Source organism: Microtus pennsylvanicus, chromosome 7, assembly GCF_037038515.1.
Source record: "Microtus pennsylvanicus isolate mMicPen1 chromosome 7, mMicPen1.hap1, whole genome shotgun sequence".
In the NCBI taxonomy this organism is placed as follows: domain Eukaryota; kingdom Metazoa; phylum Chordata; class Mammalia; order Rodentia; family Cricetidae; genus Microtus; species Microtus pennsylvanicus.
In genome coordinates, this window is record NC_134585.1 from 55867118 (window position 1) to 55937007 (window position 69890).

The 69890-nt window shown below is 48.5% G+C and overlaps 3 protein-coding genes and 1 pseudogene across 6 annotated transcripts; 3 read left to right on the forward strand and 1 right to left on the reverse strand.

The window, feature by feature from the left end:
* Positions 1–5927: 5927 nt before the first annotated feature.
* Trem1 (triggering receptor expressed on myeloid cells 1) lies at positions 5928–19193 on the forward strand. The gene is made up of 4 exons (XM_075978941.1): positions 5928–5976; positions 11304–11660; positions 15125–15296; positions 18902–19193. The coding sequence occupies exons 1-4, from the start codon at positions 5928–5930 to the stop codon at positions 19002–19004; spliced, it is 681 nt and encodes a 226-aa protein (XP_075835056.1). The 3' UTR covers positions 19005–19193.
* On the reverse strand, positions 12377–15043 carry LOC142853536 (RNA-binding protein EWS pseudogene; annotated as a pseudogene).
* Positions 19194–32305: 13112 nt separating the features above from the next.
* Positions 32306–38103, forward strand: Treml4 (triggering receptor expressed on myeloid cells like 4). Its single transcript, XM_075979150.1, has 5 exons — positions 32306–32366; positions 32566–32913; positions 34880–34964; positions 36827–36959; positions 37963–38103. The coding sequence occupies exons 1-5, from the start codon at positions 32306–32308 to the stop codon at positions 38101–38103; spliced, it is 768 nt and encodes a 255-aa protein (XP_075835265.1).
* An 18587-nt stretch (positions 38104–56690) lies between these two features.
* Treml2 (triggering receptor expressed on myeloid cells like 2) lies at positions 56691–67443 on the forward strand. Of its 4 annotated transcripts, none has more exons than XM_075980912.1 (5): positions 56693–57324; positions 59305–59654; positions 63573–63942; positions 65175–65281; positions 65563–67443. In XM_075980912.1, the coding sequence occupies exons 1-5, from the start codon at positions 57266–57268 to the stop codon at positions 65658–65660; spliced, it is 984 nt and encodes a 327-aa protein (XP_075837027.1). In that variant the 5' UTR covers positions 56693–57265; the 3' UTR covers positions 65661–67443. The 4 variants fall into 4 exon arrangements, with proteins under 4 accessions (XP_075837025.1, XP_075837026.1, XP_075837027.1 ...); XM_075980913.1 differs by having other exon boundaries at positions 59334–59654; XM_075980910.1 differs by lacking the exons at positions 65175–65281; positions 65563–67443 and having other exon boundaries at positions 56691–57324; positions 63573–64495.
* Positions 67444–69890: the final 2447 nt, after the last annotated feature.

The window sequence follows — 69890 nt, forward strand, 5'->3', positions numbered from 1 at the left end:
CCCTTTTGAGCTGTGGACTGGCTTCCTGGTGTCTGTTTGCCAGAGGCGAGGAGGGCAACTTCTGACTTCTCAAATCACAACATGGCAGTCTGACTTGGTTCACCTTGCTGCTCCCCTCTCATCTCTTCTGCTGCTTATAGTGTGGGGAGGAGCAGAAAGAAGCTTACCGGAAATGGAGGCGGCTATGCTCCACACCTCTCCCTTGGAGGGTAGGACATTTTCCTGGACACATCTTGTGGATCTCGGAGGATACTATCAACTCTGCAAGGATCAGTGAAAGTAAGAGTGAGGTCCTGTTGTAGAATATCACTTAATGGTGTAAAGATGAGCTGCATTTGTTCCTGCTGCATTTGTTTAGTGATGTAAAGATGTGCTGCATTTGTTCCTGCTGCATTTGTTTAGTGATGTAAAGATGTGCTGCATTTTGTTCATGATGCATTTGTTTAATGATATAAAGATGCGGTTTTTTTTGCCTGCCCAAGGCACCTGATTGGTCTAATAAAAAGCTGAACAGCTAATAACTATGCAGTAGAAGTATAGGCAGGGCTGGTGGGCAGAGAGAATAAGTACGAGGAGGAATATAGGAGGGAGGGAGGAAGAGAGAGAGAGAGAGAGAGAGAGAGAGAGAGAGAGAGAGAGAAGGGGAGAGAGAGAGAAGAAAACAGGGGGAAAAGGGAAGGTGTCTGGAACCAGCCAGACATGAAGTAGGACATACAGAATGAGAGAAAGGTAAAAATCCCTGAGGCAAAATGTAGATGAAGAGAAATAAGTTAAGTTAAAAGAGCTGTTGGAGAAGGGAGCTTGTTAGTTCCTGGCTACCTGGCTAGCTCACTGCTCGGCCCATTAGCTCTAACTTCTTATTGGCTAACTCTTATAAACTAATTTAACCCATTTCTATTAATCTGTGTATCACCACATGGCTATGACTTACCAGCTAAAGTTCCCAGCATCTGTCTCTGGTGGCTCATGGCTTCTCTCTGACTCCACCCTTCTTTCTCCCAGCATACAGCCTATTTTTCCCACCTTGTTTTGTTCTGCCCTTGCCATAGGCTCAAAGTAGTTCTTTATTCATTAACCAATAAAAGCAACACATAGCCAGAAGGACCTCCCACACCATTTCCCCTTTTCTGTTTAAACAAAAAGGAAGGTTTTAACTTTAACATAGTAAAATTACATATAACAAAACAGTTATCAAGCAAGAATTACAGTTACTATATTTATATCTACTTTATCTTTTATCATAAGGAAAGCTACAACTATAAATTCTATAACTCCATCAGAGACTCCAGAAGGATATAGTATTACCTAAGTAAACAGGAAGTACATTGTAAGCAACTTCCAAAACTCTAGAACTGACAGAGACATCTCACTGCCTGTACAGTCACCCAAAGTTCTTCTGTACCGTTGGGGCATCCATCTTCAGCCCACAGGCCCATGGTATCTGTCAGATTTTTCCACGAAGCAGGAAATTTCAAAGACAGTTTTGCCTACATTGTCAGTTTGTCAGTCACTTTTTTCTGTGTCCTGCAGAATGTCTCACAGACTCTTTCATGTAGCAGGAACCCCGAAGAACTATCTCACCTTTAGGCAACTTCAGCAGTGATTTCTCAACAGGTACCGCATATCCAGTTTATCAAGCAGCAAATGTCTAACCAACTCCATAAGAAGCCTCTTTGATGTCCATCTTCATCCTGAAGTAGCTTGTGCTGCCCGGAGCAGATGTGTCTCATGGTCATGAAAATCCCTAAGTTAGTAAAACACTGGTGGGGCAGGCTAAGTTAATAAATCTCGGTGTCATGATTTGGGAACTGGTGGTGGCCTCTCCCAAGATACAGGGTCTCTTGTTAGTATTTTCAGAGCAAAGGCAAAAGGTTCAGAGCCATTGTGATTGAGGTGTTCACTGTCCATACTTATAATTAGGCTTTTCCGGACCCTCAGAGGAGGGAGAAGCTCTTGCATTTTGAGGAATCAATGTGTAACCAAAAATGGGGGCAGTGAGGAAAGGGGTCCACTAAATTGATGCACTCCAGCACCCTAAGTTTCATGGTTAGAGCCTCGAAGTTGGGGGTCTATTAGCTTGAGGCCTGGATACAGAGCCAAGCCTGAGGTTGGACCTGGTAGTCAAGGGTCTGTTAGCTTGAGGCCTGGATGCAGAGCCAGGCCTGGGGTTGGACCTGTCAGTTTGGGGTCTGTTAGCCTGGGGCCTGGATGCAGAGCCAGGCCTGAGGTTAGAAGAAACCAGTTGCAGATGGGTGTGGCCTGGGTGATTCTGCTGTGGATTCTAGCAGCCATGTCCCACATGAGAACCCTTGAAGGTCCTTCTTTAGGGGCACACTTCCCCTTGGAAGTTTCACAATCTCCCATCTACCACTTAGGGGTAGTTTCCAGTGTGGGGAGTTGAACTCTATTCCCCCAGGAGGACAGGCACCATCTCACATATTTTACAGGTGTGAAAATCAGCGCAGAAAGAGATGAGTTCCAGGCCCACGCACTCTAAGACAACTGTTATTGTTTCAACCTCGCATCCTCTTTCACTGCCTCAAATCCACGGCAGCTGAGTGCAGGCCTAAGTACCGGTGGATTCCATGCAGATGTTGACAAACACGCGAACAGTATCGGGAGTGGGGAGAGCAGAGGGCAGTTAAGGGACCAGCTGCCCCTCTCCCAGTGTGTCCGTCCCACCAAACAAATTCTGTTACTGATAAATAGAAGTTTGGAGAAGTTGAGGATGAGCACAGCCCCTGAGGCGCTGCTGGATGTCACAGTTCAGAGCTGAGCTCCCAAGGGATGGAGCCTCCTGGGAGGTGGCCCCACTCCTTGGGGATCTCAACCATGCAAAGGTGCTTATATTTCTGCATCACTTGGGCCTGGCTTACCCTTGGAGGTTGGGCAGCAGCAGCTGCTGCTCAGGACTTATATGGAAGCCACACATGGTGCCTTTGTGTGCCCGAGTCACCTGGAATTGAATTTTGCAGTCGTTCAGATCCTGGTGGGCACCAGGGTTGTTTTTCTGTATGTGTTCGATGATGTTGTAAACTAGCAAAAAAGAAATCTCTTCCTTCACAAGGACAAAGGACGGAAGGCTCAGTGAGGCCCGCATATGGGGCATGACAACCAGCCTCTGCTTGGACTCGGGCAGCTCTCTGAGCAGCAGCATACCACTTTTGGCCTGGGACCCACTCCTACCCCAGTGGAGGCTGTGGTGCTGAGAGATGACCAGAAGGACAGAGGAGCCGGCAGCTTCCTGGTTTTGGAACAGGCCTGGAAATCTCTGTATAGACAAGAACTACTGATTCTGCTTTACTCTCCCCCCCTCCTTCAGAGAGCTGAGGTGACAACACTGGCTACCACTGTGCTAAGGGTCTCACATGTAGCCTTAGCTTTCCTGGAGTTTGCTATGTTTGAAGTTGGTCTCGCACTTACAGCCTCCCACTTGTCTCTGTCTCTCAAGTGCCGGGATTAAAGATGTGTGTCACCAGGCCCAGCTAGAATTACCAACTGAGTCAAAAGTATAAAAAATATATGGGGCCAGGGAAATGGCTCACCAGGTAAAGGGACTTGCCCCCAAGTCTGATGACCTGAGTTCAATCCCTGGGATTCACATGGTGGAAGGAAAGAACTCCCTTCCACGTGGTGTCCTTTGACCCCCATAAGCCTGGAACAGCTTGTGAGGGCCAGAGATATTGGATCCTATAGAGCTGGAGTTACAGGTGATTGTGAACCACTAGACATGGGCTCTGGGAACTGAACTCAAGTCCTCTGAAAGAGCAGCTAATGCTTTTAACCACTAACTATCTTTGCAACTCCACAGCTTCCCCCTCCGTGAGTGAAGACGGCTTGCATTTCTCACAGACTAAAGTTTTAACCTCCCCTGATTCCCTGGATAGTACCCTGGCCATCTATCCCTCCCTGAATAGTCCCCTGGCCATCTATTCATCCCTGGATAGTACCCTGGCCATCTATCCCTCCCTGGATAGTCCCCTGGTCATCTATTCATCCCTGGATAGTCCCCTGGCCATCTATTCATCCCTGGATAGTCCCCTGGCCATCTATCCCTCCCTGGATAGTCCCCTGGCCATCTATTCATCCCTGGATAGTCCCCTGGCCATCTATCCCTCCCTGGATAGTCCCCTGGTCATCTATTCATCCCTGGATAGTCCCCTGGCCATCTATCCCTCCCTGGATAGTCCCCTGGCTTGCCAGCCAAATGGTGTCCAAGGGTCTCCCATTATCTTTTGATCTTAAATGATTGTACTTGAAAAGTCTGGGTCTGGCTTTTATGTTTGCTCCCCCCTTCCCTTTGCAGGGTGTCCTCATCTCCTTTTGAAGGTTCAGGGTCTGTATCCGCTGGTGTAATTAATTTGTTTATTTCAGGGCCAGGGATGGAATCCAGGGCTTTGAACAAGCCAGTTGCTACTGTTATCACCAACACCACAGTTATCATGAGATCATCATCACGACCACCGCCGCCACAGCCACCATCGTTGCTATCACCACCACCGCCGCCACCACCGCCGCCACCACCATCATCATCATCGTCGTCATTATCATCACTGTCATTATCACCACCAACATCACCGCCACCATCATCGCCATCATCGTTGTCGTCATCACATCAAGGTGCCCAAGCCCCAGACCTCAGCTCAGAGATTCACAGGCTGACACAGTCACAGTCACCACGCTAATTCAGCAGTTTCCATGGACACCTTGTATTCATCTACGAGCCATTTGTACATCCTCTGGGGTGTCTGCTGGGGCTGGGGACAAGTGTCTCCTTGCATTAGTTACTTTTCTCACTACCATGACAATACCGGACAACAGAAACTCGAGGGAGGAAGTGTTCAGCATGGTTTTCAGTTCCAGGGGACACAGGCCAGCATGGTAAAAGCATGCAGGCATTACAGATGCTGATGTGTGGCCACCGTGCAGGGATCACCCATGAGTTGATGGTTATGATAGGCGCTTACAGAGGTGCAGGCTGCCAGGCTGAGGGGCAGAGCCCCAACCATACTTTTCTGTGGGTGTCCACCCCATCCCAGGTGGAGAATCACACTTGCTCTAGCATACAATTCAACCCAAAGGTTGTCACTGAGGGTGTGTGGTCAGCGAGCGCGTTGTGTCTAGTTGCCTCACAAAGGTGGTCACAAGAGGAAGTTGGATTCAGCATATTCAGGAACTAGCGTGCCACAAAGTGTCGGAAACTGTGTCAGAGGTTCTGAATTCCTGTTTGCGGAATGAGAAAGTCGACCTCGTGTCTGAGCTGGACATTGAAGCTGCACAAAAACTGACTACAGTTATTCTCGCTCAACTTTCCTGAGGTTGAGAACGAGCATATGGGCATGGGCCTGTCACCTCAGCACGGAGAATGACAAGTTAGAGGGCTGCCTGGGCTGCACTGTAAAACCTTCTCTGGACAAAAACAAACAAAAATATTTATTACTATGGGGCATGGGGGTGCCTTTAATCCCAGCACTAGGGGGCAGAGGCAGGCAGATCTCTGTGAGTTTTAGGCCAGCCTGGTCTTCAGGGAGTCCCCGGACAGCCAGAGTCACATAGTGATACCCTGTCTCACAAAATAATGCAAAAACCCAAAACAATGAAATCAGTCAGTCAACCAACCAACCCACCCAAAACAAACAAACAAACAAACAAGCAAAACCCCCAAACAGCAACAACACAGGATAGAGAAGAAGAGAATCATTTTCGAAGAAGAGGGAACAGGTTCGGGGGTGGGGGGAGAATGAGGCTTGTCCCCGGGAAGCCCTACTGATGTCAGCAAGCAGGGTAGCCAGTAACAGGACTGTACCTCCCAGGAATGGCCTCATGTCCTGTTGTGAAACTCCCCAGAGAGTTTGGGTACAGGGGTGTCTTATAGCTGTCCCAGCAGCCCACGGAGGCAGTTGGACAGTTGGAGCTGAACTTGGAGCATGAGGAAGGCCGGGCTCTGGGGGCTGCTGTGGACATTCCTTGTCTCAGGTAAGGCAGGTGGGAGATGGGAGTGGGTGAGAAACTGGCCTAGGACATTAGCAGCCGTATGAGTGGTGTGTGTGTGTGTGTACATACATGTTGGTGCTGGGTGTCTTCCTCAATTGCTTTCCGCTTCTTTCTTTCTTTCTTTCTTTCTTTCTTTCTTTCTTTCTTTCTTTCTTTCTTTCTTTCTTTCTTTTTTCTTCCTTCCTTCCTTCCTTCCTTCCTTCCTTCCTTCCTTTCTTTCTTCTTTTTTTTTTTAACTGAGACACAGTTTCACTGTGCATCCTGGCTGGCCTGGAACTTGCTATATAGACCAAGCTGCCCCTCTACCTGCCCCTGCTCCTGTCTCCTCACTGCTGACATTTAAGGATGCCCTGCACTGTCACACCTAGATCTACCTTGCTTTTGAGTCTCTCATTGACCCCGGAGTTTGTCTATCTGTGTGGCCAGTGTGCCCTAAGGACCCAGTTGTCTCTGCCTGCCTGGTGCTGGGACAGAAGTGCATACCCCACAATAGACTTTCTCCGTGGTGCTAGAGACCAAAGTCGGGTCCTCAGGCCTCTGCACAGCTAGTGCTTTGCTGGTGGGGCCACCTCCCAAACCCCACGAAGCTCTGCCCTTCTGAAGCACTAAAGCAGTGGTTCTCAACCCGTGGGTCGCAGCCCCGTCTGGCGGTCAATGACTTTTTCACAGGGGTCATTTACGACTATAAAAACCAGATATTTACATTAAGATTCATAACTTAGCAAAATTATAGTTATGAAGTAGCAATGAAAATAATTTTCCGGTGGGGGGGTCACCCATGACCCCTCCGAGTCATGAGGAGCTGTATTGAAAGTTCACAGTATTTGGAAGATTAAGAGCTGCTGTTATAAAACACACGGCCTCCCAAACATGGGGTCAAACACTGCTCACCTCAGGCCAGGCTTCGCCTGAGTGCAGAGAGTCAGATCCCAGAGGCTAATGAACAGAAATATAGGAAGGGGTAGAGCTAGAGAGGCAGGTGTCTATGCTTTTGTTTCTGGCCTTTTAAAATTTTTATTTTATGTGTATGTTTGCATGCATGTACCACATATATGTTTGGTACCTGAGTAGGCCAGAAGAAGGCATCAGCTTTCCCTGGAACTGGAGTTACAGATGGTTGCAAACTCTGGTCCTCTGCAGCAAATGCTCTTAACTGCTAGTTTGTTTTGTTTGTTTCGTTCAGTCCTGGGGATGGAACCCAGGACCTCTCACATGCCAGGCAACCGCTCTACCACTGAGCCGCAGCCCCAGTCTCTGTGTGAAGTTTCCTGTCAGAGACATACAGATTTTTCAGTGGAAACAATGACAGTGGCACAGGTCTCACTAATAACCAAGGCAGTCCTCCTGCCTCAGCTTCTTGTGTATTTGGATTACAGATGGGCGATACCAGGCCAGCAGCTCCAACCAATCCAAACATGAAATGATCTGAATAACAGTCTCTCATTGTAGCCCTGGCTGTCTTGGAACTGTCTATGTAGAGCAGGCTGGCCTTAAACTCACCGCTTATCCTGCCTCTGCCTTCCGAGTGCTGAATTTAAAGTGTGTGAGCCATTATGTCCAGCATCTGAATGATATTATTTCATGTTGAAATGTTTCTTCTTCTATTCCCCCATGGTGCTTTTGATGTGAACAGTCCATTAGACCTCAAAGATGGAATTCATTTAACAGATATTTCCCAGAGTTTCCTTGGGTCTACAAATCTGCTAATTCAGAAGCCAAAGGTATGAACAGAAGCCTGTGTCTGTCCTCACCGAGGTTGTAATCCCAGCTCTTCATCAAATTCTAGAGCTGGAAAGCTCAGCTTCTCACATGGACTGAGCAGGGCTGGGCCTGCCCCCAGCCCTGTGTCTTCATTTGTAATATTTCAGTGAGTCAGTACTTCCACGAACACAACTCAAGGGTGGGGCCTGTGATGTGTCACACCGAGTGGAGCAGTCATCCTGGGATGGAGTAATCAAAACTCATTCAACACAGCCCTGAGCCTCGGCTGGCCTGTCTGTGTATGTGGGGACATTCTGCCACTCTCTTCTTCTTTTTTTCCTGAGACAGGACCTCATGTAGTCCAGGTTGACTCCAAATTTACTGTGTATTTGACGATTATCTTGAACTTTTTCCTGAGCCACCCATTTCCACCACTTCAGTTCTGAGATTACAGATGTGCACCTCCATGCTGAGTGTGGAAGGCATTCCTGAGATTACAGATGTGCACCTCCATGCTGAGTGTGGAAGGCATTCCTGAGATTACAGATGTGCACCTCCATGCTGAGTGTGGAAAGCATTCCTGAGATTACAGATGTGCACCTCTATGCTGAGTGTGGAAAGCATTCCTGAGATTACAGATGTGCACCTCTATGCTGAGTGTGGAAGGCATTCCTGACCAGAGTTCAGGTACACCTGTTGGCAAGGTTTCCTTAGAGATCTAATTGACCTTAGAGCCTGGCTCATTACAAAATCCCCCATGAGTCCTTGAGGTGAGTCTGAGCAAGGCCAGGTGAGGGCAGAGCAGGTCTTCTGGAGCCTGACACAGCCTGTGTCAGCAGGCAAGGGCTTCTACTAAAGTGTAAGTCTTGGTCTGTCTGGGTGTGTGTGGTGTATATTGTGGTGCATGTGGGTGGTGGTGGTGGTGTGTGTGTGAGTATGTGTATATGCATGTGTGTGGTACATTGTGCGAGTGTGTTGTGAGTGTGGTGTATTGTGCAAGTGTGTTGTGTGTGTGGTTAGTGTGGGTGGTAGTGTGTGCATGCACGTATGTGTGTGATGCACAAGTGTGTGATGCATATGGGTGTGGTGTGTGTATGGTAGGGGTGGTATGTGTGGTGTGTGTGTGTGTAGTGTGGGTGTGGTGCAAGTGTGTGGGGGGGTGGGCAGTTGTAGTAACAACAGCAGTAGACGTTTCAGGAAGTGAAAGTCTACCTCCCTGCCCCGGCATTTTGTCCATGCCTTTGCTGGAGAATGATGTCCAGGCCTGAGTGTCCAAACTCTACAGTCTCTCGGTGACTTAAGAACTGGTGTTGATGACCTAGATGTTTTCACATCAGCAGGGCCCAATTCCAAGTGATTTTCTTGTTTCCACTCCAAGAGTGGGGCTGAGATTAGTGTGCATGAATGCAAGTGTGTGTGGGGGGGGGTGCATGCGTGCGAGTGTGTGGTGTGTGTGTGTGGTGCATGCACGCGAGTGTGTGTGGGAGTGCATGCGTGCAAGTGTGCGTGGGGGGGTGCATGCACGTAAGTGTGTGGTGTGTGTGTGTATGGTGCATGCACGTGAGTGTGTGGTGTGTGTGTGTGTGGTGCATGCACGCGAGTGTGTGGTGTGTGTGTGGGTGCATGCACGTGAGTGTGTGGAGTGTGTGTGTGGTGCATGCACGCGAGTGTGTGTTGTGTGTGTGTGGTGCATGTGTATGGTGCATGCACGCGAGTGTGTGGTGTGTGTATGGTGCATGCGTGTGAGTGTGTGTTGTGTGTGTGGTGCATGTGAATGGTGCATGCACGCGAGTGTGTGGTGTGTGTGTGGTGCATGCGTGCGAGTGTGTGTGTGGTGCATGCACGCGAGTGTGTGGTGTGTGTGTGGTGCATGCGTGCGAGTGTGTGTGTGGTGCATGCACGCGAGTGTGTGGTGTGTGTGTGGTGCATGCGTGCGAGTGTGTGTGTGGTGCATGCACGCGAGTGTGTGGTGTGTGTGGGGGGTGCATGCACGTGAGTGTGTGTGTGGTGCATGCGTGCGAGTGTGTGGTGTGTGTGTGGTGCAAGCGTGTGAGTGTGTGTCGTGTGTGTGGTGCATGCACGCGAGTGTGTGTTGTGTGTGTGTGGTGCATGCGTGTGAGTGTGTGTTGTGTGTGTGGTGCATGTGAATGGTGCATGCACGCGAGTGTGTGTTGTGTGTGTGTAGGGCATGCGTGTGAGTGTGTGCTGTGTGTGTGTGTGGCATTTCCAAGCTCAGCACTACTGACATTTTGGGTGAGGTAATGGCTGGTGAGGACCATCCTGTGCAATGCAGGATACTTGACAGCACCTGACCTTGTCTGTCCATTAGTTCCACATGGCAATAGTTCCCATTCCTGTTTATAACAACTGAAAATGTCTCCCAACACCTGACACCAGTGGGGGGGGGCACCTGACACATAGTGAAGAAACATGACTGTGGTTTCTGTCAAAAACAGAAGGGACTTATTGTCTTAGGTTCTAGGGCACCCAGGGGTGCTAGCTTAAAAGCGCAGCTAGTCATGACTCAAAGTTGTCAGTTTCCTTCTCTCGCCTCCCTACCCACTTTCTCCCTGTCTCTCCGCTCTCCTGTTTGGCTTATTCTTAGGCAGCTGATTCCAATATGGTAAACTACAGAACTGGAGCTTGGCATCCTGCTGACCACCAGCCTCTGCATAGGGTTCTGAGTAGTCACAGCCGGTTTCGATTGGCTCCACCCAGTCACAGTCTGTGTGGCCAGGGCCTTAGGGCTGTTCTCAGGGTAGGGCAGCCCCATCAGCCCATCAGCAAAGCTGTATGATGAAAGGAGGCGCAGTGCTCCCATCCATCATGCCCATGATGCTTTGCTTTTGTTTTCTTTTCTTGATGCTTCCTTGACATCATCCTGTGCTTCGAGAATGTCTTTATACCCACTCTTTACCGTGTAAGGAGCCTTCCTACAGCCGTCCTCTCTCACCATGCCCTGGCCACCCATGTCTCCCTCCAATCGGGACATCATCCTGTGCTTCGAGAATGTCTTTATACCCACTCTTTACCCTGTAAGGAGCCTTTCTACAGCCGTCCTCTCTCACCATGCCCTGCCGCTCATGTCTCCCTCCAATCGGGCACTTTTATTCCTCTAAAAACCATTTAGGGCTAGAGAAGTAACGAATACAGCCAGTGTGGTGCTCACCACGCAAGCATGAGGACCTGAGTTTGAGTCCCGAAAGTCTTGTAAAAAAAAACCAGATGTGGGGGCACACACTAGTCATCCCAGCACTAGGGATGCAGGGCTGGCTGGATCCCTGGGACTCCCCAACCGGACAGCCCAGCCGAATATTCCAGTTCCATGTAAAAAGTGTGAGACCTTAACAAAAGAAGCAATTAGATGGACAGTATTCTCAGGCATGTGTAATACCCGAGGTTGGCCTCTGGGCACCACAGGCATGCACACATGCACACATGCATTAACACGTACTCACAAAAGGATTGTTTGCAAAGTTTGATCCTCATTGGCCACATATCATCGGCTCTTACAGTGAAACAAACAAACACCAAACAACTCCTTCCCGGTGCAGAGTTTGGATGGGGACCATTCCCTACAGAACCTGTTTCCCTTTTCCTGTTTACAGAAGCTCGAGCTGCCACTGACCCAGCCGAAGAAAGGTATAACCGAGTCGAGGGACAGACCTTGGCGGTGAGCTGTCCCTTCAACATCAGGAAGTATGCCAGTAGCCAGAAGGCTTGGCAGAAGCTGCCGGACGGAAAGGAGCCCTTGACATTGGTGGTCACAGAGAGGCCATCTGCAAATCCCAGTGAGGTCCACGTGGGGAAGTACACACTGAAAGATGACCCTGGGGAGGCCATGTTGCATGTCCAAATGACTGATCTTCGAGTGGCAGACTCTGGATTGTACCGCTGCGTGATTTACCACCCTCCTAATGACCCTGTTCTGCTCTTCCATCCTGTCCGCCTGGTGGTGACCAAGGGTGAGTGACCAGGAAGTGTCTGGGGAGAGGGAGGGAAAGGTAGGCCAGCAAGGATGGGGCAGTGGCCCAGGATTCCTAGCAGCTTGACTTCCTGTCAGAATTTCCTTGCCTGCCATCCAAGGCTGTTGGCCGGCACTTGGTCCAATAGTAATTCAGGGCTCTTGCATATGGATTCCCGTTGGGCAAAGAGGAAGAGTAGACTTTGGACATGATTTAGTTTCTCTGAGATCTCCCCTTAGAAGTCTTGTCCTTAGGAAGCCTTTCCTTTTTTAAATTAACCATTTAGCTAATTATTTTAATGTTTCTTCATAACAATGTCATAGCCAACATTATAAATATGGAAGTATACATTTGGGACATTTTCTGGCTTAAGCAATAAATCTGTTTCAGCAAAGGTCCAGGATACCCATTTGTACCACCTCATTTTCTTCCACACAAACCACCTCAGAACGGGCCACTGTCATCTCCAAAGCAAGTTCAGGACATTCTTCGAAGACAGCAAAAGTTTTTAAGGCCAGGTTTTGCACCCCACAAGCTGCCGGAGCTGTTTTTGCCACAGTCATCAGTCAAAGGTGGGGAGGGTTTGGGAAGGAAGTGCTCAGGCTTACAATGGGTGCACTCTGTTCTCCAGGCATTTCCTGGTTTCTACAGTTTGGGTAGGATTTGCCACTCTCTGGCTTGGTGCTGGATATTTCTTCCTCCAGAGGGGGATCTCTCTAAACCTCAGAGCCCTCTGTAGGGGACCCTCCTATGTAACTTATGGATCCTCCAGGATCTTCCAGGTCATCCGAGCCTCCGCAGATGGGTGGTGACATTCTTCTGCTCTCTTGGGGTGCATGCTAATCTACACATTGTTCACTGGAGGCTTTCTTCAGTCAAGAGAGACTTTGAGTTTGCTTGCTTGTAAATCTCCTTTCAAGCCACTTCATAGCGACCTTGGCAGTTGGCGGATCCTCCTGGGACACCATGGTGTCATTTTCAGGTTTTCCTGTTCCCTTATTCAGGTAGACGTGGATCACAGGTTGTAAACTTCTCCTGTTCATCCCAACAACCTCACAATGCTTAAGGAAATCTGCTGGATCCAGGGTCCCACTACCATTTGATTTTTGGATATAAATTGCACTGTTGGCCAAGTCTTCAAGATTTATAGGGGGATCTATAACACGGCAAGATCTGCCCCTTCATCCGTGGGTCCACCAGGCTTCTAGAAGCCATTTGGCTCTCCAGTGCCCATTCCACCCTGTTCACCCCCTTGCCCACCTCTGCTCATGCCTCCAAGGTGCCTCTAACTCTCTCCCGGTCCAGGAAATCCTTCAGACTCTTGCCCATAAGCACTTGGGCTACTAGAGAGCAGTGTGGGCACCTCAGAATGCTACTTTATAGGCTATGTTGACTTGGCTGTAGGATCCAGCCTGAGCAGGGCAACTGGAGACAACAGCTTTATTGACCATAACTACTGTCGTTCCATGGCCGCTTGCCCATAGTTCTTGAGAGGCCCTGCTCAGGTCATAACTAGACAGCTGTGAAGAGGAACGGCTGGTAGGAGGATGACCCAAGAGGGAGAGCCAGGAGTTCAGAAGTAATAAAAACACTGGAAAGTTGGGTTCAGGAGGTCTTGCACAAGCTACGTCTTATGCCAAGAATGTTTATTAACAAGTACAGCATCAGTCAGGCATAGTAGCACACACCTTTGATCCTAGCCCTTGAGAGCCAGAGGCAGGTGAATCTCTGTGAGTTCAAGGCCAGCTTGATTTTTGTAGTGAGTTCCAGGATAGGCAGAGCTACATAGTGAGATTCTGTCTGAAACACACACACACACACACACACACACACACACACAGCATCTTATATGCACTTTGCAAGGGGACAGGGGATAGAGGCAGAAGAAAGCGGTCATACAATGAGCGAAGTCATCAGGGGTCAGGCAATATTGCATGATGGGAACACAGGAGATCTCAAGCGTGAAACAGATCACACGCACAGGGGTAACTCCAGTCTCTCTAGTGGGGAAAGTCTAGTTTCCAGGAACTGGAACCTTAACCCCTTTGAGGCCCAGGCCCTAGGCTCAGATCAGACCTTGCCTTGTTTGCTCCTGGGCACGGACACAGAACTGGTGTTCCCTTTAGACATCTTTTCATCAAGGTCTCTGAGAAAGTCTTGGATGAGCCTGACTCCCAACAGAGTAGAGTAGAGGTGTGGTGACTGGCTACAGGGGTAGCTCTTGGGACCTGAGGATAACTGTAGTCGCTCAGTCCATGTCTGAGGCAGGGCTTGTTCCACCCCCACCCCACCCCTCCATACGAGAATGAAGTTGACTAGTCTCGGCTGACTTTTTACTGGCCTGTGGTGGATAGGCATGGTGGCTGCTGTCTGCTGCCCGCAGGCTGGGTAAGCAGGCCGAGTGCTGCATGCCAACTACGCTGCATAGATGGCCTTAGTGGTGGTGACTGTGGCAGTGGTGGTATCCTAAGCAACAGTGTCATAGCCCTGGACAGGCTACCTCTGTGCCTGCAGGGCAGTTGGAGGCTGTCCATAGGAAGTCACATATGCAGTCTACCCATAGGGCTGGTGGTCTGAGGACTGGGTGAAACTGACATCAGTAGGGGGTCCAGGTTCCAAAGATTTGTGGTGTGTCATGTCATTGAAGTGACTGGGCTGTGGACAGTTAGCCCTGCTGGGTTGCAGCTTGGCTACAGGTACTGTAATCCATGGTTGCTATGTTCTCTTCTTAGGAAGCTCTTGTAATCTACTCCTTTCAAGATGCCCTTGGTGCCCCCTAAACTATGTGTGTCAGACCTTGCTGTGGGCATGAACCACCTGAACTCCTTATTTCATGCAGACCCTGGCTCAGCAGACCTGAAGTGACACTTGCTTACGAGGAACGAGGTTCTAGGCTTCAGTGGGGACCAATGCAGTTATACACCCCTTATGAATTACTGAATTCACCAAGGACCAGCTGGTGCCTTGCTGGGCTCTACATCCCCAGTGGTGATAGTGGATGATCAAGGATGGCAGAGAAAAGAGAAAAGGCCTCCCTTCCTAGAACCAGCGAGTCTGTGCCAAGTCCAGACTGAGGCTCAGATGCAATAGAGCAGTAAAGGACACCTTTAGAGAGACATGACTTACAGAGGCTGAGAGAGCATGTAAGGGGGAAAATGGGGAGGTGGAGAGCTGGACAGCAGCAGAGAGAACGTTTCCTCACCTCAGACAGCCCGAGGAGTCTTTCCTTCACGCCTCTCCAGCCCTCCTCCTTTTCTCCCTCCACTCATCTGTCTCTGTCTCTGCTTCAGGCTGGCTTCTTTGGATTTTAGTTAAAAAATCCTTGCTTCTTGAATAGCCATGTTCTTTTCCCTCCCCAGCTCACTTCTCTTCTGCTCATTCATCCATCCGTCTGTCCATCCATCAATCTTCTGTCCATTATATGTCCGTCCATTTATCTCTCTGCACCATGTGTCTTCTTGCAGATTCTTCAGATCCATCCACTTCTGGCATCATAACTACTACAAGCCCAACTACATTTCCCATCCTGATTACCACAAAATACCCGCGCAGAGACAGGACTATGACCCCATCCACAGCTGTTGTCTCTTCTCCTGATCCTGGAGTCACCTACCCAAACATGACAGATGTTCCCAGGTATGTTTTCTGTGATCCTGGTTAGGATGCCATTTATCTCCTAGTCCAAGTGCTGAGAGGGTGTGGGCATGAATCTGCGGGTGGGCTGGAGCGGAAGCAGAAGCAGACAAGTCTGTGCAGAATTTCCCAGGGAGGGAGAAGGTGGCGACGGACTGAGGAGGAGGCTCCCACCCTCCCCAGCTCGCCCACTGTGTCTCCCTGCACATCAGAGTAGTAAGTGGAGGGAAATGGCATTTTTGATGAATACTTTCAGTCCTGCCAACCCAGAAGCAGATGGATTCCAATGTCAGATAGACCAGCTATGTATGTAACATTGGGTGAGCCAGCGACCCCTTGTGGCTTTAGTTCCCAAGGATACTGTTGAGATACTAGAAGACCAGAGGATGTTGTCTGCCACCTCCCCATGTCTATGACTCTCCCTAGTAATGCTCTTTGTGCTGTTGAACTGACTTAGTTTGTTTGTTTGATTTTAGTACTGGCGTGAGCACTCCACTCCACACTGATGGAATGGCAGGCATTCATGGAGACTGTGGCAGACTCATAGTTCCCTTTTCGCAGTGTCAGGGATCAAACTAGCCCAGCCCTTTGTCTCAATATTTTAAAATATGATTTTTCAGGAGATTTCTAACCTGCGTTTATGTTTGTCAGCTCTCCATCATTGTGATAAATGACCCAGACAATAGGCTTAAAATGGGACAGGTTTATTTTGGCTCCAAGTTCTGGAGGTTTCAGGACACGGCTTTTGGATCTGCGGCGAAGCAGTATATTATGGTGGCAGCATATGACAAAACCTTTCCCTCCGTGGTCATGACATTTAGAAAAATGAAGAGGAAGGGGTCAGACTATGGGTGTGCTGTTTCTTTGGGAACGGATGCACGTGGATGATGGCTCAATGAGTGAGTGAGCACACGCCTGAATAGATATTTGTGTGCGTGGATTAATGGATGGATAGATGAATAAATAGAAGGCTGAATGAAAGGATGGGTAGACGATAGATGGAAGAAAAAGTAGTTGGGTGGATTAATGAGTGCACGGTGGCCTAAAGCGCTGGCCAATTCCAGCCTTTCAAACTTTCCGCCACCTTCCAATAGTGTCATTTTTTCACCAGTACTGATCCACGCTGCAGCAGCAGGCCACACCTGCTGGTTAAGAGCCACCTTGCATGCATGGCCCTCCTTACAGTTGCTGTTGAAGGTTAATGTTTCATTTAAATGCTGCATCAAAACTGAAAAAATTCTTTTTTCCCTAATCTAGTATGTCCCCACGCATGGTTCCATGTAGCCTTTATTCATATATACCTTAGCATGGCCCCAGTTCTAGTTATATACATAAAGTAATTTTCCCTGGTAAGATTATCTCTCAGCCAGGCATGGTGGCACACACCTTTAATCTCAGCACTCGGGAGGCAGAGGCAGGAGGATCTCTGTGAGTTCAAGGCCAACCGGGTCTATGTAGTGAGCTCCAGGACAGTCAGAACTACTTACAAAGACTGTATCTTTAAAATCCTTCAACATTACTACACTGAATTATAATTTCAATAAATACATACTTTTCTGTCGATCAGAAAGCCATAAACCTCACAATTATTTACCTCCTCTTGACTGTTCATACTGTTTTCTTTTAAAAATATTTTTGTTTGTTTTTTTGAGACAGGGTTTCTCCATGTAGCCTTGATTGTCCTGTAACTCACTCTGTAGACCAGGCTGGCTTCAAACTTACAGACATCTTCCTGCTTTTTCCACCCAAGTGCAGGAATTAAAGACATGAGCCATCACCACTCAGATAATTTTAAAAACTCTTTTATCTCAAAAAATTTTCATAAGAGAATTTTGGCATTTATGTCACTTTGCATACTATCACATATACAAAATGTCTTCTAAATATCAGAATTGTCTGCACTGGAGAGATGGCTCAGAGGTTAAGAGCAGTAGCTGCTCTTCCAGAGGTCCTGAGTTCAATTCCCAGCACCACACGGTGGCTCACAACCATCTATCTCCAGTCTCTGGGGGTCTGACACTCTCTGTTGGTCTCCACAGGTAGGCACTGTACTGAATTGGTACACAAATATACATTCAGGCAAACACTTTATACATAATTAAAAATAAATAAAATCACAGAAGCAGACTTTGCAGATGATCCACAGTGCAGAACTGAGGCTGTGGTACAGCAGTCTGACCAGCAAGGCTTCAGCATTTTAAAACATTCCTCTAGACCTTGGCATATGGTTCAGAGGATATGGGTGCTCAAGGCTCTGGTTCCATGCTCAGCACCAAGGAAAAAATATTCCTGGTAAAGTTGATGAGAAGTGGTCATGACATTCATTTCTCTGAGTGTGGATTCTTGTTCCAGGCAAGGAGGCAGACACACTGTCCTCTTTCTGAGCATGGTTCCCTGGTGCCGCCTCAAGTGCCTGGCATGGAGTTGCTGCCTTCACGGGGCAGTGAAAGTTTGCAGTCTAGGGAGAGTCAGTACTCATCTTCCCTTCTTTTAAAAAAACTTTTATTTTTAACTATATGTGTGTGCACGTGCACGTGTGATTTGTGTGAGGGAGCCCAGGGGCTGCTGCAGTCTGGAAAAAGTGCTGGATCCCTCAGAGTTAGAGTTACAGGAAGCTATGAGCTGCTCAGTGTGGGTCCTGGGAACATAACTCAGTCCTCTGGGAGAGCAGTGTGTGCTCTTAACCACCGAACCATCTTTCCGGAAGTTAGTTTGTCGCTTTTGCCTTTGTTTTCCCAGGCGCAGGAGGTACGTTGTAGCTCACATTGTCACTACCGCTATACCCCTGCCACCTGCTAACTTTATACCACGTGACTAGAGCATGAGGTTATTCACCAGTTATTAGTATTCTGTGATATTTGTGACTATTTTGTTGGTCAGAGTCCGGGCAGGACAGCATCGGGCATCCCAGCTGTCTGCAAGAAAACAATGTTTGAGTTCAAGTTGTTTGCCCAGGTGACAGGAGAGCAAAGACTGCCCGGCTGATGGACAGGCATGGCAGGGAGCACCATTTTCCTGTGGCAAGCTTACTTCTAGAGATGCGTCATGGGAAAGTAAGCCTTGTGAAAATATTTTAGGAAGTAATCCCTGGCAGAGCTGTCAGGGAAGTGCAATGGGGAAGGAAAGTCAATAGAGGGTCATAATCAGGGCCAGTCTTCCAGGTGTGGCATAGGCTGGATATCTGGAACTTGGAGAAGCATTTTGCTAAAATCATGACAACCCCACAATGGGGTTTTCAGTAAGGTTGGATTCTTCTTGGTTTCTGGAGAGGAAAATGAAGGCTAAGGTAGGACAACTGTCCCCAGAAGCAGGTGAGAATGGGGACAACAGGGAGCAGGTTCCCTAGATATGGACCTGACGTCATTCCACACTGAAAGTCAAGATGCCCAGGTGAACTCCTCCTTATGCATCTCCTGGACCTGAACCCTAGACTCTCCTACAAACATGTTTCTAATTTGTTATTTTAGGAAGAGATCAACTAAACTGCATCTAAACTTTCCCACAGGCTGAAGGGAGGATCTAAGTTGGAAAGATTGGATGGAGAAGAATTCCAGAGACTTGGCAGTGTGGGTGGTCATTGATCAACCTTCAATCTCATCTCTCCGCAGGGTCTCCATATCCAGCATCGTTGTTCCTGTGGTCTGTGGACTCTTCAGTAAGACCCTTATCTTCACTGTCTTGTTTGCTGTCACACAGAGGTCATTTGAATGACAGACCATGAAGCCACACAGCAGTGACTTATGACTTTTAGCCACGTCTATCTCACAAGAAGAGCTCGGGGTGGGGTGGAGCTGAGGAGAGACTGTGAAATGAATTGAACCTGTAATCATGGGTGACATCTAAGGTCCAGGATGTCCCTGCTCACTCTTCTCAGTCCATCCATCATCTTGGGTATGTGCTCTGCACCCTCAGAAGAGGGAAAACCCAACACCCCCTGACCATTCTGCCTGAATAGATGTTGGTTTGAAATAAAGATAGCCCTGTGCTCCTCCCTGTCACCATTCATGGGAGTCGTGAGGTTTAGGGGGTGACAGCTGCTATTCCCGCTAGGCAGCACAAATCTAGCTACCTGTGCAGGCCCTTGCTTGTGAAGCAGCCTGCTCTCCCAGCCTCTAGGGCCTTCCTCTCTGGGAATCAGACACTCAGATTTGTCTTCCTGTGTGGTCCTCTGAACACTCCCAACCATAAGCCAAGAAGACAAAATTCCACCTTGAGGATTATGGAACTGGGAGAGAGAAATCAAGTTAACCTGAATGCGTTGTCTGGGAAACTCTTGGAGGAGAAGATGGCGTCCATAGGATGGGATCAGTACATGCATCAATATGCGTGTGCGTTTTCTCGTTGACTCCTCAGTACAACCCATGAGGCCAAGGTGTATGCGACCATAGGGAGGCCACAGGAATAGCAGGCCACCACCTCCTGGTGGGATGAGGTCTAGAGAGTTCCCTTGCAGAGGGCTCCAAAGTCAGAGAGACGGAGAGCCAGGGCTCTGCTGGCAGCTGAGTGTCCTCTTCCTGGACTGAGACAGGGCAGGCATGGCAGGGGAGGAGCCCAGCCTAGGCTGGGGAGGCTGTCCCCAGTGTGCCTCTAACTCCCTCTCACCTCTCGATGTCCTTCCAGGTGCCCTGTGGCCCCAGTGCTGTTTCTGGACACACAGGCATTTTCTTGTTTTCTATCTCCTTGGACTCTAAAGACAAAGGGACCCTGTGGGTAAGGAAAGGATGGTATGTTAGCTCATTCTACTTCCACAGTGCCTAGGGCCAACTCCATCCTAAGCTTCCCAAGAGCAAACACATCCCAACCACATAGCATGTAGCTCACTTGATCTGAGTCAGAGGCTGAGAAGTGGCTGTTCCACACATCTCAGGTCAGGAAAACACGTTCCTGGCAGAGAGACTTTCCCCTACTCCTGTGAAGAGCTCCCAAGTCTTAGGGCATGCTTCTATCACAGAAGGACGTTTTCCTGTGAACATGGCTCTCTGTATAATCCTGCACTGGGTGGCACTGATAAGCACCAGGCATTGCCAATTCTATAATCTCATCTTTTGGGAGAGGCCTTGGTGGGATTCACTTTATTTGGGTGCTCTGGCATAAATCTTTGGAGGACTGATCCAGAAGCTGATCATCTCAGGAGGTGTTTTTTTCTGCCTAAAGAGCCAAGCAGGAGGCTGTGGTCCAGTTAAGGCCCAGTTGGTGTAGAGCTTGTCATAGAAGCTTGAGGACCTGAATTCTGTCCACAGAAACCATGTGAAAAAGTTGGTTAGGGTGAACCATTGCTGTGTTCTTAGCACTTGGGAGTCAGGGAGAGAGACGGTTCCCTGGGACTAGCTGACTGTCTAGAGACCCTCTCCAGGTCATTGACAGATCATGTCTCAAAACAAACAAACAAACAAACAAAACCAAAAACAGGGAGGAAAGCTCTTACATACACACAAGCACACACAGATAGATACACATACACACACGTATGTAGTGTGGTGTCTGCTATAGCACATACACACACACACACACACACACAAGTTGTGTGGTCTATTATAGTTCTTAGGTTGTCAAGTTTCCATAGCTAGAAGTCACTTGTGAAGACAGCGTCAGGTGGGGAATTGTCCCCTGCGGGCATGTCTGTGCCACGTTGTCTCGATGGATGGATGAGTTAGGAGCATTCATCCTGTATATGGGTCGTACCATTCATAGACTTCACAGTTTCAGATTAAGGAACCCTAGCTGATCAGAAGCAGGCAGACAGCAGGAGTCCAGTTGCGGATCCTCTCTGCTCTGGACTCCTGATGGGATGTGACTAGCTGTTTTGAGTTCCTGCCTTGACGTCCCTGAAATAATGGACCGTGACCTGGAATTCTTAGCTAAGCCAACCCCTTTCCCCCTCAGCCAAGTTTTCCTCGGGTGTCTTCTCACAGCATCTGGATGGAACCAGAACAATGGTGCGCATCTGTAATCCCTGCAGCGGGAGCGTGAGGCGAGAGGACTGCGGACTGGAGGAAGTCTGTTCTCCGTAATGAAACCGTGTCTCAGGCAGAAAAATAAATAGAAATAAGCAATGGTTCAGACCCAGTGACTGGACTGCAGGGTGAGTCTGGGCCAGAGTCACCTAGGCTGCTTGCTACAGTGCAGATGTCTTGGCCTTTTTGCAGGCCTATGGACTCCAGAGCCTCTGAGGGGAGAGCCCTGATGTGACTATGTAAGCCTGGCTTCCTGAGTAACTCAGCTATATGGCCATACTGAGAACAATGGGTAGAACGAAACTAAAGATGAAGGGCTGAGGAGATGCATCAGTTGGTAAAGGGCTTGCCACATAAACACAGAAACCTGATTTTCATTCCTAGAAGCCACATAGAAAACACCAGATGTGGTGGTGCACACACAATACAGCCGAGGGGAGATAGAGGCAGGCAGCCTAGCTTACCTGGCGAGGCTCATACCAATGAGAGATTCTTTCTCGAAAAAAGAAGGTGAATGGTGTCTGAATAATGACATCAGACTGTCCCTTGGCCTTGAAAGGTGGCAAATCTGGATGTTTCAGCATCATTGGCTTGGGGGAAACTGTGTGAATGGATGGTCAGTGGAAGTGGCAACATCTTGGTGCCCAGAGGCAGTCTGTGGAGCAATGTGGTGGAAAATGGCAGCCCCAGAGTGTTTCCCAACAGACTGTGGAAGCAATGCAGGAAGGAGGCTGTCACAAGGACAGGGTACTCTCCCTTCTTCACCTTCCCTGGCCAGCTTCCTCTTGTCACAGTTCCGTCAGAGTGTCTCAATGGGACCTCTGGGGACAGACGTCAGTCAACATCTATGGGGGGCAGCATACTCCAGCAACTGTAAGGGGTTTTGCCCCTTGTCTCTGGCCACTGGCAGATAGCACAGCCAGAAAGGAGCATCAGATGGAGGAGACCTGAGATGAGACAGCTGCTGGTATGGCTGGGGCTGTCGCTCTGCCTCTCAGGTAAGGAAAAGTAGGCGAGGAAGATAGAGGAAACTGTGCCAACAAGAGGGACGTAGCCTGCTGAGGGGAGGCATCTGCTCAAAGAAGTTTACTTTTCTTTCTCAAGACGGACTTGGGGAGTTGAGGGGATGTGTTAGAGATGGGGAGGACTGAGGTAGAAAGGGAGCAAGGCTGTCGTGATCCTCCCTAACCCAGCAGGGAACGGACCATGATACAAGCCTGAGGTTCTCCTAGGTCATATTGAAGTTGAGAAAGTTATGTAGTCGTAACAAGGCAGCCCTGGGCTCTGCTGAAACCTACCTAGAGGCAAATCTGGGAAGCAGATCTACTTTAAAGGGGCAGCCGATCACAGGGCAGCATAAATGCCGTGCATATGAGTAGGCTATCCTAAGAATTCACTAGCAGGTTGATGGAAAGCTCATGGCTCAGTACTTCACACATAATAAATACTTAATAAAAGTTATAGGGATGATGGCAGTAACAGTATAACCTGGTGTGGCAGCCCATGGCATGAAAGGCGAAGAAGGAAGAAAGGGTAACTGCCATTGGCTCTGTTCATGCAGATGCGCCTCTGAACAAATGGACAGAGGGTGAAGGGAGATTCCACCCGAGTGTTGAAATAGGAGCAGCGAGGCTGCATCCCTGGCACCCGGCCGCCCACATGGCTAGCTTATGCCCCTAAATAATTACACGGAAACTGTATTCTTTTAAACACTGCCTGGCCCATTAGTTCCAGCCTCTTATTAGCTAGCTCTTACATATCAATCTAACCCATTTCTAATATCCCTGTAACACCACAAGGTGTCTTACCAGGGAAGATCTTAACCTGCATCTGTCTGGAGTGGGAGAACCATGGCGACTCCTTGACTCAGCTTCTTTCTCCCAGCATTCTGTTCTATTTACTCCGCCTACCTAATGTTATGTCCTATTAAAGGGCCAAGGCAGTCTCGTTATTTAACCAATGAAATTAACACAAAACAGAAGACTCTCCCCCATCACCCAAGGACACCAGGAGTGGACAGAAAGGGTCACGTGCCATGCAGCAACAAACATGTCTGGGCCACCGCATAAAGAACAGAACACTAGAGATCTGGGTATGGTGGTATATACCTGTAACCCCAGCAGCCAGGAGGCAGAGGCGGGAGGGCTGTGCTGAGTCTAAAGCGGCCTAGACTGTATGTAGAGTTCAGGTCAGCCTGGATTGCAAGGTGAGACCTTGGAAAGACAGGAAAGAAGGAAGGTGGAAGTTTCTGTCCTGCGCATTACCATTGGTTAATAAAGAAGCTGTTTTGGCCTATGGCAGGGAAGAATATAGCTAGGCAGGAAAACTAAACTGAATGCAGGGAGAAAGAAGGTGGAGTCAGGCAGATGCTATTAGCCACCCAAGAAGCAAGATGTGAGGTAACAAAGGAAGGGAGAAAGAAAAAAGAAAGAAAGGCAGGAAGGCAGAGAGGAGGATGGCTGCTTGCATGCATCCACACAGTTCTGGAAATAGAAACGGTGATGCAATACCATTCTGCAATATTTTGCATTTTCTCAACATGAAAATTTCCTACTCTACAAATTATAGATACGATATTTACCACAAACACAGCCCCTGGAACCAGTCAATGTCAGGGATATGTTGCCATATGTGGACGTACACTGCTGACGTTATGCCTGTAAGGCAAGGGAGTTGTATGTGGTGACCTTAAAAGCCATCTACTTCCATGGCATAGACTCTGCAAGAGAAACTGGTAAATGGCCATTGGCCAGGAGCCAAGCCTGCAACTGATTACCTGCCCCACAGCCTCACTGTGCCAGGGAGGGCTTAGAAGGTTTGTCACTCACTGTGCCCCCTGCAAGGACCCCACAGGCCCACTCCTCTCAAAGGCCCCTGGTGGAACTTTGAAATGGCCTAGCTTGACCAATATGATGCTACCTGTTTCTCAGGCTTTTAATCTTTCTATTAGTCAAAGATGTTATTATTTTATTTCCTTTTAAAGTCTTTTTAGTTATATATCTACTTATTAATATGACAAAATAAAATATAGTAAGAAGGAAAAACTATCATATTGAAGCAACCCAACAGGAAAAAAAGAGTCCCAAGAGCAGTCACAAGAGTCAGAGACCCACTTGTTCTCATGGTCAGGAGTCCCATAAACATACTAAGCTACAAGCTATAGTACACACACAGCAGACCTGGTGCAGACCCATGCAGGCCCTGTGCCTGCTGTTTCAGTCTTTGTGAGCTCATATGCACCTTGCTTAGCTGATATGGAAGGCCTGTTCTCCTGGTTTCCTCCATCCCTCTGGCTCTTACAATCTTCCCATCTCCTCTTCCTCAGGATCCCTGAGCTCAGTGGGGAGAGATTTGATGAGACCTCTAATTTAGACTCTCTCTGCATAATGTCTGGATGTGGGTCTCTGTATTTGTTACCATTTGCTGCTAGAAGATGCCTCTCTGCTGATGGCTAGACAAGGCACTGATCTTTGAGTATAGGAGAATATCATTAAGAATCATTTTATTGATTTGTTTTAGACCAGGGCTGTTTGGTTTTATCCAAGGTCTGTGGACTATCCAGTTTCTGGTTCTTGGTTACCCAAGCAGGGTCAGGTATGAGTTCTTTTTAGTGGAGTGTGCTTTAGGTCAAGTCAGACATTGGTTGGCTATTTCTGACCGACCATTGCCCTGACACACATTGCGGGCAGGACAGATTTTTGATGGAGGGTTTTGTGACTGGGTTGGTGCCCAACCAATGGGAGAGTCATTTCCCTTCATGGATTATGGGAAATTTTCTTTTCTTTCTTTTACCCTTCCACAAGGGGGAAGGACAGATGTGGGGGCAAATACACAGAGAAACCTAGATTCTATGTAGCTCTCTGGCAGTGATAAGTGTTGTGTGGTTAAAGTGTACTGTAGCAAGTGAGACCTAGGGTGGGGATTCTAGAGGAGAGACAGACGTCTGCAGAGAGCAAGAGAAAAAGTGCTCCTACCCTAGTGTTTGAGCACCGCTGTCCTGGTTACTTGCCTCACAACCTGACACAAGTTCGGGTCATCTGGAAGAGAGAACCTCAACTGAGAAAATGCCCCATCAGATTGGACAATATGGAAGCCTGTGGGGCATTTTCTTGATTAATGTTTGATGTAGAAGAATCCAGTTCATTGTGAGAGGTGCCACCCAGGTCCTAGTTGTATAAGAAAGCAGGCTGGGAAAGCCTTGGGGAGTAACCCAGTAAGCAGCACCCCTCCAACGCCTCTGCTTTAGTCACCTCCTCTAGGTTCCTGCCTTGATTTCCTTTCTGACTTCCTTCAGTGAAGGACTGTTACCTGGAAGTGTAAGATGAAATAAACCTTTTCCTCCTCAAGTTGCCATTGGTCATTATTTAGTTAGGGTTACTATTACTGCGATGAAACACCATGACCAAAAAGCAAGCTGGCGAGGAAAGGGTTATTTGTCTTATACTCCCACATTTTAGCTCATTATTGAAGGAAGTCAGGATAGAAACTCAAACAGGGCAGGAACCTGGAGACAAGAGGCCATAGAGGGGTGCTGCTTACTGGCTGGCTCCTCATGGATTGCTTATAATATCACTTAATATCAAAGGTCTCAATTCATCTATAAAAGGACACAGGCTAAGAGAATGGATACGAAAATAGGATCCAGCCTTCTGCTGTTTACAAGAAACACACCTCAACCTCAAAGACATTACATCAGAGTAAAGGAAAGGGTTGGGAAAAGCTTTTCCAATCAAATGGACCTATGAAACAAGCAGGTGTGGCTATCCTACTTTCTAACAAAAGTGATTTCAAGCTAAAATCCATCAGAAGAGATGGAGGACACTTTACACTCATAAGAGGAACAATTCATCAAGATGAAGTCTCAACCCTGAATATCTATGCCCTTAATATAAGAGTACCCACATATTTAAAAGAAGCATTACTAAAACTTAAATGGCACATCAAGCCCCACACACTAATTGTAGGAGATTTCAACGCTCATCTCTCGCCAATGGACAGGTCAACCAGACAGAAACTTAACAGAGAAAAAAGAGAACTAACAGATGTTAATAAATCAAATGGACTTAACAGACATCTATAGAACATTCCACCCAAACAGAAAAGAATACACCTTCTTCTCAGCACCTCATGGAACCTTATCTAAAATTGACCACATACTCGGTAACAAAGCAAATATCCACAGATGCAAAAAAAATTGGAGTAACCCCCTGTGTCTTATCGGATAACCATGGAGTAAAGTTAGAATTTAACAACAATACTACTCCCAGAAAGCCTACAAACTCATGGAAATTTAACAGTCAACTACTGAACCACCCCTGGGTCAAGGAAGAAATAAAGAAAGAAATTTAAAATCTTCCTTGAATTCAACAAAAATGAAGGCACAACAAATACAACCTATAGGACACCATGAAAACAGTGCTAAGAGGAAAGTTCATAGCACTCACTGCCCACATATAGAAAATGGAGAAAGCTCACATTAGTGACTTAACAGCACACCTGAAAGCTCCAGGAAAAAAAGAAGCAGGCTCACCCAAGAGGACGAGAAATAACAAAATTGAGGGCTGAAATCAACAAATAGAAACAGAAACCAATCCAAAGAATCAATGAAACAAAGAGCTGTGTCTTTGGGAAAATCAACAAGATTGACAAACTCTTATCCAAACTAATCAAAAGGCCAAGAGAGAACATCAAAATTAACAAAATCAGATATGAAAAGAGGAACATAACAACAGACACTGAGGAAATTCAGAGAATCATTAGATCTTATAACAAAACCCTGTACTCCACAACATTGGAAAATGTAAAAGAAATGGAGAATTTTTTAGATAAATACCATACACCAAAATTAAATCAAGACCAGGTGAGCAATTTAAACAGACCTATAAGCCACGGGGGAATAGAAGCTGTCATCAAAAACCTCCCAACCAAAAGAAGCCCAGGGCCAGATAGTTTTAGTACAGAATTCTACCATAACTTCCAAGAAGAGCTAATACCTATACTTCTTAATGTGTTTCACATAATAGAAACAAACGGGTCTTTTTATCAGGCTATAGTTACCCTGATACCAAAACTTCACAAAGACCCAATCAAAAAAGAGAATTACAGGCTAATCTCATTCATGAACATGGATGCAAAAATTCTCAATAAAATACTGGCTAACCAAATCCAAGAACACATAAAAAAATCATCCATCATGATCAAGTAGGCTTGATCCCAGAGATGAAGGGCTGGTTCAACATATGCAAATCTATCAATGTAATCCATCATATAAATAAACTGAAAGAAAAAACATATGATTATTTCATTAGAAGCTGAAAAAGCATTTGACAAGATTCAATACCCCTTCATGATAAAGGTATAGGAGAGATTAGGGATACAAGGATCATATCTAAATATAATAAAAGCGATATACAACAAGCCAACAGCTAACATCAAATTAATTGAAGAGAAACTCAAAGCCATTCCACTAAGATCAGGAACAAGTCAAGGCTATCCACTCTCTCCATATCTCTTCAACATAGTTCTTGAAGTTCTAGCAATAGCTGGAAGACAACACAAGGAGATCAAGGGGATTCAAATTGGAAAGGAAGAAGTCAAAGTTTTGTTTTTGGCAGATGATATGATAGTGTACATAACTGACCCCAAAAACTCTACCAGAGAACTCCCATAGCTGATAAATACCTTCAGTGATGTGTCAGGATACAAGATCAACTAAAAAAATCAGTAGCCCTCCCTATATACAAAGGATAAAAAAGCTGAGAGGAACATCAGAGAAACATCACCTTTCACAATAGTCATAAATAACATAAAGTATCTTGGGGTAACACTACCCAAAGAAGTGAAAGACCTATTTGACAAGAACTATTTGACAAGTCTTTGAAGAAAGAAATTGAAGAAGATACCAGAAAATGGAAAGATCTCCCATGTTCTTAGATAGGAGTCCTACCAAAGGCAATCTATAGATTCAATGCACTCCCCATCAAAGTCCCAACAACAATTCTTCACCTACCTTGAGAGAACAATAATCAACTTCATATGGAAAAACAAAATCCTAGGATAGCCAAAACAATCCTATACAATAAAGGAACTTCCGGAGGCATTACCATTCCTGACATCAAGCTCTATTACAGAGCTACAGTAATGAAAACAGCTTGGTATTGGCATAGAAACAGAGATGTTGACCAATGGAATCGAATTGAAGACCCACATATTAATCCACAAACCTATGAACACCTGATTTTTGACAAAGAAGCTAAAATTATACATCTTCAACAAATGGTGCTGGCATAACTGGATGTCAACCTGTAGAAGAATGAAAATAGATCCATATCTATCACCATGCACAAAACTTAAGTTAAAATGGATTAAAGACCTCAATATAAATCTGACCACACTGAACCTGATAGAGGAGAAAGTGGGAAGTTGCCTTCAATGCATGGGCATAGGAGACCATTTCCTAAGTATAACTCCAGTAGCACAGACAATAAGAACAACAATAAATAAATGGGACCTCCTGAAACTGAGAAACTTCTGTAAATTAAAAGACAGAGTCATTAAGACAAAAAGGCTTCCTACTGAATGGGAGAAGATCTTCACTAATCCCACATCAGACAAAAGTCTGATCTCCAAAATATATAAATAACCCAATTAAAAAATGGTGTACTGAATTAAACAGAGGATTCTCAACAGAAGAATTTCAAATGGTCCAAAGATACTTAAGGACATGTTCAATTTCCTTAGCTATCAGGGAAATGCAAATCAAAACAACTTTGAGATACCATCTTTTTTTTTTGACAATGAATACACATTATTTATTGAAACTCAGAAACAAACTAAATATATAAAGATTAGAAGGATATACAGCAGCAATATTTAAGGTCAAAATACATTCTTGTGTATTTACAGTTTAGATGGAATCATTTTTATTTATTTATTAATGATTTCTGTCTCTTCCCCGCCACCGCCTCCCATATCCCTCCTTCTCCCCCAATCAACTCCCCCCCTCTCTCATCAGCCAGAAGAGCAGACCCCCTGCCCTGGGGGGAGTCCAAGGACCTCCCACCTCCTTCCAGGTCTAGTAAGGTGAACATCCAAACAGCCTAGGCTCCCACAAAGCCAGTATGTTCAATAGGATCAAAACCCAGTGCCATTGTTCTTGACTTCTCAGCAGTCCTCATTGTCCGCTATGTTCAGTGAGTCTGGTTTTATCCCATGCTTTTTCAGACCCAGTCCAGCTGGCCTTGGTGAGTTCCCATAGAACATCCCCATTGTCTCAGTGTGTGGGTGCACCCCTCGCGGTCCTGAGTTCCTTGCTCGTGCTCTCTCTCCTTCTGCTCCTGATTTGGACCTTGGGTTTGTAGTCTGGTGCTCCAATGTGAGACTCTGTCTCTGTCTTGTTTCATTGCCTGATGAAGGTTAATATCCAGGAGGATGTCTATATGTTTTTCTTTGGGTTCACCTTCTTATTTAGCTTCTCTAGGATCACAAATTACAGGCTCAATGTCCTTTGTCTATGGCTATACCACCCTGAACGCACCCGATCCTGTCTGATCTCGGAATCTAAGCAGGGTCGGGCCTGGTTAGTACTTGGATGGGAGATACCATCTTATACCTGTCAGAATGGATAAAATCAAAAACACTAATGATAGCTTATGCTATCATTATGTAGAGTAAAGGGAACACTCATCCATTGCTTGTGGGAATGCAAACTTGTGCAACTACTTTGGAAATCAGTGTGGCAGTTTCTTAGAAAATTGGGAATCAACCTACCTCAGGATCTAGCAATACCACTCTTGGGAATATACCCAAAAGATGCTCAATCATACTACAAAAGCATTTGTTCAACTATGTTCATAGCAGCATTATTTGTAATAGCCAGAACCTGGAAACAGCCTAGATGCCCCTCAACTGAAGAATGGATAAAGAAAGTGTGGCACATGCACACATTAGAGTACTACACCGTGGTAAAAACAGACAATGACATCTTGAATTTTGCATGCAAATGGATAGAATTAGAAAACACTATCCTGAGTGAGATAACCCAGACCCAAAAATATGATTATGGGATGTACTCACTCATTAGTGGATACTAACCATAAACAAAGGATATTGAGCCTATAGTTCACGATCCTAGAGAAGTTAAGTAATAAGGTAAACCCAAAGAAAAATATATATAGATTCACCTGGAAATTGGAAGCAGACAAGATCACCTGACAAAATTTGGGGGCATGGGGGTGGGGGTAGAAGGAAGGGGAGAAGGAGAGGGTTAGGGAGAACTTGAGGGAGTAGGAGAGTTGAGAAAGAGGAAGGACAATTATGAGAGCAAAGGAAGAGATATCCTGATTGAGGGAGCCATTTGTGGGTTAGCAAGAAACCTGGCTCTAGAAAAATTCCCAGGAATCCACAAGGATGACCCTAGCTAAGACCCTAAGCAATAGAGGAGAGAGTACCTGAACTGGCCTTGCCCTGTTGTCAGACTGATGATTATCTTAAATCTCACCAAAGAACCTTCACCTAACAACAGATGGAAACAGAGGCAGAGACCCCCATCAGAGCACTGGACTGAGCTTCCAAGGTCCAGTTGAAGAGTGGAAGGAGTGAGAATATGAGCAAGGAGGTCAGGACCATGAGGGGTTCACCCACTGAGACAATTTGACTGAGCTAATGGGAGCTCACCAACTCCAACTCGACTGGGAATGAACGAGCATGGGATCAAACTAGTTCCTCTGAATGTGGTTGACAGCTGGGGCAGACTGAGGGGCCAGTGACAGTGGCACTGGGATTTGTCTCTATTACATGTACTGTTTTGGGGGATCCTATTATCTTTGTATGTATACCTTGCTCAACCTAGATGTAGTAGGGAGGGCCTTGGACATTCCACAGGGCAGGTTGCCTTGTCCTCTCTTATGATTGGAAGGGGTTGGGGGTGAGGATGAGTGGAGAGAGTGGGAAGGGAGTGGGAGGAGGGGAGGAAGTGGGAATTTGGATTGGTATTTTTTTAAGTAATAAAATAAAATAATAAAAAAGAGAAAAGTTTCATCATACGGCTTTGGGAGACACCGGCCTTCAGCCCCCCATCGTGGAGTTAAGTTTCATCCATCATATGGCTTTGGGGGACATCGGCCTTCAGCCCCCCATCGTGGAATCCTTGCACGTGGGAGGTCGCTCTCACCTGGTGTTTATTTACTCCACCATCTTCCTACATTAGCCTGGACATGTGGGTATTTCATATTTTGAGTATAAAGTCTAGTATCATTATTGCTAGGTCGTTCCAGCGTGGGTCACCATTTCTTCCACACACTTTTGCGTGTGGAATTTCTGCAGGTTTTCCATTTTCTTTGTTTACCCGCGCATCCCTTCAGCAAATGCCAGTTTCCATGGCCATAAATTCCCCCACTTCCTTTCTCACCCCAAAGGGATCGATCCCTTCTGACTTCCCTTCTGGTAACCCTTCCTCAGCACTCCTTTAGTTCCTAATAGCGCCCCTCACCTTCTCTAGGGGACCATCCTTACAGCCTGCCATTGGAATCTGGTGACCCACAAATCTTCCAGGATAAAAACTCATTGTTGCCTGGGAGTGAGGCCCCTGACTTATCTTGGGTGAGCATACCCAGGACTCTGGACACGCCTCTAGGGGACTTTGACCTTTCTCTGGGAAAAAGAGGAAGGGGACTCTTACTTCGCATAGTTGTTTTAATTTTTTTGTAGTGATAATGACAGTACAAAATAAATGTGATTGGTAGATGGTGTAGAGGGACGGAGATGGGGATATAATGAGCAAAAGGAAGGCAAGGAGTGGGGGCAGGGCTGAGGCATGAGGGCTAGAGGTGGACCCTGTAGCTGGGGTTCCCCAGTCCAAGCCTGGCTGCTGTTCTTCTCATGGGCCCCCAGGGCCCGCCTAATTAGGGCAACCACTTCCCCCATCAAAGCCCTGGTCCTTCCTTAGGTCTTTACAGCTCACAGATTCTGAGAAGCGCAGATTCTGAGAAGCGTGGAGACTCCTGCACAGTCCAAAGCCTCCCTTCTCCTCTGCTCCTTCTCTGACAGAATCAGCGGGGCATGGTTTGGAGGGGCTCACAACTGCTATTGGCCCCTGTGCTGCTGCTGCACCTGGCCTCAGGTGAGATGGCTCAGGGCTCAAGGGGTTGGGGAATGGGTCTAGAGGACAAGGGTCAGGCAGGAATCCTGCTGACCCTGTGACTGGGCATGACTTCAGAGCTACGTTCTGAGTTGGTGCAAGAAGTCCCCCCATCTCAGCTCTACTAGCCCTGTAAGCAAAGTATCCAGCTGGGGCTCTGACCTGACGGTTTGTTGTCCAGGTGCCATCTGGGGGTCGACAGTTGTTTCTGAGGAATTTCACAGAGCGGTAGGACAGGACCTGCGTGTGAAGTGCCTGTTTGAGCCTGAGGCGGGGCCTTACGTGCCGAAATCGTGGTGTCGTCAGACATCTTCAGATAAATGTGACAGAGTGGTCACAACCTCTCAGCCTAGGAGGCGCTTTAGAGAATCACAGTATACAATCTGGGACGAACATGAAAAAGGCTACTTCAGCGTCTCCATCACTCGGCTCACGGAGAAGAACTCAGCAATCTACTTATGCGGACTATTTAATGTTTCCCACAATAAAATCAGAGTTCTCCGAAACATCAGCCTGGTGGTGTCTCCAGGTAAGGGTGTGATCCTTCTCCTAGGGACCAAGTGAAAACCTGTATCACTTCTCCCTTGTCTCTGTCAGCTCCAACCCTGCCACCTGCTCTGACTGAGGGGCATGGGATGCCCTGGCCCCTCGGACAGCTTCCTGGCTCTGGTACTGAGAAGGGATGTCTGCGTTTCATAGAACAGGGACCTGCAGTCTCTCCTGACTCTTTTTTATTTTAGCCTGGCATGATGCAACTTTAATCCCAACATCTGAGAGGGAGAGGAAGGTGAGTCTCTGTGAGTTAAAGGCCAGCCAGGCTACAGAGTGAGTTCCCGGCCAACCAGAGACCCTGTCTCAAAAAAAAGTTGGAATGTTTTTATTTTAAATTATATGCACTTGCTGGGCGGTGGTGGTGCACGTCTTTAATCCCAGCACTCGGGAGTCAGAGGCAGGCGGATCTCTGTGAGTTCGAGGCCAGCCTGGTCTAGAAGAGCTAGTTCCAGGACAGGAACCAAAAAGCTACGGAGAAACCCTGTCTCAAAAATAAAAAATAATAATAATAAATAAAAATTATATGCACTCATGGGCACAAGCCACATTTGTGCCAGTGCCCATGAGGCCAGAGTGTAGGATCACCTTGAGGCTAGACTCACTAGTGACTGTGAACACCCAGTGTGGGTACTGGGAACCAAACTCAGGTCTCTGCAGGAACAATCTGTGTTGTCAATGGCTAAGCCGTCTCTCCAGCCCTTAATTCTCTTTCTCACACAGGCAACCCATGCAGACCCTAAGGTGCAGATCACTGCTGGCCCAGGTGACCCCCAAGGACCTGCTCTGAGCTCCCCTATATCCTGTCACTCTTTGGGGTCGGACTGGATTCACCCTTCAGGACCCCACACAGTCATCTCTTTTTCTTTTACAGCGGTGCCCACTCTTCCTCCACAGACCAGTGCTGGGCTCCAAACAAGGTTTATGAGTAGGAAAGATAGATGGCCAGGAACACAGGGAGACTGAGACTCAGTGGGGCCTTCCCCTTGGGTGGATCCCCTAGGGACTGGCAATGAGGAAGCTCAATTCAGGGCTTTGGATACAGAGAGATGAAGTGTGCTGCCTGGTTCAGCGCTGCCCACTTCCCACTGGGAGGCCAGATTTGATGTATGCATAAAGATCCCAGGTCCAATCTGAGCGGGCTTAAAAACCAAACCAAGCCACAACATACGACATCACTAAACTACTAGGGGCATATGAATGCAAACCACAGTGAGATCACCTCCCTCTAGTAAGAATTACTCTTCCCCAAAACACAAGAGGTAACAGGCACAGGGAAGGCGTGGAGAAAGGGAACCCTGTGGTTAGTGGGAATGTAAATTAGTACAGTCATGAAGAGAGCCTGGAAGTATTGTGTCCTGCCAGCCTCTGGTCCAGATCTTGGGTGGTGGAGGTGGGTGGATCTCAATTTCACTAGTTTGAGCTATATAGTAAATTCAAGGTCAGACTGGGCTACAAGGAAATTTGACGTTAAAAAAATTCTACCTGTGCATGGTGGCATGCCCTTTAATCCCAAGCACTCAAGAGGCCAGAGGCCGGTGAATCTCAGTGAGTTTGAGGCCAGCTTATTCTATACAGGGAATTCCAGGCAAGTCAGAGCTACATAGTGAGAGAGACTTTGTCTCAAAAACTATATAACAACATCAACAAAGTGCTGATTTAAATAGACATTGGAAATTGATGGGTGGATACCAGAGGCTGAAAGAAGAGCCAAGAGTGAGTGATAGGTGGCTGGGCTACAGAGTATTGATTTGGAGTGGGGGGTTGAGGTTAGGGGAGGAGAACATTTAGCATTGATGCCCTTATATACGTAAAAAAATTTAAGTATAAGCTGAAGATGTTAGATGTGGTATAACTGGCCTGAGAGGCTTTGAGATGGGGTCCCTTCTCTACCTCCTCTCATGGTTCTTGGGACCCAGTCTTAATCTCGGTCCTGGTCATCTGAGCAACCACCATCTTTGTGTCCTTCTTAGTTCTGACGACTTCTCCGGAGGAAACCACTGGCTCTTTCACCCATGGCTCTCAGCACAGGTGAGTCAGGTGCCTTCACAGGGAGGGTCCTGGAAGGATGCCTAGGGAGCTCACGTGGTCCAGGAACCAGGGACCGCAGGATCATTCTAAGGATGGCTGGACATCAAGATCTGCAGAGGACCCTCTGGTCCAGACACGGAGGTGGAGAAAGAAGGACAGGGGTTGGGCCGCAGGTCCCAAGCATTGGAGGAGCAATAGAAAAGACAGAGATCCAAATGAACTGGAATCCCTGTAATGAAGGATGGAAAGGCAGACATAGCTGAAGAAAGAATAGATATATACATTTTACAGAATTGTAGGAAAAGGAAGGGTCTCGGGTTACAGACTCATATAGGGCTAGGGAGATGGCTCCATGATTAAAGAAAATATCTGCTTTGTGAGCATAAGTACCCGGGTTTGGGTGCTGGGCATCCACATAAAAACCAAAATAAATAAATAAATGAAAGGCAGATAACTATCTGGGCAAGGAGGAGATTTTTTGCTTGTTTTTTAGTTTTTATTTTTTCCAGAAAACTTTAAATTCACACATCATGGGGGAATTAAACAAAGTGCATTAAGGAGGGCAGATTCTTTTTTTTTTTTTAAGATTTTATTTATTTATTATGTATACAGTGCCCTGCCAACGCACCAGAAGAGGGCACCAGATCTCGTTATAGATGGTTGTGAGCCACCATGGGGTTTCTGGGAATTGAATTCAGGGCCTATGGAAGAGTAACCAGTGCTCTTAACCTGTGAGCCATCTCTCCAGCTGCTCTGAGGGGGATCTATTCAACAAACAACTCTATGGGAATCTTTCGCAAGCAGACAGCAGACTGAGAAAAATTAACTTTAAGAAGCTGAAAATAAACACAGCTGTGCAATTTATGGTACGCAAAGAAAAGATGGCAACCCCAGTGGGAAATGGCAGGCAACAAGAAAGATAATTAGTGGGAGAGAAAATCTGAAAGGCACACATACATACATACATACATACATACATACATACATACATACATGTTCACACCCGCCAATGAGTTAAAATTACCAAGGGTCACATCACACCTCGACAATGACCAAAGCAGCGGGGCACCCAGAAGTACTTCCAGCCAGGACTAGGACAGGATCCTGAATCCTGAGCACAGTTGGTGGTGGCACAGACCCCTCCCACCTGTGAGAAGTCGGAGCCTCCTGGGTTTCAGAACCTCCTAAAGATCAGCCAAAGTTTCACAACCCCAAAGATGAGCTCCAGAGACTGCCCAGTTTGGACCAGGTCACTAAGGAGTAGACAAGGTGACAACCCAGGTCCCCTTCATAAGTGGCTCTCTGTGCCCTCCTCTCCAGCCGGCTGAGTGCTGGTCACCTCCTCTCATCAGACCTATCTGTCTCTGTGATTGCTGCAGCCCCTGCTTCTGGGCCAGCTTGATGGTTTTCCAGTTGAGCCAGTGAAGAGGTTCCTTCCCCCAGCTGTTCAGATCCCCAGTCTGTTTTGTTACCCTTCCAATTGTGTTTCTTTTTTTAAAAAAAAAAATTTTTATTATGTATACATATTCTGCATGCATGTATGCTTTCAGGACAGAAGAGGACACCAGATCTCATTTTTAGATGGTTGTAGGCCACCATGTGGTTGTTGGGAATTGAACTCTGGCCCTCTGGAAGAGCAGCCAGTACTCTTAACCTCTGAACCATCTCTCCAGCCCCCCAACTGGGTTTCTTATAAGTGGGTTTCTTCTCAGGCTCAGAGACCCCATGGCTCTCTTTCCCACTCAAGTCCACTGTCCCTCCAGAGCTCAGTCTGGGTCCTTGTGCACATAAACTCCAGCTGGGGGCTCTCAGAAGCAGATGGTGTCTCAATACAGGCTCCTCTTTCTGCTCCCTGCCTCCAGAAACCAGAGTTCTCCTTCCTCTGCTGGTGGGGTGTCCCCAAGGCTTCTGGTCTTCGTGCTGTGCGGACTCCTCCTGCTCAAGGGCCTGAAGCTGTCAGTTCTCTGTGTGCTCCTTTACCGGAGGAGCTGCCAGGTGAGTGGCTGACTTGAGGTGAGGGTGCTCTGTAGGATCCAGTGAGGATCACTGTAGGTTCAGTTTCCAGTGAGTGTGTATTAAGTACACAGCAAGCCAAAGTAAAAGGTGAAATACAAGTTAGTAGTAGGGAGAGCAAACCATCGCCAATGCTGGCACTTACAACATCCCCCAATCTGAGGGAGCCCACGGAGGCAGCAGCTGGAATTTCCAAGAGTCCCCAGAAGAGCAGTGTCTGAACCTCAGGTGAGGCTTCCAAAAACAAACAAATAGAAGACAGATACCATCAAATGTGGGGCTCACAACACCCCACAAAATCCAGCTGGGGAAGTTGAGGCAGCCAGCTTTTTCTCCCCCATCACCTTGCCATGGCTTCTCTGCCCCTGCACTTCCATCTAACAATGGTAACTTCTGCAGATGTTACCTTTGGCTGTCCCCGGGAGCAGGATGTGTTCACTCCTGGCTTGCTTTAGCTATTCCCTTCCCTCCCTGCTACAAGGTTAACAGGGCCAGGCCACTGGTACCCAAACAAGAAGCCTTGGAGGACACTTTGAAACAAACTTGCTTCATTCTGAATCGGGCAGAATAGAGTCTCATGTCCATAGGCAGCTCCTCGGTGAGCTCAAACACCACACATATACATGCACACACACACACACACACACACACAGAGACACACACACCACGGACACACATATATACATGCACACACACATGCACACCCATACATACATACATAACCAGTGTAGAGTATGTCACGGGCCATAGATCTGGGGCCACGACTGTCCCAGGGTGTATACCTGGGCAGATGGATGGAATGTTAGTTCTTGCACTCTCTGCCTATCCCTCAGACAATATCCTCCCAGGAAGAGAGAGGCCCAGGGCCCTGGTGGGAAGGCTAGGGAGGGAGGAGAAAGGGAGAAGCTGCAATATAGCAGTCCTGGGCCAGAAGGAAGAATAGAAGAGCTTTGCTTTGTAAATCCCCCCCCCCTTTCTTCCTCAGGGACCTGAGTATGCGGCAGAGACAGTGATGATGGAGGTTAGGGACTATGCCGGCCTTCCTGACGTCTCGGAGTCCTTGGGCACACGTAGCCACATCTCAGGGTATGAGAAGAATGCTTATTCTCCTAACCCTGCCCAGTGACCAGAGCTGCCCAACCGCTGCGTACTACAGCCCTACTGAAGCCATCAGGCAAGCACAGGGAGACAACCGCAGGTCCCCACCTAAAATCACCAGCGAAGACTGTCACTTTGGTATCCAGCACCTGAAGATTCACACACACCCCCAGCAAGCATCTCCTCCAAGATGACCCAAGTTAATCTGCCCTGGGTGTCAGATTCTCAGTATCCCAAAACCCTGTTCCCCAGTGTCTCCCCAGAATCCTACAATGGTGCTTTCTCTCCCAGAATTCTCTCGGTCTCTCTCCTCGGCATCACATGTCCCATAGGCTCTGTTTCCGGAGTGAGTTGCTCACCAGCCCTGTGTTTGTCCACTTGTGCTTACGTTCGGACTCTTAGATTGCCTCTGAGCAGAACACGGTAATGCCATTTCCCCTGGACTGCCTCTCCTCTTGCTCTAGATTCCTTTAAAATTAGAGAAAAATGACTTAAGTTATACAATGGGGGAATCAAGAAAGGCTGTGATCTGCAGACTACAAACAGAGGAAGCCAAGAAGTTAAAGGAAAAAAGTGGTTTTTAACAGGACAAAAAACTCCCCAGACGGGTCATCCAGCGCACATAGGCGCTGACCACCAGGGGGCAGTGTGTGTTGGGTTCTCAAGTGAGGCAATTTCATCTTCACATAGAAAGTCTGGTTGTACAAACTCGTGGGAGGTGTGGGTAGATAGGGGAACCCTTTAGGGAACAAAACTATGTCACATCCATAAACTAAGAAGAATCCAGAGTGGTGTTCGGCACAGGTGACGTCCAGTACAGCCTGGACACTGGACATTGAGCATGGACAATCACTGTTGGTAGCAACCACGACAGGGCCCCCACGAAGACTGCACATTTTATTCTCTCTCTCTCTTTTTGATGTGTGGTAAAATAAAATGCAGAAATTTCTTCACAGATATTTCAGCTGATACCACACAGCTGCTATTTATCTGGGCACACACTTTCACTGCGTTTATCCTTCTTAGCCTTGTTCTTTATTTCCACTCCATGTCTTCAAACTGAGGCCATTACTCTCATGTGTTCGATATGTAATCCTGAACTTGTCTGAAATCTTACAAAAAGAGGCATTTTTGTGTGACTGTATTTATTTTTGAGTGTGTGTGTGTGTGTAGGTGTGTGTACACATGCACACATGAGTACTTTGCTTATAGAGATCAGAAAAGGGGCATCAGATCCCCGGCAGCTGGAGTCACAGGCAGTTGTGAGATGCTGGGAGTGGGTACCGGGAACTGGACTGCAGTCCTCTGTAAGAACAGTGTGTTCTCTTGACCACTGAGCCGTCTCTCCAGGCCCTGTGTCTCCATTTTTAACTTCTATAAAATAGCATGATGCTCTTTCCCCCACATGGTTCCCCTGCCCAGATACCCGGTCACGGCTTCCCAGGGCTGACACGCACTCCATTGTGAGCGCGCTCCCCACCAGGGGAGAGCCCTGGAGCCCAGGGTGCATTGCTGCTTTGCTCGCTCATCTTTACACGGCAATCAGTCCTATGGTGACCACCCCAGCAAACTCTCCGGAGTTCGTAGGATTTCAGAATATAAACTGCTGATGCCCCATCTTTGTTTCCTGAACCACTACTGGACAACTAGAGATTACACTTCCTGTTCATCTACAGGAAGCAGGCAGTACCATTTGTGGATTGGTCTTCAGGAAGAAAATGAAGGGATGTTGGGAGCAGGAAGGTCCTCGTGCCCACAGGTCACCAGGGAAAACAGGAATGGTAAGCATGCAGGGTTGTTTTTCCAGAGAAGGATGTATAACCTGCTTTTCCATCCAGAAGGCCCGGGATTGGATGTGATTGACAGCCTGGTGATCTGCGTTATCTGTAGGGACAGGCTGTCTCAAACTCCCACAGCTAGGACCACAGGTGGCTAATAGCCCAAATGCCCTCTATGTTATCAGTACGTCTGAGGACTCTCCAGATCCTCCCCTAGGTGCTTAAGGTAGCACAGTAGCCTATCCTAGAACCCATGTTCTTGAAAGAAACGACATGTACCCTGAGTAGGCTCTCGATATAATTATGCCTCCTTCTGCACAGTGGATTGTATAATGCCGGGAAATTTTTTTCCAGGTTGTACTGTGTTTAAATATGCTGAGGGTGGATTCAACCCCCCAAAGTTTGATCACGCTCAGGTAATTCAGGTTGAACCAAGTTTTCTTTCTTTCTTGTTCACGGGCCATTTTACTGCCAACCGTGACACATGCAGGGGCCCCAACAGTAGGGACCTCAGGGGGTTTCGGCTAAATGGTCGTATTGTCAAACTGCCTTCATGTTTATGTGTATAGATTTGTGCTGCTCTTAACCATGGTCAGGGTCAACTTTTTGCTGTGGACAGTAGTTAATGCTGAGATTCATAACTGGTCAAAGGGCTGAGAACAAGACAGGAAGTGACTGCTGAGCCCTGATGGAAAATTTCTATTACTCCTTTACCCTAAACCTCAGAAAGCATCATGGGAGAGGGAGCAGCAAAAAAGGTAAGAGTTTGGGGCTGGGGACGAGTGCTGTGGATGCTGCCATCAGGACAGGACAAGGCAATTGCACAGAGCCCATGGCAGCAATGCTTACCTTCACAATATCCAACTCATCAACGTTCTGGCATGGGGAGGGGAGGGGACTCACAAGGCTCCACCCCTTACTGAGAAGCCATTTTCAGTTGCTGGCTGCTTGGGGAGAGAGAATCAGCTATGCACACAGGGGCCAGACTAATTGGACTCAGTGGCTCACAGTAAAAAATAGAAGAGGATACTTGTCAGGGTCGCCATGCGAAGAGACCCACAGGGAGCATTGGATTTCATGGAAAATGGCTGGGCCGTTGGCAAAGCCAACCTGAGTGAGCATTGGAGGGGCAAAGCCCCGAAGACTGCGTGCCCTGAGGACTTCATGTTGTTACTGAGCATAGCTCTGCAGCCTTCGTGGTCAATGCATCCCTCACATTCTCTGGGGTGTACGAAAACTCCCAAGGTTTCTAGCCCCTCAGTGGCCACTGTTACTGGTACTTATAATAATAGTGATTGACTTTTTCTAAGCATTGCTGCTGGGGCAGATTAATGATTCAACCACCAGGTCCCTTACAAAGAATTTAGACACTTAGAATTGTTAGTAAGGTTATTAAGGAGTTTTTGTTAATGGCTTTGAGGTAGAAAGTCTTCGGGAACAATATCACATTTATAGAGGCATACTTTTTAATAGTTGAGCGAGGGATACTTTGCGGTTAGGGGACAGCAACAAAGGCCATACAGACTGACATACCTCTCTTGCTAGAATGGATAGGTAATCAAAGGCAATGATTAATTCCTTGTACCTATTTCTGCCCTTGCTTCCTGTTATGATTTAGTGAAAAACTGCTGAGGAGTGAGTATGCACTCTACAGACTTGAATAGAAGTGACTGCTTTTTTTCATATGCAATACTTTAGGTTTGTGATTCTTTTAAGTTTTTTTTTATAAGATTACCTTTTGAGATAAATAATAAAACAATTGGTCCTTTCTTTGTAATTGCAAGATTCAGCCTGTCAGTAAAAGAACTGGCTGAGAAAAATATCTTGTTTGCTTACATTCTGTTAATCTATAACAAGTTTCTTGGACTTGAATGTATGTGGTTCTTGGGAATAATTTGTTTTTCACCCGTAATATGTACAATGTAAATCATGTAAGGTATATGGAAAACATGCTGGGTTTTTTTCTTGCTTGCATTCATTGTAATCATTCACTTAAAAGATAGAATGTAACTACATTGTAATTTTTATATTGCTTGAAAGAATCTGCTGGGGTATATAAGCTGTAAGGGAAAAATAAAGTGAGTTAGAAGGAAGACACCAGGAAAAAGAAGGGAAGCATCAGGGTAGAACAGAGCAGGTAAAGGACAGGTAGAACTAGCAACAGAAAGAATAGTAGAGAAAAGGAGCCTTTATCCCTCAGAAAAAAGTCTGTGTGCTTTCTTGTAGCTCTGCATCTGGTTCCCAGTCTGTCTGATCTGCAAAAGGCTGGGCCCTCTGCAGACATGGAACTAAAAGGGGTGTGTGTGTGAGGAAGGCTTGAGGGTCTTTGGAGGAGGGAGTGAATCTGATTAAAATACATTCTACACATGTATTTGTGAAATTATTGAAGAATAAATAAGAATTAATAAAAGAGAAGTGGGAATGAGATCAAATACAACTAAGTGATGCAGAAGGCACGAGATATGTGATTCTCTCTATTCCTGTGCATTCTTGGGAAGGTTCGTGTGCAGATAGCATGTGAGTCTAAACACAAGTGTGTTGATGTCAGCACAGTTGGGTGTGAATTGTATATGGCTGAATACAAAGCATTCTTGATTAGTTAAAACAGTTACTGGAAATTTTGTTACCTGGGAAATCAAGGCCCCTTCTTGAGGTCAATAGTTTCACTAATAAAAGATTTTAAGAGAGATGGAGAGTTGGCTTGGTGGTTAGAAGTGCTTGCTTCTCCCAGAGGACCTGGGTTCAGTTCCAGGCACCCACGTTGGGTAGATCACAAGTAACTCCAGCACAAGTAACTAATCCAGAATTAGATACTCTCTTCTGGATTCAGCAGACCCTGGAACACACGCACACACACACACAGCGCTCGTTATTTTTTGTCAACTTGACACAAACTAGAGTCACACTGGAAGAGGAAGTCTCAGCCGAGGAATTGCCTCCATCAGATTAGCTTGTGGGTAAGTTTGTGGCATTTTTTGTAAAATCGATGGCTGATGTGGAAAGGTCCAGCCCACTCTGAAAAGCACCAGCCCTGGGAAGATGGTCCTGAGCTATACAAGAACACAAACTGAGCACGGCATAGGGAGCCACCCAGTAACCAGCACTTGTAAGCATTGGGGTGTGGATGGAAAGGGATTCTGGCAGTTGGGGGCCAGGGAATGCTGAGTGTTACAGTTCGGTTGGAGGAGTATTCTGGCAATCGGAGGCCAGGGAACACTGTTACAGCTCAGATGAAAAAATATCCTGGCGGTCAGAAGTCAGGGAATAACACAGGTCACAGAAAGCATAGCAGTTTACAGCCCTGCTCTTGAGAAATCTTTCCCCAAGGTAACAGCTCTACTCCTGTAGCAGAGGGTTTCCCCAGTGAAGTTGTTACACTCAGGAGCCCGAGAGTGTAACAAATGCTCTGCTAGGGGAAGGCTTCCCCAGCGAAAGTGTTACAGCCCCTTGCTCCCCTCTGTCTCCGCTCCTGCTCCTACTGGAGTGGCAAAACGTCTTCACCCAAACCTCTTTCAAGAGATTTATTAGAAGGGAAGAGTCCAGGAGAGTGGCTGCCTCTTCCAGGGTGGAAGAAGAGCCTCTATAAACCAAACAACACAGGGCTTATATAGGGCTTTTTAGGGGTGGAGTTTTCCCAGGGAGAAGAAGGATTGGTTAGTTTTCCCTGCTCAGGGATTGGTTAGTTTAGTTGGTCAAGGACAGAGATGGCTGATGCCAGGGCCAAACTATGTTTCTTTCGCTGGTCGTTTTTTTTAGCTTTTTGGCTCTAATTTTGGGGCCATGGCATGTTTCTTTCACTGGCGTTAATTCTAGGGCCAAAGTATGTTTCTTTGGCACTGGTTTCAGAGTCAGGGTCCATTTCTTTGGTTCTGGGTTTAGGACTAAAGTATTTCTTCCACTGGCTTGGATCTCAGAGCTAGGGTGGGTTTCTTTCACTGGCTTTGGTTTCAGAGCCAGGGTGGGTTGCTTTGGTTGGCCTCTGTCCCCTACAGCAGTCCTCTGTGGTCTCTGTTTCAGTTCCTGTTTTGGCTCCCTTGATAGAGGACTGTAAGCTGTAAGCCAAATAAATCATTTCCTCCCCAAGTTGTTTTTGATCATGTTGTGTATTGCAGTAATAAACAGAAAACTAGGGCAGTTCTTTTTCAGAATTTTTAGACCAAGAACTAAGAATGTTTCTGGAAATACTGCTTTTGGGTCTCCCCTCCCCCAAGCTGCCCAGTCAATGCCTACCTTCTGCTCTCATAAAAACTGCCAAAGACTAGGTCAGATTCACACATATAACACAGAAACACAAAGAATAGCAATAGGATGAAGATGGGTTGGACAAAAATTCGCAGCCATTTAGATGCTAAGAGGCAACATTTAGTTAAAGTACTTACTTATGTAGTGTGAATGCACATAAGACTGTGCAGGCATGAAGGTGTGAGGACATGTGTGTGGAGGCATGAGAGTGTGCAGGTATGTGTGTGGAGGGCAGGGTCAATGCCAGGTATCTTCCTTGGTCACTTCCATTTTATTGTTTTTAAGATGTGTGTGTATACATTTGAGTGTGTGTATATGCACATGTGTGTGTGCACCCGTGTATATGTATGTGAGTGCATGTATGTGTGTGTTATGGGTGTGTGTGTATAAATGTGTGTGCTGTGTGAGTGTGTATATATGTGTGTGCATGTGTGTAGGTGTGAGGGTGTGTATGGGGTTTGTGTGAGAGTGTGTACTGTGAGTGTGTATATATGTGCATGGATGTGTGTGTTTGTGTGCATGGGCATGTGTGTGTTCTGATACTCAAAGAGACCAGAAGAGAGCATGGGATTCCCTGGAGCCAGAGTTACAGCAGTTGCGAGCTGCCTGGCGGGTCCTCTGGTGTGCTCTCAACTGCAGCACCGTCTCTCCAGCCCACCGCCGTATTTCTGGAGACAGAGTCTCTCTCCTAACCTGGAGCTCATTTACTCGGCTAGAATGGTTGGCCAGCAAGCCCCGGGGATCCGCCCGTCTCTGCCTATCCTGTTCTGCCATTACAGGTCTGCACCTCTGCACCCGGCTTGTTACATGCACACCGGGATCTGAACTCAGGACTTTCCCCACCAAGCCATCACTTCCCTGCCCTGCTACAGCCTTTGCCTATGTTATCTTGGTATCTTGACCTCAAAATTATCTTAACACTTACCACCACCATTTAAAAACTTGTATTAACATCTTAATACCTCAAAGTTATCTTCCTTTGAGTTTTTGAACATAGTATGACACATCAGCACCCTGTCAGTATTCCTGTTGGGAAGCCCAACGCTGGCAAGGTTTTCCCTCCACTCATCTAGTTTATCTCTTTGAAACATTTTTATAATTTTTGAAATTTATAATCTTTGAAAATGATATTATAATGTCTTAATGTGAAGTATATAATTACTCATTCTATTTGGATCTCAGAACATGTCCAATCTGACGTCTTATATGTTACTTTAATTTTAAGAATTCTAAGTATTATTTTTGAAATAGTTCTATTTACTATTCAAGTTTTCTTCCAGGACTTCCTTGAGGAGACATTAATATTTCTGTTTCTAGTTTCCTTGTCTCTTAAGTTTTCTTTTAAAAATATGTCTTTTATATTTATTTTGTGTGTGAAAGCAAAGCAAATGTGTTATGTGGATGTGCAGTACCTGTAGGGACCAGAAGAGGGCATCATATCATTGGGGACTGGAGTTACAGATGGTTGTTAGTGGCCATGTGGGTTCAGGAAATTGAACCCAGGAGGTCCACCTAAAGGTCAGCCAGTGCTTTTAGCTGCCAAGCCAGCTCTCGAGCCCCACATCGTGATATTCTATCGCTCTCTCTTCTTCACTTTATCCTTCCCTAATGACTGCAGATCACTCCTTGGTACCCTCTCCTGACCAGTCTCCTGCTTGTTCAGTAAATCCTTAGCTCAACAACTTTCCCTTTCATAATCAAATATCTAATTTGTTCCTTGTCATTATTATTTACTCCAGCCAGTGAAGTGGCTGAGCAGCTAAAGGCACTTTCTGCTGGGCTTGACCGCCTGAGCTCCATTACTAGGATGGATAACCCCACCCCCCATACACAGAGAAATAGGTATAGAGAAAGGAAAGGAGGGAGGGAGAGCTTATGTTAGTGTAAGAAAAAATAAACATACATATAAAATTTAAATTTGCTCTCTACAAACTGACAGTGGGCCCCATTGCCCAGGACGACATGCATGCAGCTTATGGAACATGGAAAGTCTAGTTGGTGCCTGCATGGAGCCTTCACCTCTACATTCATGTCTCTTTAGCGCAGGAAGGTGCTCTGCAGTCTACCCAAAGAGAAACATGGACACCAACTAAGTCACAAAAACCTTTAACCAACAATCTTTCCAGCCTGCAAGATATGCCAGGGCAATGGTTGCATGGGACTTGGGGGCCAATCAGTGTCTGGTTTAAATTGAGGCCTGAGCCAGGAGAAGGTCCATGCCCAACACTGTTTGGATGGCCAGGAATTGGAGACAGGACATCCCAGAGACCTAGGATAGAACCAAACACGACTAATAAACAACAATACAAAGCAATGAGATCACTCCTAATGGGATTCTGCTGTACTCGTAGATTGGGTGCTCTGTCTAGATGTCATAGGGTGGCTGTCAGCTTGGTATTTTTGTGGGACTCCTAACTGTGGGAGCAGGTTATCTCTGACTCTTTGGCCTGCTCCTGGGACTCTTCCTCCTGTTCGGGTGCCTTGCTCGGCTTCAGTCTGAGGGCACTCGCCTTGCATTATTATGCCTCGTTTTGTTGTGTTTGGTTGTTATCTCCTGGAGTCTGCTATTTTTTGATGGGAGATGGAAGGGGAGTGGATTCGGGGAAGAGGGGAGGTGTGGGGGTGCTGGGAGGAGTATAGGGAGGGGAAACTGTTTGGGATATATTATATGAGAGAAGAATCTATTTTCAATTAAAAATATATAAGTAACAATTATATTAAAATGTGTATGTTAAAAATTAGAGAGGGGGAAAACAAAAAGGACAGTAGTTCCAGAATGTTCAGTGCAGTCTTTGCCTCCTTGGGCACTGCACATGTGTTGGACACAGACATGCATGCAGGTAAAGCACCCATGCACATAAAATAAAAACCCAAACCACCAATCAAATGACAAATGTTTTATGATGTTCCTCGTCTCTCAGCATAAGCTTGGGTTTTTGTTTTGGTTTGTTTTGGTATTTTGGTGTTTTTGAGACATGGTCTCCGCATAAACCTGACTGTCCTAGAACTATCTATGTAGACCAGGCTGGCCTCAAACTCACAGAGATCTACCTTTCTTTACTTCTTCAATTGTGAATTAATCTATCCACCATCATGCCTGGCTGGGCTGAATAAGCTTAATGTCTTCATTTTAATTTTGACTGTATGACTTTTCATCTCCTATAGCAGAATAACTGTTCTATTTATTTCTCTGTTATTTCAAGTTATTCTTTTTACAGCATTTGGCAGCCTTTCTCATCTTATTTTTCCTCCTCTCTTTTAGTACTCACTGCTTAAGATCACCCAAGTGCAAACAGAGGTGAGAATCCTACCAAGGAAGCCCAAATGCATAGACCTATTCAACATGTCATAAAGTCACCCATATCAGAGATTAACAAAAGCCAAGAGAATATCTTGAATTATTTGGAAGAAATTTTCATCTCCTTCTTACACTTTAGGCTATACAAAATCATAATAGGAATTAAAGATATAAATGTTAAGTAAGAAGATATTTAAAAGAAACAAATATATGTATGTTGAAGTGGAGATAGGAGTCATAGAGAAAAAAAGGTCAGAGAATTAAAATCCCAAAGATAGGCATGATGGCACAAACCTGGAATTCCAGCCCATGGGAAGCAGAGAGAGGAAGATGAATAATTCAAGATTACCAAGATCGAGGTACACAGCCAGTCTGAGGTCAGCTTGTGGCTGCATGAGAGACCTGCCTAAAAATATCCAAAACAAACCTAGATTTTCTGTGTTTCAAGACTTCATGAGGAAAAGAAAAGAAAAAAGGGGTTGAGGACAAAGTGTGGAAGAGAGAGAGAGAGAGAGAGAGAGAGAGAGAGAGAGAGAGAGAGAGAAGGAGAGAGAGAGAGAGAAGGAGAGAGAGAGAGACTAGGCAACAATAACCTAACTCCCTCCCAATAGCAGTCACTTCAGGTAACAGTCCATCACTGAGGAAAGGCAGGGCAGAAACTCGAGGCAGGAACCTGGAGGCAGGAGCTGATGCAGAGGCCATGGAGGGTGCTGCTCAGTGTCTTGCTCCATGAGTCTTGCTCAGCCTGCTCTCTTACAGTATCCAGGACCACCTGCCCAAGATTGGCACTGCTCACAGTGAGATGGGTCCTCCCAAAGCAACCATCAATTAAGGAAATACACCACAGGCTTGCCTACAGCTCAGCCTGTTGGTGGGGGTATATCCACCAATGAGGCTCTCTCTTCCCAAATGACTCTGACCTGTGTCAAGGTGACAGACAGTAGGCCACACCTCCTAAAAGTTCTGTCACTTCTCAGTATACACAGGCAGGTGGCCAAGCCTTTAACACATGAACCTTGAGGAGACTGTCATGGTTTTAAGAGACAGCCCCTTGAAGATGCGTCTTGGGGTTATGGTTTGGTGGGCATGGTGGTGTGTCTGTACAGCTTCTTCAGCTGAAATCCACACCAGAGGCATTGGCAGGGCAGGTTTGAGAGCTCTGAGGAGGACAGAGAGCACTCATGTCTGTTTTGTGGGTCCTGGGGCAGAGCTGAACTGCTCTGGGGTCCACACAGGCAAGACACAGTTGATACAAAAGATGAGGCAGGTACTTGTCAAATTCTGGGGATTCCTCATGGACGGAGGAGCTCCCATGTGTAGGATGGGAAGGCCATGGGTGGAGGAGCTCCTATGTGCAGGGTGGGATGGCCATGGGTGGAGGAGCTCCTATGTGCAGGGTGGGATGGCCATGGGTGGAGGAGCTCCTATGTGCAGGGTGGGATGGTCATGTGTGGAGGAGCTCCTATGTGCAGGGTGGGATGGCCATGTGTGGAGGAGCTCTCATGTGTAGGGTGGGATGGCCATGGGTGGAGGAGCTCTCATGTGCAGGGTGGGATGGTCATGGGTGGAGGAGCTCTCATGTGCAGGGTGGGATGGTCATGGGTGGAGGAGCTCTCATGTGCAGGGTGGGATGGTCATGGGTGGAGGAGCTCTCATGTGCAGGGTGGGATGGTCATGGGTGGAGGAGCTCTCATGTGCAGGGTGGGATGGTCATGTGTGGAGGAGCTCTCATGTGCAGGGTGGGATGGTCATGGGTGGAGGAGCTCCTATGTGCAGGGTGGGATGGCCATGGGTGGAGGAGCTCTCATGTGTAGGGTGGGATGACCATGTGTGGAGGAGCTCTCATGTGCAGGGTGGGATGGTCATGGGTGGAGGAGCTCTCATGTGTAGGGTGGGATGGTCATGGGTGGAGGAGCTCTCATGTGCAGGGTGGGATGGTCATGGGTGGAGGAGCTCTCATGTGCAGGGTGGGATAGTCATGGGTGGAGGAGCTCTCATGTGCAGGGTGGGATGGTCATGGGTGGAGGAGCTCTCATGTGCAGGGTGGGATGGTCATGGGTGGAGGAGCTCTCATGTGTAGGGTGGGATGGTCATGGGTGGAGGAGCTCTCATGTGTAGGGTGGGAAGGCCATGTGTGGAGGAGCTCTCATGTGTAGGGTGGGATGGTCATGGGTGGAGGAGCTCTCATGTGCAGGGTGGGATGGTCATGGGTGGAGGAGCTCTCATGTGCAGGGTGGGATGGTCATGGGTGGAGGAGCTCTCATGTGCAGGGTGGGATGGTCATGGGTGGAGGAGCTCTAATGTGCAGGGTGGGATGGTCATGGGTGGAGGAGCTCTCATGTGCAGGGTGGGATGGTCATGGGTGGAGGAGCTCTCATGTGTAGGGTGGGATGGTCATGGGTGGAGGAGCTCTCATGTGCAGGGTGGGATGGTCATGGGTGGAGGAGCTCTCATGTGTAGGGTGGGATGGCCATGTGTGGAGGAGCTCTCATGTGCAGGGTGGGATGGTCATGGGTGGAGGAGCTCTCATGTGCAGGGTGGGATGGTCATGGGTGGAGGAGCTCTCATGTGCAGGGTGGGATGGTCATGGGTGGAGGAGCTCCAGTGTTGTGCGATGGGATGGTCATGGGTGGAGGAGCTCTCATGTGCAGGGTGGGATGGTCATGGGTGGAGGAGCTCCAGTGTTGTGCGATGGGATGGTCATGGGTGGAGGAGCTCTCATGTGCAGGGTGGGATGGTCATGGGTGGAGGAGCTCTCATGTGCAGGGTGGGATGGTCATGGGTGGAGGAGCTCTCATGTGCAGGGTGGGATGGTCATGGGTGGAGGAGCTCTCATGTGTAGGGTGGGATGGCCATGGGTGGAGGAGCTCTCATGTGCAGGGTGGGATGGTCATGGGTGGAGGAGCTCTCATGTGTAGGGTGGGATGGTCATGGGTGGAGGAGCTCTCATGTGCAGGGTGGGATGGTCATGGGTGGAGGAGCTCTCATGTGTAGGGTGGGATGGTCATGGGTGGAGGAGCTCTCATGTGCAGGGTGGGATGGTCATGGGTGGAGGAGCTCTCATGTGCAGGGTGGGATGGTCATGGGTGGAGGAGCTCTCATGTGCAGGGTGGGATGGTCATGGGTGGAGGAGCTCCAGTGTTGTGCGATGGGATGGTCATGGGTGGAGGAGCTCTCATGTGCAGGGTGGGATGGTCATGGGTGGAGGAGCTCCAGTGTTGTGCGATGGGATGGTCATGGGTGGAGGAGCTCTCATGTGCAGGGTGGGATGGTCATGGGTGGAGGAGCTCTCATGTGCAGGGTGGGATGGTCATGGGTGGAGGAGCTCTCATGTGCAGGGTGGGATGGTCATGGGTGGAGGAGCTCTCATGTGTAGGGTGGGATGGCCATGGGTGGAGGAGCTCTCATGTGCAGGGTGGGATGGTCATGGGTGGAGGAGCTCTCATGTGTAGGGTGGGATGGTCATGGGTGGAGGAGCTCTCATGTGTAGGGTGGGAAGGCCATGTGTGGAGGAGCTCTCATGTGTAGGGTGGGATGGTCATGGGTGGAGGAGCTCTCATGTGCAGGGTGGGATGGTCATGGGTGGAGGAGCTCTCATGTGCAGGGTGGGATGGTCATGGGTGGAGGAGCTCTCATGTGCAGGGTGGGATGGTCATGGGTGGAGGAGCTCTAATGTGCAGGGTGGGATGGTCATGGGTGGAGGAGCTCTCATGTGCAGGGTGGGATGGTCATGGGTGGAGGAGCTCTCATGTGTAGGGTGGGATGGTCATGGGTGGAGGAGCTCTCATGTGCAGGGTGGGATGGTCATGGGTGGAGGAGCTCTCATGTGTAGGGTGGGATGGCCATGTGTGGAGGAGCTCTCATGTGCAGGGTGGGATGGTCATGGGTGGAGGAGCTCTCATGTGCAGGGTGGGATGGTCATGGGTGGAGGAGCTCTCATGTGCAGGGTGGGATGGTCATGGGTGGAGGAGCTCCAGTGTTGTGCGATGGGATGGTCATGGGTGGAGGAGCTCTCATGTGCAGGGTGGGATGGTCATGGGTGGAGGAGCTCCAGTGTTGTGCGATGGGATGGTCATGGGTGGAGGAGCTCTCATGTGCAGGGTGGGATGGTCATGGGTGGAGGAGCTCTCATGTGCAGGGTGGGATGGTCATGGGTGGAGGAGCTCTCATGTGCAGGGTGGGATGGTCATGGGTGGAGGAGCTCTCATGTGTAGGGTGGGATGGCCATGGGTGGAGGAGCTCTCATGTGCAGGGTGGGATGGTCATGGGTGGAGGAGCTCTCATGTGCAGGGTGGGATGGTCATGTGTGGAGGAGCTCTCATGTGCAGGGTGGGATGGTCATGGGTGGAGGAGCTCTCATGTGCAGGGTGGGATGGCCATGGGTGGAGGAGCTCTCATGTGTAGGGTGGGATGGTCATGGGTGGAGGAGCTCTCATGTGCAGGGTGGGATGGTCATGTGTGGAGGAGCTCTCATGTGCAGGGTGGGATGGTCATGGGTGGAGGAGCTCTCATGTGCAGGGTGGGATGGCCATGGGTGGAGGAGCTCCAGTGATGCAGGGCAGGGATTGTCTGGTTCATGTGGCAGGAATGGTGAGACCAGGCATTGGTTTGATGCCAGGTGTGGTATCACATGCCTTTAATTCCAGTGTTCGGGAGACAGATTCAGGAGAATATCTGTCAGTTTCACACCAGCCTGGTCTACATAGCAAGTTTTAGGCCACTCATAGCAACATAGTGAGACCTTGTGTTTTGTTTTAAAGAGAGGGTTTGGTCTCACAAATGCCATGCAATGTTGGCCTCCCTTGTAGCAATGCAAGAAACTTGTGGATCTTATACTGGGTCCAGGGTCCTTGAGGGCTGCTGGATTCATTAGGAACAAAATCTTCTAGCATCTGTGGCTGTCATCCTAAACATGTCTAGTGTCTTCTGAGGTTGCTGGTGTCATCTGACCTACCTTTCCCTGTCAGGGGAAGACTTGGCCATTTTCTGGCATATTCCAGTGGGGCATCAGAACAGGCATGCAAGCATTTCGTTTCCTCTTTTAAAAAATGTTTTTATTGTATGTGAAGAGTGTTTTGCCTGCATGTCTGCCCATGCACCACCTGCATGCTGGGTGTCTGTAGAAGATAGAAGTGGACATCAGAAGTTAGAGTCAATTGTGAGCCACCATGCAGATGCTGGGAATTGAACTCAGGGCTCCTGGAAGAGCAGTCAGTGCTATTACCCACTGAGCCATTTCTCCAGAAACCCTTTATTTCCTTTGTGGTTTCTTCTGTTTCATGCTCTAGAGTTCTCCCCTAACGTGTGTGTGTGTGAGAGAGAGGGGGGGGGGGGGCAGAAGTCAACATTGGGCCAGCTTCTCAATGGTTCTCCACCTTGGTTTTAAGACAGGGTCTGTTGCTGAGCCCAGAAGCCACTGATACAGTTAGATTGGCTGGGCAATGTGCTCCAGGAACTCACCTGTCTCCCCTCACCCCTGTATGATGACAAGTACATGACACCACCGTCAGCTTTTACACAGGGCCTGGGGACACAAACTCAGGTTCTGGTGCTTGGATGGTAGACATGACACTTTCTAAGCCACATCCCCAGCCTGCAACCCCCAACGCTTTAGACAACGTCTACTTCTCCTTTGGTCCTTCTTTGCATTAGAGAAGCCTGTCCAGATCTTCCAGGACCTGTGCACCACCACACCCTGGGTATGCGGTGCTGGGGATGGAACCCAAGGCTTCATGCATGCCAGGCAAGCACTCTACAGCTGAGCTAAATCTCCAGCCCCAGGGATAGATATTTGGGTTGATGTTATATTATGTGAATTGTATATTAGAAAGCTGTTAAAAGCCTGTGAGCGTAGCTTAAACAAAGGTTTCTTTGAGAATACAAAAATATGAGCCATTAAAATTACATATAGGATTTCATCAAAAGAAACCAGCACAGAATGATCCATCCTACAGGAAACACTCTAAGAAAAAAGTCAACCACATTAGGGATTGCCCAGGGCTGAGAGGCTATCAGGGGCTATGGTAAACTATGGTAAAGATTGGGGAATGGTGCAATTCCATTACAGCAGTAGATACAAAACCTCCCTGGGCTGGACACTGAAGAGAGTGAAGTTTATTTCATTTTTAAGTGGGAAAAATAAATGTAAAGAAAAATGAGGGCTGGAGAGAGGACTCAGTAGTTCAGACAGTGTGCTGCTCTGGAAGAGGTCTTAAGTTTGGCTCCAGGCACCCGAGTCAGACGGCTCCTAACCACCCGTAACTGTCACCATGACCTCCTAACCACCCAAAACTCTGTCACCATGACCTCACTTGTTACCTTGTCTCATTCTGTGCAGGACACGCTGTGGGGGGTTGGGGGGGCTTAGTAGGTCTGTTCTTGCTTAGAACACCCTCACAGGGGTCAGTGTAACTCTCATGTCCGAAGCCTCTGCTCTGATGGAGGGGAGGGAGGAAGACACCATGTGTGTTGGGGAAGAGAGAGTCTGACCTCGGGGTGTGAGCCCTGGGAAAGAAACACCAGGTCTTCAGTGAGCAGAAAAGCAGAAAAGCCTGAAGATACTGTTAGTCAGGGCCACACCATTTTGTGAAGTTCCCCCATGATGGTTGAACTGTAACAGTTTCTGAAACGAAACCATTTGCTTTTTAGAGCTAAAATAACTTGTTTTGCAGAATTTTGCCCTTCTCAACCTTGGAGCTGACTCAGTGACAGCCCAGCTGCAAGCAAATACTTTGGGTACCCACCAACCATGTGACTTGGAATTCCCCCACTTCCTCTAAGCTTTCCTCAGATCCCTGACCATACTGCTGTCTGCTTGTCTGCCTAGTGCTCTGCAGGTGTGAAATACAACTCTCACCTCACAGGGGAGAAGACAGAGTTTACTTGGGAGTTGGCTCCCAAAGAGTAACTTTTGTCTAGGAGCACAGACTAGGTTACTCCAAATTCCATGTTTTAACATGTTAACGTTTCCTTGCAGGGTTTTTAAAAAGTAGATATTTATTTTTATTTTGTGTGGGGTGCTTTGCTTTCGTGCATGTATGTGTACCATATATGTGCCTCCTGCCTCAGAAGCCAGAAAGAAGGAGCCAGATCCTCTGAAACAGGAGTTAAGGAGACTACAACTTGTCCCATGGGTGCTGGGAACTGGACCCCAGCCCTCTCTCTGCAAGAACAACAAGGGCTCCAAAGAGCTAAGTCATCTCTCTAGCCTCCTCCATGAAGTGTTCTAGTGATAAACAAACAAAGCCACACATCGGGGCACTTTTAAAGTATAGTGGCAGAGACCTAAGGAGGGCAGGCCGCTGTAGAGTGTGCAAAGCCCAGGTCTGGGCCTCAGCTCCTGTCGGGCCTTATCCTCAGCCTGCTGACTGGCGGAGAGTAGGAGCCTCTTGTACATTCTAAAGACTTACCTAATGCTCACAAAGATAGGTCACACACAAGCACGGCAAAATATGGCCCAAGATAGCTTGACTATGGACTGTCTTCATTTCAAGATCTCCACAGTCACTGAAGCCGCTTTCTCAAAAAAAAAGGGGGTGGGGTGGGGAAGAAGCTAGAGAGACGGCTCAGCAGAGGACCTGGGTTGGGTTCCCAGCACCCACATGGCAACACACAACCATCTGTAAGTCCAGTTCCAGGGGATCCAGTATCCTTTTCTGCCCTCCACAGGAACCAGGCACATGTGTGGAGCACATACATGCAGGCAAAATACTCACAGATATCAAATAAAAATATTTTTTAAAAATTAAAATAAACTAAATCTAGGGAGAACGCTTATTTATTTTTGAGATAGGATCTCACTATGTAGACCAGGCTGGCATCTGGGTCTCACTATATAGACCAGGCAACTACCTTTGCTGAGATTAAATGTGTGCACCATCACACTTGGAAAAATCTTTATTATTTAAAGTACATGATCATCTTTGTCAACATAGAGAGTGTGAGTACCAGGGTAAATGAAATCTTGTCTCAAAACAATAAAAATAAAAAATAATGGCATCATTGTAATAAAAACTTAACTTAGTTAACCAGATTATACACATTATACTTATATGGTCTTAATAAGTAGCTATTCTTTCTCTTTTTCCAAAGCTAACCTTCTCTTGGAGTGATCTCAACAAAGTATATGTGTGTGTGTGTGTGCCTGCGTGTGTCTCTGTGTATGTCTCTCTGTGTGTGTCTGTGTGTGTGTGCCTGTGTGTATCTGTATGTGCCTGTGTGTATATCTGTGTGTGTGTCTGTGTGCTTCTGTGTGTGTGTGTGTGTGTGTGTGCCTAACATTTATTTATTTTGTCTGTGTGTCAGAGGACACCTTGCTGGAGTCAGTTTTTCCTTCCATGGTGTGACTACGAGACTGGAACTCAGGTCCTCAGGCTCACCAACAAGCTCCTTTACCGGCTGAACCATCTTGCCAGTTGACTTGGTTGGTTTGGGAGTGCAGTTTAAAGGTATAGTCATCTTGGTGGGGGAGTCAGGTCAGTGAGAGCCATAAGCAGTTGGAAAGCAGAGTCACGAGTGAGTCAGGCAACTAGCCTTATAGAAGACTCAGCGTTGGGCGCAGCCCCTCCCAGGAACTTCTGTTCACAGCATTGAACACAATTCTCCCCACAAAAGATAAGGTGTCTCAGTGTCCCCTTTGAATGCCACATCAGAACCCTTCAGGACAAGTGTGTCTCGTTCTTTTACCCATAGTGTCCAAGGCCTAATGAATGAATGAGTTAAAAGATACTAGATGTTTGAAGTGATCAAAGCTAAAACCCCTTTGTCTGGGATTTGGGAGTTCAAGTTCATGCTAAGACTGTGGCTGTGCAAATTGGAGGACGTTCTGTTCAGTGGCCTGATCAAGCAGAGGGAGCACATATAATCATGGGTTTGCACAGCTGTTGGACACAGTAGAGTCTTGATTCTTTGGGGACTGAGGGAAGGGTGGAGCCTTGGGCCAAATGCTGGGTCATTTCAACTAGAGTTGGGTGGCTGTGGAAGAGAGATATGACTGAGGAAAGGAAGTTGAGGGGATAGGAGTGTGCTCTGAGAAGCCTAAGCCGGCAGAACACGGGGAGGGAGGGGCTCCGAGAGCACAGTAATCTGAGAGGAGATGGGGGAGGGGGAGGTTTATTGTGTGTCATTAAGCCTGGGAGTCTGGGCGGAGTGAAAGGCTAGAGAGAGCCTTGGCTGAGTTAGATACCACAGGAGGAGCAGCAGAGAGGGACAGAGTCAGGGGCAAGTGTGGAGTGTGTGAATGTGGGTTTCTAAATTTGCATATTTTCCCCACGACAAAAAAAGACGGCACGTGAGTCTGTGAGCAGTTATTTGCAACAGTGAGCAGGAGCCGCCTGTGTGAGCAGCTGAGAATAGGAGGGTCAGGGTCAAGGTGGCGGAAGGAACGCGTTTCACCAGACTTAAGACCTTCCTTGGGCAGGAGTGTCCAGGCCTGCCAGAGAGCAGCAGCTCCCGAACCTCCGAACCCAGAAGATACCATAAAGTTTGCGCAGAATGTCCCAGAAGCCGACCCTCCAGTTCCCTGGGTGGACCGGCCACGTTGGATGAGGAGATGCCCCAGAGGATCAGGTTTTCCGTAGAGAATCACAGAGGTTGTGGTTGTTGAGCTTCTCCAGGCCCAGGGGCCCCAGGACTGGGTGGAACAGCCACACCTGCCGGCAGTTCTGAGGAAGAGGGCGGAAACTGCCAGCGCCCGCCCTCCACTGGCTCTCCCCAGGCTTGCGATAGGCTCTCCTGGGTCACTGTGTGCCACACGGCCTCACTTCCCGAAATGGGCAACTGTACTTTTTAGAGTCTGACATCCCTCCCTGGTTGACCCAAGTGGCATGCCCGGGGTCAGTGTGGGCCCTAGCCCCGGGTGACTGGATGGAGCCATGGCCTTCCACGTTCCTGCTGCTGCTGCTGCTTTTGTGGTTACAGAGCTGTGTCTCAGGTGAGAGGTGGGGTGAGAGAAGAGAAAGACCAGGTCCTCCTGTCTGTCCCCCATTGCCTTTTCCTGCTCTATTGTCTTAATGTTTCCTGGGGGCGGAGGCTGGGCTGACTTGGTGGGTCTTTGCCAGAGACCTGTGAGAATGTGGTCCCAGGGAGAGCTCCACCAGGCCTCACATGGATGGTGTAGGTGTATCCTCTACTTTGGCCTTTATCAGCTGGATTTCCTTGGTATGGAGAATTTCCTCCCAGAAATTACCTGCTTGGCGTTTGTCTGTCTAGAGAGTTCTGGTTGGTGCTGTTGTGACTCCTCGTACATGTCTGCACACTTTGAATTCTGTTTTTCTTGGAAAGCTGATGCCATATCCGGTCCCTCTGCTCTGACCTGCAGGGAACCAATCCTCAAAGGCCTTTTGCTAATCGTGGCTACTCTCTGTGGGAGGCTCACCCATTCTTGCCTTCCTGGCTGCCAAGACAACCCCTTACCACTTCCTGTTCCCTTCTGGGTATGGTGAGGACTGGCAAACCCACCACTCACTGTTTGACAGAAAGTGAAGACATAAATGAACCATGGACCCTAGAGGCTTCCTCCAGGTGCCCCTCTGTTGCTCTGCAAGGAGAAGGTTCTTCTCGAAACACAGCTGAGCTGAGGTGAATTTGATAGGTCTGCTCTGTGGTTCACTTTGCAAGGGAAGAAGATTAAGAGCGTCAGCTACAGTGGCAAGTGGTTTCGGGGGGCTTAACTGTAGCTCCTCCTTCCCTCTGCCCCCTGAATCATCCTGCCACCTCTAGCTCTACTCTCTCTTCAACAGATTGGGTTAGGAAGGACACAGACCACATTCATGTATTCATTTATACTCCTTTGTATGTGTGTGTTACATACGCGTGTGCAGGACATCCACACTCTTGCCCCGCCCCCCCCAGCCATTGCTGGGGTAACAGGTGCACAGTGATGGTGCTTGCTGTTTTGCATGAGTCTTGGGTTTGGAACTCAGGTTCTCATGCTTAGGAGTCTTCATAAACCATCTCCCCAGCCCTTTTTCTCCTTAGAGACAGGGTTTTGTTTCCAGGCTAGCCAGAACTCATTAGATATCCCAGGTTAGCCTTAAACTCTAGCTCTTCCTACCTCAGTCTCCCTCATGCTCTTACAGGCTTGTGTCACGTCTCACCCCAAGATAAAGAGACCAGGCATGTCTATCCTGTGCTCTGCAAGCCCCATGCATCCTGGGATAGCTATGGCTTGCCCAATACATTTGTAGACCACAAAGTCAAGTTGCAACATCGAACCATTGGATGAACAGTGAATAATGTAGCATTCACTGGCCGGCTCATCAGCAGGGCCATTAAGTCTGTGTGGCCTGCTTATCTTTGGGGTTTATAACGATGGATTATTTGAATATTAAGCACCATGGACAGTACTATTTAAAGGCCTTCAGCAGAGGGTGGAGGTGTGGCTCAGTGGTGGAGTGCTGGCCTAACAAGCTTGAGGCCCTGGGTGTGATCCCCAACACACCATACAAAACCAACGGGACAGAGTGGAGAGGGAAAGAGGAAGAGGAGGAAGAAAATTATTACGGGGGAAAATAATTCTTCATCGCTTTCCTAGACACAGGACCTTCTTGTCACCACAGCAGTTTGTGCCCTCAGGCTCCAGAGCTTGGTGACCTGTTTGTGTCTGCACATCTGTCTCAGGCAGAGCCCTGGTCAGTCATGAAATACTGGACATCCCCGAAGACCAGAAACTATCCAGAGAAAGAGACAATATCTGGTAGAGAGTTCCTGCTAGGGCTGCTTCCTCATTGGACTGGGGTCTCCTCCATCAGACTGGGAGCGAACTGCTAGGGGGCCCTGTGCTTCTCCCATCAGACTCCCTGAGGGAGGGGCTGTGCTCCCCCATCACCCTGAGTTCCACAAATCCAGGGCTGCTGCACCCTTCTTTCACCTCCTGCTGCTGGTTTCAAGATGTCTTTCTCTTCCTCTCCAGACCGTGCTCAGAAAGTCCTGTCTCCCCAGGTCCCTCCAGCGAGAATGTGTACAGGAAAGTGTGGCGGCGTGAAGGGGAGTCTCTGACTGTGCTGTGCTCCTACAAGAACCGCCGGAACCGCGCTGAGAGCAAGGCTTGGTGCAAGGTCAGGAAGAAGAAGTGTGAGCCCAGCTTCATCCGGAGCTGGGTGAAGGGGCCCAGCTACTCAATGCGGGATGATGCCAAGGCCAAGGTGGTCCATATCACCATGGAGGCCCTCAGAGTCCAGGACTCCGGTCGATATTGGTGCATGCGGAGCACGGCTGGGAATCTCTACCCGTTGGTGGGTTTTCAGCTGGAAGTGTATCCAGGTGAGCAGACCCAGCCAGCGCTGGGATGGGTGGGATAGTATAAGAATGAGTGGTTCTTCACTATGGACATCTTCCTGTCTCCATTTTACGGACAAAGAAAATGAGCTTTATCAAACTCTGTGTGGCTCTGGCCTTGTCCTGTGTGGAGGAGAGATGGAACTCGGGACCATGTTTTGTCTTCAGTTGTCTGAACATCATATACTCACTGTCGGGGTGTGGCCGGCACTGTCACAGGCTTTGAGAATATAACATCATACACTCACAGTTGGGGTGTGCCTGGCACTGTTGCAGGCCTTGAGAATATAACAGTGAGCAAAACCAGGCATAGTCCTGCCCTGTGGGGAGCCCTGACAGTCACACGCCATCTGACCAATCATGGCACAGAGAGATGCATGTGCTGAGAAAGCAATGATGAACTAGTTGCTTGGTGTCTGCAGCTCCAGGAGAGAAGAGCTCTGTCATGCTTGGAAGAGCACGTGCTGGGGCAGCCTTATGAGCAAAGGCCCTGCAGAGAGATGCAGCAAGGCCTGCAGAAGGACAGATGTGGCTGGGCCACTCTGGCTGTGGGGGAGAGGATTAGGGGAAAGGAACAGTTAGGTTTATAGTAATTGGTCACATTTATTTGTTTATTTGGGACAAGGTCTCACTATGTAGCCCTGCTGGACTGGAGCTCACTGTGCCAACCAGGCTGACCCTGAATCTCTGACCACAGAGCTCGCACTCCCTCTGCCTCCCAGGAGCTGGGATTAAAGGTGTTACACCCGCACCAGTCCAAAGCTTCTATCTAGGCTTTCAGTCAAGTGGTTCTGAGTTCAGTGATACAGAGCTGGGTCTAATTCTGACTGCAAAGGAAGAGAAGCATGCCCTATCTTATGTTGCTCTCCCACATGTGTGTATATATAAATGTATGTGTGGGTGCACTGTGTGTATGTGGAGGTCAGAGGTCAAGCTCAAGTGTCATTCCCCAGGAGCTGTCCTCACTGTGTGTATGTGGAGGTCAGAGGTCAAGCTCAAGTGTCATTCCCCAGGAGCTGTCCTCACTGTGTGTATGTGGAGGTCAGAGGTCAAGATCAGGTGTTGTTCCCCAGGAGCTGTCCTCACTGTGTGTATGTGGAGGTCAGAGGTCAAGATCAGGTGTTGTTCCCCAGGAGCTGTCCTCACTGTTTGTATGTGGAGGTCAGAGGTCAAGATCAGGTGTGGTTCCCCAGGAGCTGTCCTCACTGTTTGTATGTGGAGGTCAGAGGTCAAGCCCAGGGGTCATTCCCCAGGAGCTGTCCTCACTGTGTTTATGTGGAGGTCAGAGGTCAAGCCCAGGGGTCACTCCATAGGAGCTGTCCTTGATTTTGAGACAGGGTGTCTCTCTCTCTGGCTGGTACTGTGCCAAGTGGGCTACACTGCTCCCCATGCCCAGATTAAAAGCACACACCAGTATGCCCAGGTCTGCATGTCTCCAAGGCCAGCGCTGGACCGACTAAGCCATGTCAGCCCCATTTCTCTAAGGCCACAGTCACTGCTGACAAACGGTGGGGGAGGGAGAGGAGGCAGTGAGACCAAGGGGCCTGACTGGAAATAGCAAGGGCTTGGACAAGTGGGACTTGGGCACCTGGGGCTTCTTAAGACTCTGTTTATTTTGGAGTGAGGGAAGATTTTCTCAATGGGGAGAATGGAGGAGAATATTGACTCTTCAGTTGCTGGGGGATGGTAGCATTTATGTAGTGGGGAACCACCAAAAAGTTCATATGGAGGGAAAATCGAGAGCCCTGTTTTGTCATGTGAAGGCATGTTCTGGATTCAGGTAGAGAGAGGAAGCAGGCAGTTGAAGTGTTAATGACGGGACAGAACTGGGGTGTGCACTTGGAAGTGTCTCTGTGAAGAGAGTCAAGGGCATTTAAAGGTCACGGCTTAGGGCTGTGGAAGAGACTGTAGGATAAGGGGTCTCCCCAGCATATCTCAGTACAGCTGCTCATCACAACAAAGGGGATAGGAAAGTCTCTCTCCTTGTACAGAAAGATGAGAGAAGAGTCTGAACAAGATGGGGTCCCCACACTTATAGGACAGGAAATGGTGAGGACCCAGGAAGTGTCTGGGGAAAGCCATTGTTGTTATGAGTTTGCCCTCCACCGGCCATGCCCTGCTCCCCTGACCTGAATGCATCCCCATCCTCCCTGGTCTGAATCAGGAATAACTTTCCCTCCCAGCTGTGGTGCTGAATGTCATCCAATGTTCTAGCTCCATGCCAACCAAGAAGCAGGAGAAACTGACCCTGGGTTCTTCACTTGGAGGGATGCCACCAGGAAATGGGCTTATTTTTTTGTCATCATTTCTCTTATCAGCGCGTGCGTGGATGCGTACATGCGTGTGGGGAGGGGGGCAGAGAACAACTTCAGCTGTCATTCCCAGGTGCCATTGCTCTTTTACTTTCTTTGAGCCATGAGGTTGTGATGAGCCTGAACATGCCAAGTAGGTTAGGCTGTCTCTGGCCAGTGACCCCAGGAGTTCCCCTGTCCGCGCCCCCAGCATGGGACTGTAAGCCTGTGCACCATGCTTGGGTTCCTGGGGCTGAACTCAGGTCCTCATGTTCACACGGCCAGCACCACTGATTGAGCTGCCCCTCAAGGTCTTCATTTTCTGCTTCACAAGGATAATTGATCTTGGGAAGGTTTCTAATTTGCCCATGTTGTCAGTTGAGAGAAAAAACAATCTCCTGCCCACGTGACACTTGATGCCAAACCTGATGATCTGGGATCCCTGGGCCCATGAAGTAGAGGAGAGAACTGACTGCTACAGGACTTTTGATCTTCATATTCATATCAGGAATGTGTGTGACCCCAAAATAAATAAACGAAAATGTAAAAATGTACTTAAACCTCAGCCCAATTACAACTCTAAGAGCAGGTGTGCACCACCCCAGAAACCAGGCCTTGTAGCCCAGGACAACTGAGTGGGGACACAGCTGCTCTCCTGCCAGGCTCCTCCATCTTTTCTCTCCCCTACATTGTTATTCAGGCTTCATTGCTTAGAACAATGGCTCAGGCCTCCCTGCATAGCAACCACTGGACTCAGGAATGTCTTTTCCATGCCTTGTAAGGGAAGGAGGGGTTGTAAGTCTTTCTCTGTCTTGCTCCTGCTGAGACAGACCTGTGAGTCCCCACAGGACTGAGAACTCCTGACTGCAGTTCCCACATGCTGTCCAGACCCCATGCTGCTATTGGTGAAATGAGTTAGGATGATGTCAGAGGGGCAGGACCTGCTCCTGGGTGTCGATGTGTACCCCGAGGAGGGTGACTGACCACAACTGTTTGCAGTTTTCTCTTGAATTTGAAACCCTTGACTCCTCTCTGTCCCCAGTTCTAGCCCCATCTCACAATTATGAAGCAGCTGTCTTTATACAACACCATATTATAGAAATCTCTCTTAAACTCCAAAGGGGCAGTGAGATGGCTCACTGGGCAACAGCACTTACAATCAAGCCTGGTGACCTGGTTCAAACCCCAGGACCCAGAAGATGGAATGACAGAACTGACTTCTGCAAGTCGTCCCCAAACCTCCACATGTGTTCTGTGGCACATGTACACACACAGATACACACACTTACATGCTAAGTAAATGTCATTTTAAAGGAAAGTTCTTTGGTGCTCTTGATTGACCGGGGAGCTAGGAAGTCAGATGACACTGTGCTGGGGACCAGCCCTGACAGGGGAGGCTGAAGAGAGTGTTCAGTGTCTCCCTTCCTCACGTGTCTACTTCCTCTTTCCTGTCTCCCTCTGAAACAACACACAGCTGACACTCAGAAGCCAAGCCCAAAGTCACGGAGGGCAGATTCTCCTCAGTATCTGTGCAGCTGAGGGGCTGTGAGGTCTGTCTGTGGAACTCAAGTCTCTGCCTTAATCTAATATTTCCTCCTCTCTGGTCCCTCAGCCCTCACAACTGAGAGAAACATTCTTCGCACGCATCTAACCAACACCCTTGAGAGTGGATTTGTCACGACGGGCCAGGTCCCCATTTCAGGCCCTCATGTGCCCTTCACCCGTGACGTGTCTGTGTTCACATCTGGACTCCTCACCTTGGCCTCAGGGACCACCGAGCCAACCCCTGTGACAAGCTACAGTTTCACCAATTCCAGTGACACCATCACAGAGCGTGGGAGGAGCACAAAGAACCAGCCAGTGACGTTGTCTCCTAGTGATGCAACCTTCTCTGCTGATCCAGTGACCACCTCCACCGAGTTTAGATACCTGAGCAGCAGCTTGTCCACCACGGGGATGTACCACCCGTCAACCCCCAAGAGGTCATTTGATATTCTCTCAGGCATGGCCCCAGCTCTCAGAATCCAACAGATCTCAAGAGGCCGCTCTTGCGTCCACTCTTACTCCCTATTGCTCCCCATGAATTCAGTGAGGTCAATGCTATTCAGCAGTGGATTATGGGAAATGGAAAGGGCCATAAAGGAAGACAATGGGATGAGGGTCAAGACTAAGGATGGAGAGGAGAGGGCAGGGCCAGGCGAGGGACTGGGAAAGGGAAGTGTGGTTGTTTTACTTGGGTTCCCCCAGACCCTGAGACAAGGAGCAGCATTTTACTCTGGCACTGGAAAGAGAGTGAGGTGTCCCAGAGAATGGAAGTCGGCTGGCAAACCGTGCTGAGGTGGCCTCTGCTGTGCACAGAGGAGCGTCCTCCCACTGGGCATCCAGTGTCAGGTGCCCACTCAAGGCCAAGGGAGCTAGGACGGTGCTGTGCCGCCTTCTGTTCCCCACTGGTGGGGGCAGCATTAGGGCGCCAGCACAATGGGCGGTGCAGGCCCTGGAGTCACGTGGAGAGGGAGCTTCTGCAACAGCTCGGGGTGGGGGCAGGAGGGGTCCTCAGTCACTGTGGAGAGGGAGCTTCTGCAACAGCTCGGGGTGGGGCAGGAGGGGTCCTCAGTCACTGTGGAGAGGGAGCTTCTGCAACAGCTCGGGGTGGGGCAGGAGGGGTCCTCAGTCACTGTGGAGAGGGAGCTTCTGCCACAGCTCGGGGTGGGGGCAGGAGGGGTCCTCAGTCACTGTGGAGAGGGAGCTTCTGCAACAGCTCGGGGTGGGGCAGGAGGGGTCCTCAGTCACTGTGGAGAGGGAGCTTCTGCAACAGCTCGGGGTGGGGCAGGAGGGGTCCTCAGTCACTGTGGAGAGGGAGCTTCTGCCACAGCTTGGGGTGGGGCAGGAGGGGTCCTCAGTCACTGTGGAGGCAGCAATCTTGATGTCGTGAGCCCCGTAGGGCCATTGTGAACTACCCTTGTCTTCACTGATGGGGGTGGAGGACCTGCTGGAGGAGAGGTGACAGTGGAGATGCTGCCTTCTGCCTGCTGACTCGTCCATGACTCCACTGTCTCCTTTTCTCTTCCCACAGCTCATCCCCAAGAGGGAGCATCTACCTGGAGGGAGCGCTGTGAGGTTACCCGCTGGGTAACTTCTGTGCTTCCGTCTGCCAAAGGAAGCTGTGGCCAAGGTGGGGACCCGGTCCTGACTCTCTCCTGTCCTGCCTCCTCAGGTCCCAGGAGACTTACCTCACTGTGACGATGGTAGTGCTGACATTCCTTCTGACGCCTGTGGTGTTGGTTATGGTCTATGGCTTTTGGAAGAAGAGGCACATGGGAAGTAAGTACAGTCACCCCTGGAAACCAGGGCCAAGATCTGAGTCCCTACTCTGAGGACTGTGACTCTGAGACTTTGGCTGGGGAATAAACCTCTGCCTGTGTCCAGTCAAGATGACCAGTGACATCCGGGGAGGAGGAGGGTGGCCAGGCATGGGTGGTGCCACATGTCACTTCTGAAATGAAGGAACAATACAGAGGCCAGAGAGGGTCAAAGGTCACCCAGGACATTGGGGCACTGAGAGCAGGGCATGGCCTTTCTTCATCTCTCCCTGTTTGTTGTAGGCTACAGCTTGGGCAGTGACTCTGCTAAACCCTGGATATATCTTCCTGAAGGACCAGAGACACTGTGGAAACCTGCTTGGTATAAGATAACTCAGTGATCTGGAGAGCTGATGCCAATGGACTCAGAGGCCAGAGAGGACCGAAGCCCAGACAATGGCCCTGGGGCAGGAACACAGTACAGCTGCCTTCCTTTCACCCAGGGCCACCGTGTCCTCAGTTTCCCTCTGTTCCCTACAAACATCTCCATATGTTTGGAGACAAGAGCCAGACCCATAAGCCCTCGGGCAGCCAGTGTCTATAGAGTCCTATTCTGGATGAGAAGGGACAGAGACTAAGACCTGGGATCACAGAGGAACTGGTACAAGGAGGTCCTAGAGCTGACCAGGGCCACATGTCTTCTGATGTGTCCTGACTGTGGCTGCTGGTCCCTTCTGTCCTGGAAGCCTGAAGTTTACACATGGCACTTGGTTCCTGTCTGCCGGCCTCTCTCAGGTCAGCGAGAGCCTACAGGTGCAGGACCAGCCTTTTCCAAGATGGCTGCAAAGGCTGAACCTGGCCTCCCCCGATTCCAGTTGCTTCCCCCATGCTGCAGTGATGAGCTCATGGAGGAGACTGAGACTAATCATTGGCGTGTCTGAAGCCCCATGGAGAGGGCCCCTCCTCCAGACCGTGGGGTTGACCCCTTAGAAGAGATTACATGGAGCTGCCCTGCATAGAACAGCAGTGGAAGGAGGACTAGGTCTGGCGAGTTGACACCAGATTCTAGGCTGGAAAAGATGGGCAGACACAGGGGCACACAGACATGGACATATACCCATACCCACTCACCAGATAGAGTGACGCAGAGACAGAGACAGACAGAGAGAGAGAAAGAGAGAGAGAGAGAGAGAGAGAGAGAGAGAGAGAGAGAGAGAGCGAGCTGGCTCTGGCCAACAAAAATCCTGCTATGAGCCATCCTTCTACATGAGCAGCAGAACCATATCTCCAGGCAGGAGCAGAGAAAACAGAGCCCAGGGTCCAATGGCCCTACTGACTCTGCCTCCTTCCTATGCACAACCCAGACTTGGCCTCTACTATCGAGATCATTGGTAGAATTGAGCAGGGACGGCTGAGGGGTGTGGTCTATGGACTGTGTGTGGGTTATGGGTTGTGGGCTGTGGACTGTGTGTGGGTTATGGGCTGTAGGCCGTAGGCTGTGGGCTGAACCGTCACCCTAGTAGTGGTGCACACTAGCCCACGGAGACCTGAAGGGTCCCTGATCCAAATGCAACAGCTACACCCTCAGCCCCGAGTCAGGGACCTCCTAATGGCACAGCAAACATCACAGTCAGGAGGGTGACACAGCTGGGGCCTTGGTCACACTCCAGGATGGCTTTGTGGAGAGAGGAGCAGCCCAAGGTGTAACCTTGGATAGAGAAAGTGACAACTTCCAGCAGAGCTTGACCGAGGAGGAACTAGGTTGAGCAACTGACAAATCAAGTTCTAGAAGAAAGGACAGACAGACGCATCCACACATATCACCGGCTCGCTGGCCATCTGCTGAGCCACTGCTCTAGTGAGAACCTGGGAGGATCAGCTCACACTGGTGCCAGAGTGTCTCCTCCATTCCTGTCCCTCCTCCATTCCTGTCCCTCCTCCATTCCTGTCCCTCCTCCATTCCTGTCCCTGCACCTTCCTTGGCCCTGACAGCCCTGTTTCCTGGGCAGCAGATGGACAGGCGGGCAGGCATAGGATCCAGGGGTCCCTGTGTGAACCTGACCAAGCCACTAGCCATATCTGGGCCTCAGTTTTCCCTGTCTTATGATAGGGGACAATAATTCCTACCTCTAAAGAGTGTTTGGGGGTGCATTGTAATGACATAAACACTGTGCAACCACGCAAGCGTCTCCTGACTACTTTCCTGATGTTCATTCCTGTTCCATTGTTCATTAGGAACTGAGTTTTGCTTCAGTGTCTGCTCAGCTGCTGTGACGGAAACACTCTGACCAGGGGCTGCAAAGAGGGCCCCGTAATTAACATGCTTATTGCTCCAGCAAGGACCTAGATTCAGTTTCCAGCACCCACACTGGGCAGCTCACAACTGCCTGTAACTCCAGTTCTGGGGTATCTGATGCCCCTTTAGGCCCCCTCAGGCATATGGTGCATATGAACTCTTACAGATACACACAAATACACCCAATCAAAACATCTTTAAAAACACTACAAAACCCAGACACTCTGGCCAAAAGCAACCTAGGGAATAAAGGGTTTATTTTCGTTATGTTTCTTTGTCACAGTCTGTCTTTGAAGGAAGTCGGGACAGGAACTCAGGCAGGACTGAAGCAGAGACCATGGAGGAATGCAGTCTGCTGCCTTGTCTGCTCACAGGCCTGTGCTTAGTTAGCTTTCTTACACAGTGCAGGACCACTTGCCCAGGGAATGGTGTCTCCCACAGTGGACTGACGCTCCTCTCTCAGCTAAGAACAAGACAATCCCCCAGAGACAGGTCCACAGGCCAGTCTGATCAGGGTGATCTCTCAACTGAGGCTCCCTTCTCTGGAGACTCCAGGCTTGACATTTGAAGCTACCTGTCAACTTTCTTGCTCTCACCTTGTCTCCTCCCCTCTAGGCTCACACATGGATGGTGCAGCTCTGTGCTGGTGGCTGCATCAGTTCCTTTTCAGTTGCTGTGATAGACACCATTGTTGGCGACTGCCTGGTCCTAGGCTTCCCTGGGGCCCTGAAGTATGGGGAAGGATTGGTTCCTTGTCTAAGACCAGGAACAAGCAGGGCAATACCAGTAATAGCCTGGGGCCAGGGCCTTAGAGAAGCTGTGGTTCACACCCTGGGAGCCCAACTCTTCCCCACAAGAGGCTGTGGTTATCAGTCTCAAGGTCCATGTGCTCTGTCTGTGATGCACCACTGATTTCTGTGTTCCTTTCCTACAACAACGCCTGATTAGCCTCCTGCTGACTCCATCCCAGTGCATGGTGGCTCTCAGCTGACCACTCCCATTCCCCCTCTGCAAACCTTCTACAATAATTCACAGGACATAAGTTATCAGCTTATGCAAGATCTCCTGGTCCCAGCTTTCCTATCTTCTTTCTCTCTCTCATTTCTTGTCCACCCACTCAGGATCCTGAGTCTGCTGGTCCATGTCACACCATGACCGGCACAACTTTTAAAAGGAAGAGTTTATTTGGGCTTATGGTTCTAGAGGGTTGAATTCACTGATAGAGAGGCATGCAACAGGATGGTACAGGCTGCTCCAAGCTCACATTTTGGTCCACTAAGCAGAAAGCAGAGAGAGCAAACTAAGAGTAAGGTAAAGCCTTAGGCTCTCATACCTACCCACTGTGACAAACTTCCTCCAACAAGACCACACCTCCTAAAGTCAGCACTACCAGCTGGATACCAAGTGTTCAAATGCCTGAGGTTATGGGGGACGTCTTATTCAAACCACAACAGTGGCCTTGAGACCTTCTTGTGAATAGCTAAGGTACTTGGTAAGGCAGTGGCACTGAAATCAAGGTCTGAGTTCAAATCCCCAGTGCAGCCCTTCATCTCTGTGTGACCACAGTAAGTCACTGTCCCTCTCTGATGCTGTGTCCTCTTCTGGAGAGGAGGATGGTGAAGGCTGAAGCCCCCATATTTCACCTCATATGGCAAAGGCATGTGCGTGTTGGTTCATGAGCACAAGTCAACATTTAGGGAGGCAGGGCAGTGGGGAAGAAAGTCAGACAGCTCTGGCCTCACTAGACAGTGAGGGATGGAAGCAAAGGTGTTGTGTAGTTTCACACACATTAGACACACACAGGGTCAGATGCTATGGAGCAGGAGGTGGGACAGGCTTGTGTCCGTCAGGAAGCAGGACGTGGAGATCCTGCAAGCTCTGCATGGTTGGTCAGGCCTCATGAAGGAGTTTGCTGTGTGAAGCCAGAGCAGTCTAAGGCAAGAGATGATGTGTGAGGCCTGCAGGAGGCAGGAGGCAGGAGACTGGTGATGTCTGCAGGAAGCAGGGGACTGGTGAGACCTGCAGGAGGCAGGAGATGGGTGATGTCTGCAGGAGTGTCTAGGGGTGTGGGTGCAGAGACAGCGCAGGCCTATGCACCTGGGAACTTAGGGAAGGCTGCTCCAGAAGGAGCTACACAGACAGAGGAGGCCAGGCCAGGGCCCAGCTAGTGGGTGCGTGGAGTCATCAGTGAGAGAGAGTTTAAACAGGAGAGTGAGGGAGTGACTCCCCACTCATGGGATCAGGCCGGGGTTCTGTACGCCAGCAGCACCTGAGAGCTGGTACTCTAAGGTCTGCTCACGGTAGGAGCACTGGGAACTGAGGAGTGGCTGTAGAC

Coding starts and splice junctions, on each gene's coding strand:
- Treml2 (XM_075980910.1), top strand. CDS start 57,266: ATGGCCTTCCACGTTCCTGCTGCTGCTGCTGCTTTTGTGGTTACAGAG. Junction 57,325..59,304: donor GTTACAGAGCTGTGTCTCAG/GTGAGAGGTGGG, acceptor CTTCCTCTCCAG/ACCGTGCTCAGAAAGTCCTG. Junction 59,655..63,572: donor TCAGCTGGAAGTGTATCCAG/GTGAGCAGACCC, acceptor CTGGTCCCTCAG/CCCTCACAACTGAGAGAAAC.
- Treml4 (XM_075979150.1), top strand. CDS start 32,306: ATGGTTTGGAGGGGCTCACAACTGCTATTGGCCCCTGTGCTGCTGCTG. Junction 32,914..34,879: donor CAGCCTGGTGGTGTCTCCAG/GTAAGGGTGTGA, acceptor TGGTCATCTGAG/CAACCACCATCTTTGTGTCC. Junction 36,960..37,962: donor TTTACCGGAGGAGCTGCCAG/GTGAGTGGCTGA, acceptor TTTCTTCCTCAG/GGACCTGAGTATGCGGCAGA.
- Trem1 (XM_075978941.1), top strand. CDS start 5,928: ATGAGGAAGGCCGGGCTCTGGGGGCTGCTGTGGACATTCCTTGTCTCA. Junction 5,977..11,303: donor GTGGACATTCCTTGTCTCAG/GTAAGGCAGGTG, acceptor TCCTGTTTACAG/AAGCTCGAGCTGCCACTGAC. Junction 15,297..18,901: donor AACATGACAGATGTTCCCAG/GTATGTTTTCTG, acceptor ATCTCTCCGCAG/GGTCTCCATATCCAGCATCG.